At 42.7% G+C, this 72,089-nt stretch overlaps 2 protein-coding genes across 5 annotated transcripts; one reads left to right on the top strand and one right to left on the bottom strand.

Moving 5' to 3' along the window:
* Nucleotides 1-13,289: 13,289 nt before the first annotated feature.
* mapk6 (mitogen-activated protein kinase 6) lies at nt 13,290-34,998 on the top strand. 2 transcript variants are annotated; one of them, XM_080730801.1, is made up of 8 exons: nt 13,290-13,408; nt 21,237-22,098; nt 24,141-24,458; nt 30,369-30,513; nt 31,622-31,786; nt 32,369-32,564; nt 32,859-32,985; nt 33,109-34,998. In XM_080730801.1, exons 2-8 carry the CDS (start codon nt 21,862-21,864, stop codon nt 34,237-34,239), a joined length of 2,319 nt encoding a protein of 772 aa, XP_080586927.1. In that variant the 5' UTR covers nt 13,290-13,408; nt 21,237-21,861; the 3' UTR covers nt 34,240-34,998. The 2 variants fall into 2 exon arrangements, with proteins under 2 accessions (XP_080586927.1, XP_080586926.1); XM_080730800.1 differs by lacking the exon at nt 13,290-13,408 and adding an exon at nt 19,854-19,963.
* A 12,132-nt stretch (nt 34,999-47,130) lies between these two features.
* usp8 (ubiquitin specific peptidase 8) lies at nt 47,131-67,769 on the bottom strand. Of its 3 annotated transcripts, none has more exons than XM_080730547.1 (20): nt 67,673-67,769; nt 66,487-66,666; nt 66,028-66,172; nt 65,715-65,800; nt 65,479-65,614; nt 63,089-63,131; nt 62,815-62,980; nt 61,356-61,518; nt 61,043-61,184; nt 60,447-60,727; nt 59,826-60,329; nt 59,497-59,589; nt 58,966-59,040; nt 58,051-58,340; nt 57,445-57,666; nt 56,169-56,379; nt 50,068-50,304; nt 49,197-49,339; nt 48,930-49,062; nt 47,131-48,745 (listed from the first exon to the last, which is right to left on the bottom strand). In XM_080730547.1, exons 2-20 carry the CDS (start codon nt 66,588-66,590, stop codon nt 48,587-48,589), a joined length of 3,333 nt encoding a protein of 1,110 aa, XP_080586673.1. In that variant the 5' UTR covers nt 66,591-66,666; nt 67,673-67,769; the 3' UTR covers nt 47,131-48,586. The 3 variants fall into 3 exon arrangements, with proteins under 3 accessions (XP_080586673.1, XP_080586674.1, XP_080586675.1); XM_080730548.1 differs by lacking the exon at nt 67,673-67,769 and adding an exon at nt 67,477-67,555; XM_080730549.1 differs by lacking the exon at nt 59,497-59,589.
* Between the last annotated feature and the right edge of the window lie 4,320 nt (nt 67,770-72,089).

The following is a 72,089-nucleotide window of genomic DNA, read 5'->3' as shown; positions in this document are numbered from 1 at the left end:
GCCAAGTCTTTGGTAGTTTTGACCTCTGAAAGCAGGAAGAGAAGAAAGAGCAAAGCCAGGCAGATGTTTTCTCACTCTGGTGGATCAGGAACTCCGGGTGGATGTTGTCATGCCCTGGGGACTTGCCTTGCCTAAGGTTGCCGATGGCTGCCCTAAGTTCAGCGATGGTAAAGTCTCTGGACATGTCAGCATCGACGCTGGGTGCTCTAGAGAGGGAAGACACCTTGCGCAGTGTAAGGCGGGCAAAGTTCTTATCTGCCCCTTGGAATTGGCTGTTCTTTAGGAGCTGGGCTGCAATGGCATCTGCTGTCACAGGGCACTTGGTGGGTGATGTTTTCCTGCCAGTAAGCTGGTTAAGAATCTGCCATGCCTTACGGCTGGAATGGGTGAAATCGATTGATTCAACGGTTTCAGTCCATCTGGTTTCAGTACATATTATATATCTGATAGCGATGTTGCGATGTTGCACTTTGGGGCGGCCATGAGTGCTTAGCAGTGTTGGGTCAATTACTTTGAAAGCGTAATTTGTAGAATTACATGTAATTTGCCATGGCAGTAATTTGAACCAATTACATTATTACCCCTGGAGAAATGTAATTTGCAAAATTACAGTAAAAATTGAAAAAGTAATCGGATTACTTTCAATTACTTTCTTTTCCTGTTTTTTTAGATTGTACATGTGCATGAAAACAAGATATAATGACCCACAAAAAAGTAATATGCAAGCAGAAATATGCCTTTTAACTGACAAAAGTGGGCCTAGTTACTAGTTCTATCTATGCCACGTTGGGCAGACCATGTGCTTTATGTATGTAATATAATTGGGCTACTAACAAAAACAAAAAACGGTATGATATTTGATCGTCAATCTCAGTGTAGTCTACTATTTACACTATGTGAGTATTCTGTTGTTATGCCCTCAATTGTCTCAAAGCAATCAGAATAACAATTTAGACAGTGTATTTATTTGAGTAATTAAACTCCTAAAAAAAAATCAATTGAATTACTTGACGCTGTACACAAATATGAATGTAATTCAAATCACAGCTAAATTGAATTAAATTACATAATTCAATTACATGTAATTACAATTGTCCCCAACACTATAATTCCAGGCCAGGCCAGCAATGTGTGGAAGTGTCCATGAGCAAGACACCTAACCTAACCCCTAACTGCTCCCCCCTCCCCCCTCCATGCTCCTCTGTGGGCAGCAGTCAGCTGGGTGAAGCTGAAAACTGAAGTTTTGATTGATTGATTGATTGAAGACTTTATTAGAAGTTTGCATAGGAAAAGGTACAGTTTCATGACGGTACTGTTCACTGGTACAAGGTCTACTAAAAGGAGATCCTAGAAAAGACTAAGCTTATTTCCACAGGAAACCATTTAAGTATCTCATATAACATTGAATGACAGACACATAGAACACAGTACTGTGCAGTAGATATGTAAATAAAATAAAATGAAAGAACAAAAAAAAAAGAAAACAGTAAGTCTAAACAAACAGTAAGTATATACAAAGAAGGGGCAGGGGAGGGTAGAGCTGGGCTAGGTTTGTTTTTTTACCAGTTGCGAACGGCTGCTGCCTGTAAGTGGTTTTTCAGGGCAATTTTAAAGGATGCTAGGGATCCACACTCCTTTATGGCCTTCGGTAAGGCTTTCCACATTTTGGTGGTATAGCAGAAGAACGAGTTTGACCCTTTGTTGGTTTTGATTCTGGGTTGAAAGTGATCTGTGGCGCTGCCTCTGATGTTGTAATTATGGACATCCTTAACGTTTATAAAGTATTTTGACAGGTACTTGGGTATCATAGTGGTGTAGTGTATCTTGTACACCAGGCCCATTGCAAGTTGCTGTACTCTGTCATCTACTCTGAGCCACCCCACTCTTAACTGAGTAGCGGTGAGGTGAGTCTGATAGGGAAGGTTAAGCAGGACCCTAATTAGTTCCCCCTTGGGGAACTTCAGTTTTTTACTAGGTTTTACTAGGTATGTAAAAAAAAGACATATATCGTCGTTGTCGGGTAGAAACCTTGCCATGTCCAAAACCGTTTGTTTTGTATTTATCATTTTTAAGATGATTTAAACTAGTGAAAACAGACAATCTACAAGCACACCATGCCTCGCACAACGCCTCGCAGATCAGATCAGCTGTTTTCACTACTTTTGTGCAATGGCCTTGTATGATGAAGCAGTGCTTACTGCTCAGGCGAAGAGACTTAGAAACCAGACAACCGCCCTAGTTAGATCCGCCAAAAAAAACTACATCGACGACAAAATCGACGAATACAAAAACAAACCGTGTGAACTTTGGAAGTTGCTTAAAGGACAACTTTAGTTTTTTACAACAAGGGTTCATATTTTAGATTGTAATTAAAGAATATAAAAGATGAGTGTTAAAATGTTTTCATTTACTTCTTTCTATTGTTTTAGAGATTCTTATTTCAGTGGTTGGGGGCATGCGTACAAGTGGCTAAATATGTCATTTTACACAGAATAAGCCCATTCCCAAGATACAACGCAACCTTTCATGGTTGGATGTGACTTATGGGGTCTAGAAGTGTTACTGTAAATGGCAATAAAGAAACTGCTGGCTTATTGTGTCTAAAAATACATAATTAGCCACTTGTACGCATGCCCCCATGCGTACGCATGCCCCACATTTTAGCATGGTAAACGTGATAAAACAATAGAACGAAGCAAATGAAAACATTTTAACACTCACTTTTTCTTTTCTCTAATTACAATCTAAAATATGAACCCTTGTTGTAAAAAAACAAAGTTGTCCTTTAACAACCAATTAGGCTTAAAACCTAAAACCATATGCCACAACATAAACATCAAAACGGACGCCGCTCTGGGGAGCTCAAAAATGTATTTTAAACCATTTTTAATGGAATATATCGTCGGACAGAGTAGGACGGCTAGCTGGCTAGCGGCTAGCGAGCCAGGACCACCCACGACTCTACAAGCAGCTCGGGGTAAGTGAATTAATAAAAAAAAGATTGTATTGGATTAAAATAAAGCCAAACTAGTTCGGGATCGGCACCAGATGAGTTAACAAAACCTTTACCACCACAGCCCCATTCACTGGTCCAAAGACTGGTCGCCCCATCTGGGCAGTATGGTGTAAAATTTGTTGAAAAAATTCTACAAAAACTGGGGGTTAGCTAAGACAGTTTTAAACTTGCCACGGTGACTACTGATGAAGTGTTTAAAAAATTGAGCGCCCTACCTCAACACAAGGCCACTGGCCTTGATAGAATTCCTGCTAGATTTCTCTGAGATTCAGCCGCCTCCATTGCTCCAATCATTACCCACATAATTAACCTATCCATCGAACAGGGTCATGTCCCCCAGGACTTCAAACTAGCAAAAGTAACGCCCCTGCATAAAAAAGGAAGCAACTAGACCCTGGAAACTACCGCCCCGTTTCCATTCTTAGCTCCATATCCAAAGTCATGGAGAAAATAGTCTACGAACAGATTGCAAGATATCTTGATGAGAATAATCTGAGTTCCAATCTGGATTCAGAAAATCTCATTCCACTGACACATGCCTTCTCTATTTGACTGACCAAGTCAAACGCGAAGCGGATGGCGGCAAATATAGCAGCATGGTCATGATGGACCTCCAGAAGGCATTTGACACTGTAAATCACCCTATTCTGATTGAGAAACTAAAAGCTATCGGTCTTGAGTGAGTGAGGTCAGCAGTGAGTTGGATGCAGTCGTACCTGGTGGGGAGGGAACAGGTGGTGGAGGTGAACGGTACTGTCCCCCCCCCCCCTCCCCTCCCAGTAAGCTGTGGTGTTCCTCAAGGTAGCATACTGGGGCCTCTGTTGTTCCTAATATATGTAAACAACATGGAATCTGCTTGCGACTGCAACCTGTTCCTGTTCGCGGATGACTCGGCTCTCCTAGTCTCGGGCAAGGACCACTTGCAGGTTGAAAAGACACTTAACTCTGAACTAAGTAAGATCTGCACATGGCTGAACGACAACAAATTATCAATTCACCTGGGAAAAACCGAATCCATCCTCTTTGGATCAAATCATAACCTCAAACAAGTCGATAACTTCACAATCAAAGTGGGTAACACGAAAAAACGAAATCTCCTACTTAGGATGTATCCTTGAAGCTAATCTTTCCAGCGAAAAGATGACTTCTAAAGTAATAAATAAAATCAACCCAAAAACTTGTTTCCTACAGAGGATCGCCCCGATGGTCAATTTCAACACACTGAAGACCATAGCTGGTGCAATAATCTAGCCCCTCTTTGACTACGGAGTCCATGTATGGTATCGTGGTGCCCCACAAGCCCTAAAAACTAAACTCCAAACAGCCAAAAACAAACTAATTATCCTGCTTAACCTATCAGACTCACCTCACCGCTACTCACCAGTTAAGAGTGGGGTGGCTTAGAGTAGATGACAGAGTACAGCAACTTGCAATGGGCCTGGTGTACAAGATACACTATACCACTATGATATCCATGTACCTGTCAAAATACTTTATAAACGTTAAAGGCCTGCTGACACACCCCGAAATTATAATAGTATGATACAGTAGGTCATGTGGTCTCTCTACCGTGTGGATCCTGAAACTGTCTCAGTGTAATCTGCCCAACAACAGCTGACCAGTACAGTAAGTAGTCATACAGTCAGGCTATACAGACAATTCATTTGATTGGACTTATAATTGCGCATCCCCACAATGACTTCATAAAAATATTAACTTGTTTTTTAAGATGATTCAGTAGGCTAACCCTTTAGGTGACAGGCCCCCTTTAAGGGGGGCAGCGCCAGAGGCAGCGCCACAGATCATGTTCAACCCAGAGTCAAATCCAACAAAGGGTCAAACTCGTTCTTCTGCTATACCACCAAAATGTGGAACGCCTTACCGAAGGCCATAAAGGAGTGTGGATCCCTAGCATCCTTTAAAATCGCCCTGAAAAACCACTTACAGGCGGCAGCCGTTCGCAACTGGTAAAAACAAACCTAGCCCAGTCCTACCCTTCCCTGACCCTTCTTTGTATATACTGTTTGTATAGACTTACTGTTTTTTGTTGTCTCCACCAGCCGAAGGCTGAGGGAGAGTATGTTTTCCCCTCCGTCCGTCCGTGTGTCCGTCCGTCCGTCCGTCCGTCCGTGCGTCCGTCCGTGCGTGCGTGCGTCCTCGCAGTTTGTGAGCACCTAATCTCAGTCGCCGTTGGCCCGGACGCTGCCAAAGTGAGCACACACACTCCCTGGATGGCAATCTAGAACCTCTGCCCCACATTTTTCAAATCAGCCTCATGGTGGCGCTATAACAGGCCGATTTGTGTGGCCTGGTTGTTACCAGCTAATCTCCGGCGCCGTTGGCCCGATCGCTGCCAAACTGAGCACACACACTCCCTGGATACCAAATCAGAACCTCTGCCCCACATTTTTCAAATCAGCCTCATGGTGGCGCTATAACAGGCCGATTTGTGTGGCCTGGTGGAGACCTGTGCTCGGAAGAGCACTGCTTCTAGTTTATTCTTTTTCCTGACTATATCTACTGCATAGTACTGTGTTCTATTCGTCTGTCATTCAATGTTATATGAGATTTCCTGTGGAAATAAGCGTAGTCTTTTCTAGGATCTCCTTTTAGTAGACCTTGTACCAGTGAACTGTACCGTCATGAAACTGTACCTTTTCCTATGCAAACTTCTAATAACGTCTTCAATCAATCAAATCATCAACATTGTGCAGAATAAGCAGGGTGACCAAAAAGAGTAGGCCTATACATGAACTATTTTCACACAACAAATCAGAGGCCTCATGATCCCATTACGTAAAGATGTCCTCGATCTTGCAGTATTTGAAACCCAAATATTATGATGGGTTTGCTAGTAATTAGACCTTGTAGAGACTAGATAGTCAAAAGAAAGTCAGAGGTCAATGATGGTTGTACAAGAGATCTAACTATTAGATATTGTAAATTATTGTGCAGCTCTCTCTCATTTCAATTCAATGGGGATTCATTAGCATACAAAATGGACATTTACATTGCCAAAGTAAGTGTGAAAATAAACAAAATAAACGAAAAAATAAATATAGGCCTACAGTTGATGATATAGCCCTACTAGAATAAGGAAATATGTAAACAGAGCTGTGTATCATTGCAGTCAAGTATAGTAGACTGAAAGCATTTAAACTTCAAAATACAAATACAAGTGGGAGATTTGCTGTTGCTGTTGGAAAACATATACTGTACAAAATGTAAGACAAATAACAGACCGTGGTTTCCGTGGTTGTATTCCATTGGATGTACATTTCCTGTCGTAAGAGCTCACAAATCTTGCTGCTAGGTACCTGAGCACTCACAGTGCTCAGGTATTCTCCAACTGTGCATTCTCAGTTTAAGGCCAAGTAGCATTTGGCTCTTTGGAGTCTTTCCAACGTGTTGGATAGTTTTCCTTTTGTATTCTCATAAGTTGGCTTATGACTAATTTGGTCGTGTTGGCTGTGCTTGTGTTTGGGAATAGAGTCCCAGAATCAGCTGCCTGAGGGGTCATCTCATCTCTATAGAGTCTCTTGGTTGTGGAATGTGTCTGAGTCGCTTTCTTTATAAAATATACTGTAGATTCTGATAAGTATTTGATTTGAAACTGTATGCCTTAACCTGTGCTTTACAATAAAAATATTTGAAACATAAAATGTAGATTCGATGCATGCATTATTTGGTGTTATCTCCTCTCTCTCTCTCTCTCTCTCTCTCTCACACACACACACACACACACACACACACACACACACACACACACACACACACACACACACACACACACACACACACACACACACACACACACACACACACACACACAGAGAGAGAGAGAGAGAGAGAGAGAGAGTTCAATGTAAAGGGCCTTTATTGGCACGGGAAACATTATGTTTACATTGCCATCACCTCTCCTTCTCATCCCTTGGGGGCCATGGACAGTGTGTTCTTGCTCTGGTTACCAGAGCTTTATGGCCTGTTTATGTCTCTGACCCCATCACTATTCTGGGAGGAATCACAGCCTCTAACTTTGACCCTGTTTTATCTTTATGGTCCTGGTTGCAGCGGTGTTGCTGCCACTGAAGGTCCAGTGCGGGAACGTCATCCAGGTGTTGTAATAGCACCGCCAGTGACTCGGGTGTGTTTTGTTTTGAGTTGCGATACATTCAAGGATACACCATCAGGACGTCTTTTATTGATCCCCATCTATGTGGGGCAAATTCCACTCACCAACAAATGGCCCATTGTAAATATACCATTTTTGTGCCTTGTTTATCAAGTACCTAAATATGTGTAATCAGTCACTAATAAGGGGCACCTGCAGGCCATAAGATCTCTCAGAACAATTATATAATGAAAAGAATTGTTTTGAAAAACAGTGACATAAGTTGTTGTCCAACCCCAATCTTCTAAATTGTAGTACATGCTGGCCTATTTGAGCCAAATCTGGCCAAAGGTATTACATATTAGAACAGATTAGTTAAACCACCCAACATAGCAGGGACATGCAGAGAATGTTAGAGAGGCAGGGGCTGACATTTCTAAAAGGGCCTTTTGGTGGACATATCCAAAATAGCAGACCTCCAAGCTCACAACGCGTTCCACTGTGACGCGTTGTGAGCTTGGAGGTCGGCTATTTTCGGTGCTTGATACCACACTGAACTAAGCATAATCAAGTGAACACTGGAGATGTGGCGTAACTGCATGGATTTCTACACAGAGAGGGCAATTCTAGATGCTGCATTCAAGTTCAGGAGAGTTTGGACAAGGCAATTCTCTTGAATGCCTTCAGGTATGGCATGGAAAGAGGGCATTTGCATTTCTTTCACCAGAGTAAAAATCGAACCTCTGTTCGAAGTGGAGCTGTGTGTGTGTGTGTGTGTGTGTGTGTGTGTGTGTGTGTGTGTGTGTGTGTGTGTGTGTGTGTGTGTGTGTGTGTGTGTGTGTGTGTGTGTGTGATGCTCAGGGCAGGCTAGATCATGTGTACCGATGTTTGTGACATTTGAAGAAAATATGTAGGAAAAGGAGCAAAAAGTGTGTTTTGGAGAAAATTCAAGATGGCGGAAAATCTATCCTGGCGCAAATGGGCGTGGCCTGTATGGGGAGATGCGTCTTGACCCAAGGAATCCAGGGAAAAAAGAATTCTAATTTTCCGATCTACGGTTCAAGAGTTACGGGGCAAAACGTAAAGTGGGCCGTTATAGCGCCACCATGAGGCCGAGTGATGTAATTATTTTTCGATTCATTCTTAAAATCATTATGAATCTCCTCTCCGAGGTTTGAAACTGTAGCTCCTATGGTTTACGAGAGAAAAATACTTGAAAGTGATTTCTTGCATTGTCCCATTATAAGACAAAGGGGACAATTAAGCGTCGTTTTTTGCCGATTACGTCGCCATGGTAAGGCGGATCAGAACGAAAGGTAATAGAACAACATTCCCGGCCGAGCCGCACATTTTGATGTATATATTGCGCGAGTGGCGTAAATGGTGCGGCACTAGTTGCGCGCCGAAGTTTAGGCTACATACACGGACGGAGACAGACAGACAGACAGACCCACACACACGGCCACGTATAGGGAGCTTGTGTTCCACACAGCTCCAAAAACTGCATTCATGGTCTGGAGAGGGCACTTTTTACAGACAGATAAAAGGAACGGGGCTCGAGCCCCCTGCACTATGTTGCCTGCAACATAGTGTGAATACGTCCTTTTTTAATGTTTCTCTCTAAACAGTCATCGAGATCCTTGCCCTGACATTTAAAAGTTTGCCCAGGTTTACACTGCACAATGGTTTTAGCACTAAAACGAATGTGGTAGTTCATTATCAGGACCTACAAGAGGTGAATAGGATTAGACATACAAATGCTGTACACAAACAGCTAACGGGTGAAAGGTTTCTGTATTCGCCCTGTTTGGAAACGTGTGTTCCTGAGGGTGCTCGTTACATCATCACTACAACCCAACCCTATCGCTGACCTAAAACAAACACATTCAATCAAAGCACACACACACACACACACGGACACACACACACACACACACACACACGCACGCACACACGCACGCACGCACGCACACACACACACACACACACACACACACACACACACACACACACACACACTTATTTGATGGTCATTAGCATAGTCAGTGTACAAAGAGTTGATTCTGCCCTCAAGTTATTCCCAGAACAATGAGCATGGAACACAGGTTACATCACAAGGGGTAGATACCCCAAGACAAGCACACATGCATGCGCGCAGCACGCACGCGCACGTACACTCGCACGCGCGACAGAGACACGCTAACAGATGTTTTTTCCTCTCCTCTCCTCTCCTCTCCTCTCCTGGTAAATACTGTGCCAGCCGAACATTAGCATTTGTGTTGTGCGTATAAATATGAAAATACAAATGCAATCACCTTTGTGTTGCTCATAATCGTAATCTTTGATAAACCAGGCCCGCTAAATGAAGGACAGTAGTATGCATGCAGGCACATAATTTTATATACAATGCTAACATGAAAATTGCTACAAGACGTGAGTCAACAGTAAAATATAATTGGTAAGGAAATGAAACAGCAAAATGTGAACGTGCTCTCACGTTCCAAGGAATCCCAGGAATACAAATTTAGATTATGTGGATTTCACTTGGTGATTTATGTGTGCAGCCCTGAAGAAGAGTCCCAGCTTGAATTGGAGAAGGTTGCGTTTGCTCTCACATCTGCTCAGTGCATTAGCATGGAGGAATGATGAGCCTGTCCACCCCCCCTGCTGGCTTCCTGCAGGCCCTTCAAATATACTGTCCCTTGCCACAGATCAGACACTATAGCACTTGCTGTATCACCCAGTGCCAAGATAAAAAGCCAAGGTCACTAGTGGCGTTGATGAATGTTAATGCTGTCCCACACAGTACCTAACCCTGAGTCTGTCAGTATAACATCTTGGAGGGGATCCCATCTGTACTAGATACAGGGGAAATTCTTATCTGTGTGTGTATGTGCATGCGTATGCCTATACATGTGCGTGCCTGCATGCGCACGTGTGTGCATTCAGTAGATCTGTAGAGCACTGGAGCATGGCAGGGTGCTGACGTAGAGGTTGTTCCTTACATTGAACGTAAACCAGTGAAACGAAACAGCAAACTCACATACGTGGCTCACATAACAGCTACTCAAAAAGACCAGGATTCCTGTGGAGAACTGGGAGACCCTGGCAGCGGACCGCTCATCCTGGCGTGGCACAATTGCAAATGGTGTTAAGAAACTTGAGACTGATCGGGCACAAGCAGCCGAAGCGAAGCGCCAACAAAGACACCATCGTCTTGTGTTACCCTGTGTCCACCTCCAACACTTGTCCAGACTGCTCCCGACTCTTCTACTCACACCTTGGACTCCACAGTCACCAGCAGGCACACAGGCAGAGAGATCAGCTCAGCTAGCTCAAGAAGAGAGCAAATTAATGGATGAGGAGAATAGATCCTTGTTTTCGGGGCTGCCATGATGATGAATCCTCACCCACTGGGATGCCACCCCACGGGAGATGTAACTCCGGGGTGGCAGTTGCTCAGGAGATACTAGTGTTGTAGTACTCGAGTCAATGACTCGCCTCGTGTCAGGACTCAAGTCCAAATTTTCATTGACTCAGTCTCGGTCTCGGTCTCGCCCATGATTTTACTCTGTCTCGACTCTGTCTCGGACTAAGGGACTCGGGACTCTACCCCCACCGAGTCCACTCGAGTCAAGAGACACTACAATGCAATGAAATAATTGCATACCCGTATTATGAGGAGACTATTCACATTAACATTATGAGAGAGCTGTCTGCTGCTTTTCATTGATGAATTACTAGATGATGTGTGTATGGTTTAGTAAGAAAACCCATAGTTTTTTATTTATTTATATATTTTTTATCTGGTCTCGGTGACTTTGTCTCGACCCCTGTTGGTCTCAGTCTCGACTCGAACTCGACCCCCTCCCACACTCGGTCTTGACTCGCTTTAAGTGGACTCGACTACAACACTAGCGGATACTTGGGAATCCCTGGCTCCGACTGTGTTATTGTCGAAGTGTCCTTGAGCAAGACACTGAATCCTGGTGCCTTGCATGTTTTCCTCTGCTGTCGGTGTGTGAATGTGTGTGTGAATCGGTAAATGCATGTTTCAAAGTGCTTCGGATAAAGGTGCCACATAAATGCACCATACAGCATTTACAAGGAGGTTAAATATTTAGCACTTTCTATTATTACAGAAGACAATGTGCCACTGAGCACTTTCTTTCTACCCACAGGACTGTGAAATACCAGAGTAGTGTGCCATCTCCAAGAGAACAGGGTGGTGTTTAGAAGCCATGGCTCGGGTGAAGTTCAAAATGGCTCCTGAAACCAACACTGGTGCGATAACCCATGCTCTAGTCTTGATTTATTCTGCACAGCCAGACAGCCTCCTCATGTCCAGTGGGGCAGAATGTTGCATAATGCCTCCATGTCATCTTCATGGATCTGCCTATGTTAACTTATGTTAGGTATTTGATTATTTTGATGTCATACAGCTAACCCCATTAAGGCTAGTGCATCATTCACTCATAGAAAGGGCAATGATTTATAACTTAGAGCTGGGCGATATGGACAAAATCAATATTCTTTGACCAAATACCTCAATATTGATATTGTGACTGTAATTGTAGGGATGACTATTGGTACTTTCAAAATATTTACACTAGATTCTTAATAAATAATCATCAGTAACGCCTATGAAATCGCTAAGTGGGAAAAGGCAAATATGATAATTGTCAAATTAGTTCAGAAAATAATATTGTAATACCTTTATGGTAACGCAGTATGGCTGCAAGTATGGTAGCAAAAGACAACACTTGTGCCATATCATGATTATATCCAAAATACTAGACTATCTAATAGTCTCCCATATCGATATATTGCCCAGCCCTACACTTAAGGTTGGACAAAAGTCAAACAATGACAAACAACATGAAAGTCAGCTCTCTCTCTCTCTCCCTTCCTTTCCTAGCACAAATGGCGTGAGAACATTCACTGCCCAGCTGCACGTGATGCCTGCATGGTCACCGGTGGACAACAAACAGTTGAGAATTTTGCAAACAATCGGTTCAAAAGGCCAACACCACTATGGAATACCTTGACCACACCATGTCATTTCCATCTGGGTGTTTAATAGAAGTGGAAATTCCTTCATCCCCAGCACCATTAATTTGCTGAACACGCACAGGCAAAGATATTTATTTTGATTGTTATCTGATGATGTTCTGATTACTTTATCTTGTGTTTGTTATGGCTGTCATGGTAAGTGTTTTCTGTGCAAAGTGTGCATGTTTACATTTCATGAACATAAACATATCTACAAAGCACTTTTCCCTTCTGGGACGATAAAGGTAGTGAATAGACTTAAAATATCAAAATCACACATTCTAACACAGTCTAAAATGTCTAAAACAATCTAAATTTGATTATATTCATGTTTTTGTTTTCTCCTCAACTTTAAAATGTGTGTTTCCTTGCATTGGACAAACATTTTGTGGAAAAGTGCTCTTGACCACTTGAAAAATGTTCTCTTATGTAAGTACAGTAAGTAAGTAAGTAAGTAAGTAAGTACGTACGACGTACGTAAGACCTCCGACCTACTTTACATAAGAGAAGAATAAAAATAAGCTATCACTGGTTCCTGTCCAATAACACAAGATATACACAAGGCCGAGAATTCTTCGCGACACTGCTGAAAACAAATCACAGGAGATCACTTTGTCAAGTGAACAACCATGTAAGTTGAACTTGAGTATCAAAGCCTTATTTCTACAGACACAAAAGCATACACAATGGACCCATGAACTACTTACTGTACATACACACTCATAAACTATCTCTGAGCAAACCAATGTGACACGGATGCAGAATAAAAACATTTTAGAGAGCGAGAGAGAGAGAATGAGAGGGGGTTAAGAAACAGACATAGAGAGGGAGAGGTGTTGACAGTGGACTGCAATGGTTTGACACACTGACTGGCAGGCCAGTCCATACACAGAGCTGTCTCCTCCCCCCTCTGACATGGGCCTATATTAACTCTCCATGGAGCTCCACCTCACAACCAGAGGCACATGGAATAGGATAACACATCACCAAGGCTCTTAGAATAAACACACACACACCAGTCTCACATACTGTATACATACTGTACATATACAGGAGGATACAATTCTGTACAAGATACGGCTACCTCTCATGCTGGACTGGGCTGGTGATCCGCAACAAACCTCTGCTCCCCCCAGGTTGTGGGGTCGGTGTTGGATGTATATACACTTTATGGACTAACAGCTGCTCTACAATGTTTTTCTGTAAGCCTCTGGAGGATTTCAACCATGGTAAGAAATGCCAAGACGCTAACTTTGCTTGACTTAACATCTTTTCTGCGGAGTGAATAAGGGTGCTGACTGTATGAAAATATCAACAGGCAAAGATCTATGGAGTTGAATGGGAAACCACTGTATCTCAGGATCAGAATCAGCTATATATTGTCACATCAAACAATTACAGGTGTAAAAGAGTTGATGGAATTGTTTTTGTTGCTATAATGAGATAGCAATGTAGAATGTTATGATTGACTTCTTTAGCTCTGTGACAAGACATGCTGTGTGCGTGCGTCCATGCGTGCGTGTGTGTGTGTGTTTGTGTGCCTGTGCGTGAGTGTCTCTGTGTCTGTATGTGACCATGGCTGATTGCGTGTGTCGTATGATTCATCACCATACAGACAGGTAAACATAGTGTACAGTACTCACCACACTTCAGGCTTAAGGAACACAGATGTCTCACCACACAACGCCAATGCAGGAGTCAACTTAGATTTTCCAGTAAAAGCACATTTTATTTCAGTTTAGTGATAGAGTCAAGATCACTTTTGCCGTTTCAGAAAGTTCTTGCCTATTTATCATTTAAGCAAGGACTATCTAAGAGAAAGCAAAAGACAGCAAAGGTTGTTAAATCATATCATGATTTAACATGACATAATTGTAATGTTTAAACCATTAAATGTAAAACTAGTGAGTGTAATATTGATAAAGACTTATTCCACATAAATAGAATAATTTTGAGATGATGGCCTATATGCGCCCTAGAGGAGCAAAGGGCTTATAAGTAATAAGTAAGTAAGTAAGTAAGTAAGTAAGTAAGTAAGTAGTAAATAAGTGAGTGAGTATTTTGAGACCAAATACTAATATTATAGTGGAATGGATATATGACCTTTCATCTTTCTTTTCCAATTGGTCAAAATGTCACACTCAGAAGATAAGATAAACCAAGTACCTGTAGTAACCTACTGTAAAAGAATAGACAACTATTTTAGGATACATATTTCTAAAGCAGATATGATACGAAGTATTGGCAAATTGTATAAAGTAGACCTACCTCTATTCTGTGTTTATTTTTGTGACATACAACAAAGCCACAGTAGTAGCCTATACAGTTCTGGCCAACATATCATTCTCTGAAGCCATAACTACAACATAGTGAGTCAGTGACGCTCTGCACCTCGCCTGACACTTAGGTAAGCATGACAGCCACACTATTTTGTCAGCAGTGGGCCATTCTCACATAGAGAGTATTATCTTTTCTCTGATAAGTAAAGATATAAGGTTGCCTCATTTGACCCATATTCATTCATGCACATAATTGAGGAGTCAAGACAAAGAATAGTCATGAGGTTAGGATGTCATCCAAACACATTCACATGCACACGTTACCTTTTTAATAAGCCTTTATCGTTATCTGACACTTTGTAGATTGTGTCCCAGGAGAGGAGTCACTCTGTTGGATCTCACCCAGCCAAATATCAAAATCAGGCACGTGCACACATAGCCCTCCTGTAAAAAGCGCCCTCTCCAGACCATGAATGCAGTTTTCACTATGGTGAAAGAAATTCAAATGCCCTCCTTTCCATGCCATACCTGAAGGCAGCATTCAAGAGAATTGCCTTTAACTCTCCTGAACTTGAATGCAGCATCTTATGTTGAAAGAATTGTGCCCTCTGTGTAGAAATCCATGCCGTTATGCCACATCTCCAGTATTCACTTGATTATGATTAGTTCAGTGTGGTATCAAGCACTGAAAATAGCCGACCTCCAAGCTCACAACGCGCCGCAGCGTGACGCGTTGTGAGCTTGGAGGTCTGCTATTTTCGATATTTTCACCAAAAGGCCCTTTTAGAAATTTCAGCCCCTGCCTCTCTAACATTCTCTGCACGTCCCTGATCAAAGTCATAACATAACAGATCGAAATTGGCCGCTTTAACAGGAAATGTAAAGTGTTTCTATCAACTGGGGTTGATTTTACAAAGAAAAGATGAATATTCACGTGCATGGTTTTAATGAATCTCATTCACTGACAACAGAACCAACCATCATCAATCATCTCTTTCTAGCTTAAAAGATTGGATCACTGAACAAAGCAGCAATGTCAATGTCACTCTCTACTCAGGGCAGGCCTATAGACCAGGGGTCTTCAACAGGGGTTCTAGGGGGTCTGCAGGGATACTGTGGGGGGTCCCTGAAAGTGTTGGGGAAAAAAAGAAGAAAAAAAAAAAAAAAAAAGTTGTTAGTGATTGATAGTATTAACATTGGTTCTCAGAAGGTATGTTTATAGCTAAATGGCAGTGGTACGGCCACTTGTACATGCAAGTTTAAAAGAAAAAGCATGAATATATCTATTAGCATAGTATTGAATACACAATAATAACATGGAATGTTTATACACTTGAAACACATTTTACAATATCTATATGTTGTTAACCTCGCCTACCAGGCTTTCTCCCGGGAGAGAGCCTGGTGTTCGTTCACAACAGACCGTTTGGTTTCCGCCTAAAGCACGGAAACCACTAGAAGAAGCGGCGTCGCTTTGATTTGGTTCCCACCGTTTGTTTCCCCAATCCCTATTAAAATGCTCGAGTAGCCTAGTGTGGTTTTGCCGGTCGCTAAAAGTTGGACTAAAACATGAATATACCAAACTAATTTTTCAAAAGCAAAACTACTCCGCATCGAGGAGTTTATTAGGTAGGCCATAAAAGTATGTCCTTGAGCGCAGGGGAATTATTTTGGGTTAAAACTGTTTCCGGTGGATAGTTCCGGCCAAATTGTAGTCCTTGAGTACTACAACATGACGTTTTGTGGTTTCCGCTCCAGACCGGTTACAAACGCGTCTGGCGTATGCGCGTGATATCTAAAGGTAACGGCATTACCGAAGGGAGCGCTCGTTTTATGGTTAGATGTCACAGTCATTGTCCACGACATTAAGTTATTGTCCACGACATTACAAGCGGCGCGAAGGCCAGCGGACCTTGGTCCTGCTCTTCGCCCCCGAGCGCCGCAGGCGCGAGTGGCCGCGAAGAGCGGGCCAGGGCCGCGCGGCCGGCGGAGCGCCGCACGAGTTACGAAGCCGTGGTGAATGCAATCGTTATATTTATGCCCAGGCCGTAAGGCCTGGGCAAGCGCACGATAAACGCAACGTTTGGTGCACCTCGCGCGGTCCAAGTGACTACAACCGAGCGCTCCCTACGTCCGGTTCAGCCAATCACAGCGCGTCTTTTCCGGGACTTGCGGCAATGCCGTTACGTTTCAATATCACGCGGCGTATGCCCAAGGCTGTCCCTGTTCCGGTCTGGTTCCGGTCTCCCCCAAGCCCCCTGTGATTGGCTGAACTGGACGTAGGGAGCGCTCGGTTGTAGTCACTTGGACCGCGCGAGGTGCACCAAAACCCAATTATCATTGCGTTTATCGTGCGCTTGCCCAGGCCTTACGGCCTGGGCATAAATATAACGATTGCATTCACCACGGCTTCGTAACTCGCGCGGCGCTCCGCCGGCCGCGCGGCCCTGGCCCGCTCTTCGCGGCCACTCGCGCCTGCGGCGCTCGGGGGCGAAGAGCAGGACCAAGGTCCGCTGGCCTTCGCGCCGCTTGCAATGTCGTGGACAATAACTTAATGTCGTGGACAATAACTGTGACATCTAACCATAAAACGAGCGCTCCCTTCATAGACACGCTTGGTAATCTGCTGGACGCGTTACAAACCCGAAAAGTGAAGTGATCCCAGACTAATATGTTGTAGCCCCACCCTGCTCCATCTCCCCACGTTATTGAAGACCCCTGTTATAGGCTAGTCAACAGCGTGCAGTCCAGTCCTCCTCCTATCAGAGAGGGGATCCATGTACCAATCACATGCACTACTGCATTCTCGGGCACATGGGCGCTCACATGGCCTGCGGATGATGCTGATGTAGACTGCGGCGGCTGCTTCTGTGCAAACACCATTCATTCACATCATCATCATCCACTGGGAGGACCATAAAACAGGGCAAGGCAGATTGGCAGAATTATTTGATCGAGCCAGATGATTATTTAAGTGCACATTTCCGCTGTTTTGAAGGATTTCGATATTTCAATTGAGGGGAAAACGTCCAGTCGTTTAATGATAAACAGATTGAAGAGGACTTATTGTGCAGATCGATGACAGACAGGTGGTCTTTCCAAAATCTGCCAACGCACGAAGGAGAAGGACCTGCCACCTATCGAGGGATTTTCCTCCTATGCAGAGAGAAGGCTACTGCGTGACAATCTGGTCGTGCGTTTTGAGCATCAACAAAAACTGCTAAATTGGGAGATGCAAGAGATTACGATTTGCCATCTGATGTTCTAAAATAAATAGACTGGTCGACACTTTGCGTGCGTGCCGTGAATGGGGCTAATCAGCCAGTACAGATAACAGCTACTGATAGTTTTATTGAAACACTGCGACACATTTAACATTTTAGAATGTTAAGGTTGTCTGTGAAACGGTACATGCCACAGATTTGTACTTTGGTTGAAGACAATTTAAAATAAACACCAGAACATAGGAAAGAAGATTAAAACCCCATATCCTTCAGGTAAGACCAACTTGCAATGGCAACACCTGCAGGAAATGTCATGTTTGCTCGTGTTTTGCTTTGCATGCTTTCCAAATTCCTAGAAATATAGCTAGAATGGCTCCTGACTTGCTATTATTGTGGCATTATTTCATTGGTGTTGTGATTGCATGCTACAGCTATTATTATTATTCCTATATTCTGCCTAATTTTGGATCTACTTTCTTTCTGCGTGTGTGTGTGTGTGTGTGTGTGTGTGTGTGTGTGTGTGTGTGTGTGTGTGTTTGTGTGTGTGCGTCTTTTACATTAGCCTATATCAAAACAAAAATATATCACATATGATATGACTTTTGTTTTGATACGTTTGATACCTTGTATGATTGAAATAATAAGTTTAAAATAAATACAAAAATACAATAAGATTGCTAATTTTTATATCAGGTTGTTGGTTAGTTGCCATGCAGGGAACAGCATGGGTCCACATGTAGACCTATTCCTGGTTAAACTTGGAGCAGTAAGTTAGAACGTTGTTGTAAAGTGTGTTGTTAATGAATTACGTTAATGTGTGAGTGAGTGTTGTTGTTGTTGTTGTTGTTGTTGTACACACGTATTTATATATTTCGTAGGAGGGCGTGACTATTTTTGAATTTGCCGCCTCCCGCCTTTTACGATCGATTCGAGGAAATATCAGATTAACAGATCGACAAGCTCATTACGCATCACGGACGCGACGCGTTGTGAGCTTGTAGATCTGCGGCGGAGGCATCTTTCTTTGGCTTTGACGCAAACACCGCAAGTTAGTGTCCCCTCCCCCATATCGCTCCGTGTCGCGAGAGTTTGCGTCTTGCTTTTGCTCTCTTTCTCAGAGATAGAGATGGGATTTATGTCTCTTTGAAGTGAGCTAGATCTCTGGGATCCGTTCCTTTCAAAGAGCCGGCCGTTCAAAAGACTGGCCTATTTTAGTTACCAGTTACTTTGTAGATTTTGATTATAATTACAAATCACTTCAACCCTATATAGATTATATAGCCATTTGAAAATAGTCGATCTACAAGCTCAAAATGTGTCGCAACGCTTGTACCAGGGGTTGACACTAAGGTCTTAAAGGCACTTGCCCGTCGGGCAAGTACGGGTCATATTCTACTTGCCCAAAAGTCATGCCCACTTGCCCGAAAAGTAAATTGTCCTTTATAAAACGATGGGCAAGATTTTATTTACCGCTCAATTAAAACGTATTTCTTTACTTTGATAAAAAAAATATCATAGGCCTACCTCCAAATCCAAATACCTAGGCTACATAGCTACAATTGTCTGTAGTTTCAAACGTTATTTTATATTTTGAGTGTAGCAACATTAAAAACAACACATTATAGGTAAAGAGTGCTCTTATTTTACATTCCACAGACCAGGAGACAGCCCTCTGGCTACGTTCAGGTGTTTAGACAGATGTTGTGTTGCGTAGGCCTGCTTGTACACGATGCACTGTGAGCTTGTAGATCTGCTATTTTCAACATTCTACATTTTATTAATTGGAAAACTTGTGAAATGGGACATTGTGCATGAGTAGGCCTACTTTCTACTATTGGTACTTTTTCATACAAATACTTTTGTACTTTTACTCAAGTAAATTTTATTTCCGAACTTACTACTTGTAGCAGTTAGGAATTAAAATTAGTAATACTTTTACTTTGTAAAGAATTAGGGAGCCGTTCCTCAAAAATAATAATAATACAATAATATATATATATATATATATATATATATATATATATATATATATATATATAATAAGAATTTAAAAAAAAGGAACGGCTCCCATCGCTCATTTCAAAGAGCCGTTCATCGACTCGAGTCGATTCGTTCGCGAACGTCCCACCTCTCTCTCTCTCAGACAGAGAGAGCTCCGCCCCAAATGGCGACCGCACTCACACATCTCCTCTGGGCAGACGGAGCGGAGGAGCGCGTCCTCAAACCAACCGCGTCCTTTTGGTCTGGTGGAACCGTTTTGATGCTTATTAGGACGAGAACCGTGAGTGATCCCGTTGTCGTTTTTCGATCCGACCATGCTGTGTGTTGGTTATTATACCGTGGCTGTGTTTTAATGGTGGTTTGGACAGTGGAGCTGGGTAAGCGGGGGCTTTGTGAACGACCACGTAGTCACCGTGCTGCTGACTGGCTGGCTAACACAACGGCTCCTTTGTTCACTGATCTCACGGGGTTTCCTTCTATTATGCGCGTTATGGGTGTTCTGAGCATCTATATACTAAATAAGCAAACGTTTTATAGTGATTTACATAATGATACATGTTGATGTATATGTGTTTTATATGGCTGGATGTAGAAGCTAGGGTTGGTAGACGGGGTTGTGTTGTGTGTGTGCCTCCATTTTCAAGGCATGAAGCAGCGAGTCCCCTCTTTTACACCGAGGCAGGATTGAGAGATAATCCCCCTTCGTTTCTTTTGTGTTTGTAAACATTGTTACAAGATACAGCACGAGAAATTGATAGACTCGTAGATTTAACAACAATACTACTGACTGATATAGAGGGAGTCAAGGTAATCTAGACTATAAGCACTGTAATACTGGCTAGTTAGTTACCAAATGGCGTTGAGAATTGAGATAAGTCGTATGTTATTGGTAGCATAATGTTACAGAGCGCCAGTAACCAATAACATAAGGGGGGAAATAATGATATAAATGCTTTCACCTCATTTCTTTATGTGCCAATCGTTTAAGTCAATTCAATTCAAATGAGCTTTGTTGGCATGAGAAACATACGTTTACATTGCCAAAGCAAGTGTCATAATATAGTAAAAACAGTTGAAAAAGGGGGACACAATATATACAGTTGGAGGGGGTACAGCATTTTACACATTTCTTTGTTATATACATGTTATTGTGTATATACAAGGTATAAAGCTAAAGTCAAATGGAACCTAAGCAACGCGGGGGAGGCGACACTTCCATTGACGAGAAGTGACACAAATGGAAAATGACAACTTCCTTTACGTGTTTAATAGCCAACTTTAGTTGTAATAATAAACCTGCCTTTGAAGTTGTTTGAAGATGAATAGTGGAAAAAGAACGTGAGTCGATATGCTGCATTGCTCATCATGTGTGTGATGACTAAAAAGAGAGAGTAATGTCTTGTCTGAGAGAGACAATGACGTGGTTTTTGGTCACACTTAACTAAAGCCTTGCTCGGAATGAATCCGTTTGTAATTCGTTGTTTAAAAAAAAAAAGCATATGAAACCATGCCAAGAGACTTAATTTGCATCTCTTTGTCTTTGTGTCTTTCAGGTTATGCTCATTTAAAATGGATGATAGTTTTGATTGTGACTGTGGCGAGCTTGAGCCACCCGATCATTGAGGGGGAGGAAACTCATTGATGACTTTAAGGCCAGACCAATTTCAGATCTTCAGATAAGGTGGACCGAAAAATAGATATATAAAATAAAATAAAGGAGGAAGTGCTAATTGGAACAGGAATATGAAGCTGCTCAGGACCAGTCATACACTGAACGTATCTGCACTGTGAGGATGCAACCAGATGCTTTTATAGTAAAACAAATTCATTGAATTTTAATTGGCCGCAAAGTCCATTCCATTGAAGTTCATTTAAACACTAATCACACAAGGACATTAAATTATTAAATAGGTCCACATCAAGGACTTGAAAAGTAATTTAACTTCAAAAATTGTGTTCCCCTAATAAAATGGCAAGACACATTGACTCCACATTACTTTGACAGGGGGAAGTCAGTAGTCTTCAGTGCAGGGGTTGGATAAGTTAGCCTCTAAAAAAAGAAATAACGTTGGGGAATCACGTCAGTGCTAAATATTAGATTTGACCACAGGACAGAACCAACATAAGAGAAAGTAGCCAGGAAACATTTGGACAACAGCTCAGTATAAAAGACTCAACATGGCAGAAAAGTTTGAGTCACTGATGAACATCCATGGCTTTGACCTGGGCCCGCGCTACATGGACATGAAACCTCTGGGCTACGGAGGGAATGGAATGGTGTTCTCAGCAGTTGACACGGACTGTGACAAGCGTGTTGCCGTGAAGAAGATCGTCCTAACAGACCCCCAGAGTGTCAAACATGCCCTCAGAGAGATCAAGATCATCAGGCGTCTCGACCATGACAACGTTGTCAGGGTAAGATACAGATCTCACACCCCGTTCTCTTGTTCGGTTACACACCCATGATTCTTTTCTGTTGTCTGGGTCAGACATGGTTTCCAAGACCATTTTTGCATGGTTTTTGATGTTTTCCCTAGTCTACTGGCAAGATGACAGAGTCCCATCGAATGATTGCACATTTTCTGTTACATTACTGGGCGACCCTAACCCTAACCCATGTGCACCGTTCAATTCTACCTCTTTCTTGTTTATATGCTTTACTCAGAGGTGTGTGTATATGCAATGCAAAGTAATATAACTTTAGTATCTGAAGAGCTATGCCAGAGCACTCTCCTTTTTGTAAAGAAAAAAAGTGTATAAATGTAGGGCTGTCACAATTATTACATAATCGTCTAATCGCAATTATTTGAGATAATCGAAATTATTTTGCATAATCGTTTCCATGTTGAGAAATGTTAATGTAGTTTCAAACACTTTAAAAAACGAGTGGAAATAGCCGATCTACTAGCTCACAACGCATCATGATGCGACGCGTTGTGAGCTTGTAGATCGGCTATTTCCACTATCAATGTTCTTTTTTTAAGTATAAAGTTGTCAAATATGTCAGTAATTTCTTTGTATATTTAGGTTATGTGTCATATCTGCCATGTGCAACTTAAAACCTAAAAGCCAAACAGAAATGTAATTGTCAAAGACAAAAACACAATTAAATCGTTCGTCGCAGTTATTTGAGTGACAATTAATTGTCATGTAAAATGTCATAATCGTGACAGCCCTATATGTGTATGTAATAGGGCATTCACCAAATATTCGAATATCAAAGTAACTATTCAATGTTGTTCACCAAAGTCGAATATTCGTTTTTTTGTTTAGTTTTTTGTCAATGCCCCTGGTGGATGAATTTGTTAATGCTCTATACCAGGGGTTTGCAGACCTTTTTAGGCTGTGACCCCCAAAATAAACATATTTGAACTGGGGACCCCCACCCTGACAAGCACTTGGAATTGTAGGTATTACATTTAATGTGACTCGGTTCCACAGATAAATAATGTGAAAATAGCAGATCTACATGCTCACAGCGTTGCGAGGCGTTGTGAGCATGTAGATCGTCTATTTTCACAATGTTGGCCTCTTGCTTACTTAATATTTGACAGTTTGGCCAGTCCTGTCGAATACTCGACTATTCGAATACTTTGAGGTTGAATAATTAGAATACTAAAAATCACTATTCGTGAATGCCCTAGTATGTAATATGTTTTTGGAGCTGTGTGAAGCACAGGCTCCCTATACGTGGCTGTGTGGGTCTGTGTGTCTGTCTGTCTGTCTGTGTGTCTGTGTGTGTGTCTGTGTGTATGTAGCCTGAACTTCCTAAACTTCGGCACGCCACTAGTCCCACAGTTTTGCCACCACACACTCGCGCCATATGTCAAATCGACCGGCTTACTCGGGAATCGTGGGCTATTACTTTTCTAAGAGAAAGGTTCTATAGTTTAATTGATATTAATTTATTAGTGAATTAATTTTCCCCATTGACTTATAATGGGAATTGCAAAAACTCACATTCAATTATTTGTCTCTCGCAAACCATAGGGGCTAGAGTTTCAAGACTTGGAGAGGAGGTTCATAATGATTTCAAGGATTAAATAAAAAATAATTGTGTCATTTGGCCGCATGGTGGCGCCATAACACCCCACTTTACGTTTTGGCCTGTAACTCTTGAACCGTAGGTCGGAAAATTAAAAATATTTTTTCCCTGGATTCCTTGGGTCATGACGCAACTCCCCATATAGGCCACGCCCATTTGCGCCATGATAGATTTTCCGCCATCTTGAATTTTCTCCAAAACACACTTTTTGCTCCTTCTCCTACATATTTTCTTCAAATGTCACAAAAATCGGTACACATGATCCACACACACACACACACACACACACACACACACACACACACACACACACACACACACACACACACACAGCTCCACTTCACACGGGTGTGATTTTTACATAGTAAACTGCAACAGGTCTTTGAATGCTGTGTGTCCTCTTGTCCTCCAGGTGTTTGAGACACTGGGCCCCAGTGGCCGCCACCTAACAGAGGATGTGGTGTCTCTGACAGAGGTCAACTCGGTCTACATTGTGCAGGAGTACATGGAGACGGATCTCTGCCGGCTGCTAGAGCGAGGCCTCCTGTCCGAGGGCCACGCCAGGCTCTTCATGTATCAGTTCCTCAGGGGCCTCAAATACATCCACTCTGCCAACGTGCTGCACCGTGACCTCAAGCCGGCCAACCTCTTTGTCAACACAGAGGACCTGGTGCTAAAGATCGGGGACTTTGGCCTGGCTCGCATTATGGACCCACACTACTCTCACAAGGTAAGAGCAATGTTCAGTCAACTACTCCAGTGTCACGTGGTCATAATGTTTTTGCGCAACGTTAGAAAAAATATACAGCTTCTGTTTACTTTTCAGGGGTCTTCAACGTTTTCAGGCCAAGGACCCCTTAGTTGAGATATAGATGAAGCAGGGACCCCCACAACCTGTTCATAGATTCCATATACCGGTAGTTTCATTGTTTGCCGAAAATAGACGATCTACAAGCTCTAAGCTTGTAGATCGACTGCTATTTTTGGCTAAAGTTCTCTGAATATGGACGCTAGGGTTCAAGTGGTTAATATAAAAAAAAGACCCTGCTTTATAGAATGTTATTTGTTTTTGGTGTGAAAATGCACTGTATTTGTTGTTGGTGTTAACATGCACTGTATATCTCTCAAAGACACAATTATTTTGGCCTTGTTTGAACGAGTGTCTTCTTGCCTTAGTGTGTGATGTTTCCGTTATTGCCCAGTAACACGGTCCTCCCCTGAGTGATGCCATTTCATGGCAGGAAGTAAACAAGGGGGAAGTGGTTGGGTTCCTCGAAGTCATGCCTCCGTTTCCCTTCCCAGGAGAAACATAACTGTTGATCAATCAACCGTGGGAGCTTTTGTTTCCATTTACAGGAGGCTACCTTCATCCTGTTAACACAGCGAGTCTACAAGCTCACAACGTGTTGATGTTGGGCCCTGCAAGATGGTGCCCTTAATGTTTAACGTTTTAGAGAACGGTGTCTTTATTTGGGAAGCTTTGGCTGCTTCTCTATCGAGTAGGCTTGGCCTGCTTAAACCCAGATGTCTGAGATCATGAGTCATTACATAGGCCTAAATTTGAAACAAATATAGACTTCAATCTAGGTCATATTACCTCATAGTATCAAGATAGATATTAATATAATGGTAATGAAGTTTGTTGTTTCCATCCATGGTGCTACCACGGAATTTGTGTAATTGTGGCCCGGACTGCTGGCCTTGCCCAACGGCCTTTGCGGCGTGTCTCTCCCGATTTCATGTTGATCTGCTGTGTGCCGTCAATGGTGGCAGGAAAAAGCCCCCCTCCCTAAAAAGAGAGGGGTGGAAAAAGAATCTAAAAGAAAAATAATTAGTGTAATTGTACCCAGTTGTGTTTATGGCCCTATATCTGTATGGCATCTTGCAAAGGGATCTGGAGATTCCAATCAAAGGCCATATGGTGGTGTGATGTCTATGTGAATCGTCATTGGGAAGGTTTTTTTTCCCCCTTCAGCTGCTTGCTCCGTATAGTACTGAAGCAGTCAGATGCCTACACGTGTCTCAGATTAGTCATCCCCAGATCTGCTGTGAGCTCACGTGAGGCAGTCATTCAGACTGGCACAGCCTCATGCATTGCCTTGTACAGCTAGAGTGTGTCACAAGTTCACCACACACTTGAGTTTACTGGAATTATCATTTTATAGCAGCTCAACCCACCACCACCACTATTTTCAAGTCTGGTCACATTTCAAGTACTGACTTGATTTCCAGTGACTCATAGCTTAGGCCAAAAAAAACATATCGGCTTCTATAGGAAGAGCAACAGTTCAGCTTTGTTGAGAAATACATGGATGTAGCCTGTACAGTAAATACCATAGTGTTTAACTCTAAAGTTTTAAAGGTCAGTTTTTACACTTTTAACACTGTTTGGGAGTTTTCTCACATGTTGTTCACTCACTGAAACCTCCCCACCCACTTGTTGCTGTACCCAGTACTCATCCCTATTGCGAGTCTTGCCATGTGGGTATCTTTTCTGCTATATAAGCAGTTTTTGTAATGAAAGCTCAGCTTTTTTGTGTGTTGTGTCTGTTATGGGGTTTTGAGTGCATGTCATATTTTAGTGTATCTAGCCATTCTAGTTGTGTGCTCAGCTGTATGTATAACGCCCATGGGGGCCCGTGTGGAATCATGGGTGGAACTGGGAAGTGATCTTGAACACCACTATGACAGGCTGTGGTTCACCCCTCGACAGCATGACTGTTTTTATCATCTGTCCCTCTACTTCTGCGATAGCAGAAGTGTGTTTGGGGGAGGGGGGGGGGGGGGTACATTTCCCTGGATGTGCTGGTGGAATGTGGAGCCAAACAGGGCTGCTGCTGAGTGTCCTGTGTGTGCACATAAACTTAAAAAACACGCACATTCATTCAGAGTAAAAACTAAAGTCCACTTGATTCTTGCGCTGGCTCGGTACAAGACAGAGTAACTGGGGACAAGATAGCTTTCACAAACGGTTTCCAGTTCTTGCAGAGTGACTGTGAGAGCAGCTGGGTGCATGGTATTTGAAAAGCATAGTGTCTAAATAAAGAAGAACCCGTTGCCAACTAGCCTTGGCATTGGTTCAGTAACGTGCGCTGCGTCTATATGGATTATGAAGCTTTTTTTTACCCCCATTTTCAATTTGTTGTCTGGGTCAGTGTAAATATAGTTGCAGACAAGTCACCGTTTAGTCTCATTCATGTAACCCGGAGTGTACACTCTGAGTTAGGGGTGGGCGATATGGTGATCGTTGAGACGATACAATGTCTCCACGATATGCCTTTTCAGAGATATCGTATATATCGTGATACAATGAGGGAGCCTTATAAAAAATCCTGTTGAATTGTTAATGCAGAGATTCATTGGAGAATTCATTTAAACCTGCATTTTGGTCTAAATCAGTTGTTCTCAAACTTTACACTGTCAGAGTTACATACTTGTAAGGGTCAATTTTCCCAAAAGAAACCCAGAGAGTCCCTGGACCCCACTTTGAGGACCACTGGTCTAAATGGTCTGTTACTCCTTTTTCTTTTAGTTTTTGTTACCTTGTAAGTTGTACTGTAGGTGGTTGTACTGTTGAGTAACTTGAACAATAACCATAAAAACCAACATGAAAAAAGAATCGCGATAAGAACATGTATTGTGATACTGCTTGGAAAAATATTGTGATATTGTATTTTTCCATATCGCCCACCCCTCTGTGTTACAAATGCACAAATTAGCACGGCTGAGGCCTGAGTTATACGTTTGTACTCTGTCCTGCTTGGCTTCATCCTGTGCTTATGAAGGTTGATGTGATACTTAGAGTGCACACTATCTTCCCACCGTGCTGATTCTGAGCTGTTGTTTTCTGTGGGTTTCTCTCAGCAGATTGTTTTTCCCTTTGTGGCACAGGGTCAAGAACGACAGGAATTCACGTGCCGTGGTCCAGGTTCTTTTATTCAGTCTTTTCCCAGCCAGCTTTTTCTCCTGCCGTGGGAGCCTTGCTCAGTGCTGGTTGGGGACTGATGGGAAGCCTTGAATCACTTACTCTAGGATTAGCTGCACTTGGAAACATATACAGGGTGAAAGTTCTAGCTTTAGCTTTATCTATTAGGCTAGATGTTAGCTTTGCATGAGCGGTTCTTCTGGTTTTAATAAGGCCTGACCAAATCTATACACCAAGTAAAGCTAATGACCCTTAAGCCGAGTACTCATTGGGGCAACGCAGGCATCTATTTTGTAATGAAAAATGTATTCTAGTTTGTCTCTTGGCCATGGATTCATTTCCGTTTTGGAAGGAGTTTAACTAATGTACTGGATTATAGTGTTCTTTGAAGTAACAGGTTAGATGTACACAGTGGAATGCATTTGAGCGCCATTTCGAGAAGCGCCTGATTTGGACGTTTCTGTGAATTGAAGCAGATGTACTAAAGGTAAACATGGCTGCAAAGATGTCTGGATATGGGATATTGCTCCTGCTTTTTGCTAAGTACAATAAGCAGCGGCTTGGGACTCCATAGAAATGGCAGTCTGTAGAAATGTTCTGGAATGTTATAAGGACGTGGGGGTAGGGTTGATGGACCCAGTCACCTCGCCACACGTGCATTGCATTCTGCACACACAATACCACCCTCCAAATGACATACGCGACCATGACACAATTATCCATACCACAGGCCTGGCTGACATTCAAGTTCAAAAGACTTAAAAAAAGAAAGAAGGAATTCAAGCTTCATCAATGTCAGACAGAAGCTTGTATTCCTTACTACTTTACATTTCCTGGCATCAGGGTCAGCATTTTCTGGAACTGGCATTTGTTTTATTTTTATCCCCCCTATATGGTGTCATGCATGGTGCTTGCTTGTATGAGGATTAAAGCTGGTTATAAATAAGTCCACTGGGTTTCTGTTGGGGAAATCCAACATCGTAATCCTCATGGGCACCACAGACTGCAGCAGCTTCTACAGACACAAAGGCATCTCATTCGTCTTTAAAACAATAGAGAATAGGAGGAGATGGATGGACTCTTAACCTCAGCTGGTCTGCAATACATGTCAGCCATGTTGGAACAAATCTGTAAAACAATTACTAAAATATCAGGCTGAGCTAGACCCAACTTGGCAGTTGGACCCCTCTTAGAGTATTTGACCAGTTTCCTCTGTGCTTTAGACTGGATGGTTAAAGTGACTGTTGCTGTGCTGACGTTATCTTTGTGTGTGTCTCTTGTGTCTTGTGTCTCTGCATGGAGAGAACAGGATCCACTTGTAAGTGAGAGCCTTGCAGGAGTTTTCACTTGATGGAAATTAATCTCTCAGTAGTTAGGTGGTCCTAATCTGATTATTAAAGTCCCTCAGCTAAAAGAGTCCAAAGTTTGCAGACTTGGAATTCCGGGAAGTTGTGTAAAATAACCCAATTTGCGACATTTCTGTTGCAATGCTGCACTTTGCTGGCTCCATTTCTTTCTCCATAGGTCATATACTGCATTGACTTCTGTCTTGCTATTCGCTGACTGTTCCTCAGAAGAGTTGTTGCGCAGAGCCTGTCTAAGCAGCTTCAGTCAGCATGTTGAAAGTGCTTACGTACAGTTGCTTAGAATACATTTTATGTTCTATTGCTCTGGGTCCTTTTTCTCAGCTTCTTGGTGCGGCCTGCCAAACTGTTGCGTCCCCTAGTCTAGGGGCAAGGGACGCAAAACATAGTGTAAAAGGACAACTGAATTTAAAATGCATACAACATACAATATATTTATTACAGACAAAATACACATTTTTATTACAGACATTTTTGAATGTCGAAAGAAACGAGTTGACAATGGATCAACCACGGCGATCTGCTCAATTGTTTGAGAACCGGAATAGAGACTTGTCATCAAAGTATTGGTGACTAAATTAGGGCGGAAACTGGAGCTGTCTCTGCGACCAAAATGGTTGCCTTGCCGCTCTTAAAAACTCCACCGTGGATGAGCACCAGCAGGAGAGTGAGGCCAGCAAGGGTGTTATTTGACCCCCCCCCCCTCCACACACACACACACACAGGTCATTGGCCTTTGTGTTGCGTGTTGCTGCGGTCCCTGAAAGTAGTCAGACAGGCTACGTATTGTTGCTGACAGTGGAGTGGCCTAGAAGTGCAGATTGGTGTCACTGATTTGTGTGTGTGAGTGTGAGCGAGGGGGGATTATCCTGCCCTCTCAGTCTGCTGACGGGGCCAGCCGCCCGCACGTGTCTGATCTCCCTCTTTCATCTCATTCAACCCGTTCCATCTCTCTCTGGGCTTTTTGGACTCTCTGGATGGTCTGTGAACGTGACCAACACGGACCAATGCTGTCAAGAAAGAGATGGCACATGGGCTTATGAAGTTGAACACTTGGCAGGGGGCCTGGGAGCTGTGTGTGGCAAAACAGTGCCAATTGTCTAATGTAATCCTGGGCGCTACACTCCCTCTGCTAATCTGGGTTTGGCTAGTTTCACTATTTCAAATCGTTTTAAAAATAACAACTGAAAAAGGGAAGGTTTTGGACATACACGGTTTCTACCCAACAACGATATTATGTACGTCTTTAGTATGTCTTATTGAAATGTTTTAATTGATTGCCATTTGGATTGGAAGTAAACATCTTGGGTCACATTGTGAACTTGTGGTGTCTTTGTTGTGATGTTCACAGGGCCACCTCTCAGAGGGAGCCGTCACCAAATGGTACAGATCTCCTCGCTTGCTGCTGTCTCCCAACAACTACACCAAAGCCATCGACATGTGGGCGGCTGGCTGCATCTTTGCAGAGATGCTCACGGGGAAGACCCTTTTTGCAGGTTGGTAGTGTCTTTTTTGTACTCGACTCCGCACTCACTCACACACTCACTCACTCACGCACACACACACACACGCACGCACGCACGCACGCACGCACGCACGCACGCACGCACGCACACACTCTCTCTCGCTATTACACAGACAGGCACGTCAAGAGAAAAACAAATGCATTAGGTCACTGGTTCCCAAGCACTGGGTCAGGACCCATTTGTGGGAATTTTTTATGGGTCCCTTAATTTTAGTTTTCCTACATTTTGGTTTTAATTGTATTATTTCAAAACATTCTCAAAAAACACAAATATATATATATATATTTTTTCTTCAATAATTTCATGAAGAAATCAATGAAATTAAGAATTTCCATAAATTAGAAAACAAATGTTTAAGAAGTAGTGAAAATAGCCGATCTACAAGCTCAAGCGATGCGTTGTGAGCTTGTAGATCTGCTGTTTCCACTAGTTTGGGTCCCAGACAAATGTCTAATTTTGGGTCTCGAGCTAAAAGGTTTGGAACCGCTGCATAACAACACAGGTGGCTAAATGTAGGTAGGACTGGATGAGGGCGATGCATCACCCTTTCCTTCCTAAGAACAACTTGTCAGCAAAGGCATGGGCGTTAGCAAAAGCAGCCCAGCTGGTCTTGTTTTGAAACTGCCTAGAGGTGAACACGTGTTTACTCAAATGAAAGTATCGCTAAGAAAATAGGTTTTGTTTGCCCACATTAGTGGGACAGCATGACTGCACGTGTTCTCTTCTCAACTAGCAGCCTGTATAATCTTCAGACAAAAAGACTTCTAATAATTAATATCTAATAATATGCATCCCACCTGACTGCAAAATAGTGCCATCTACTGCTTAATGCTTATATCATTAATCATCTCTTAGTAATGGCCTAATATTAGTGGATGGAAACTTTTAGTTTGCCGCGAGGCGCTGTGTGCTTGTAGATCGGCTGTTTTCACTATACTAGTTTAAATCATTTCAAAATGATAAATGCAAAACAAACGGTTTTGGACATACAGGGGTTTCACCCGACAACGACAATATTTTACATTTGAATGGAAACCCAGTTAGTATTGTCTAACAGCTGAAATGACGTTGCTTTCAGGGGCACATGAGTTGGAGCAGATGCAGATGATACTGGAGTCCATCCCCGTGTTGCGAGAAGAGGACAAACAGGAGTTGCACAGCGTTATCCCAGTGTTCCTCCGCAACGACATGAGCCAGCCGCACGCACCTCTGGCCAAGCTGCTACCTGACATCAGTCCCCAGGGTAGGACTGGCTACATCAACACACTCACGTCTGAGTTATACCTATTTGCACAACTATGTATAAATCAGGCATAAAACGTTATATGGGGAATTGCGGCCTCATGAAAACGGCAAATACCAGTGGTAAACGCTGAATTAGGGGTCTTCAATGTTTTCAGGCCAAGGACCCCTTGGTTGAGAGAGAGATGAAGCAGGGACCCCCCACACTCTGTTCATAGATTCCATATAGTTTAATTGTTTGACAGCACAATCATCAGTGTATTTATCACACAAAGATCTGGAGAACCCCCTGTAGTAACTCTGAGGACCCCCTGTTGAAGACCCCTGCGCTGAAGTATTCCCACATGATGCTGCGTTTCCATGTCCTCTCCTCTCGCCCAAAGATATAATTTGTTGCGCAGCAATGTCACATGTCAAAAACCTGTTTTCAAGCCATGTGCCGCTTTGTTAACCTTTTGCAGTTATTTTCCCCCGTGCGACCCAATTATAAGTTAGGCTTCAGGCAAAGCCACGGTCATTGACATTCTTCATAATCCAAATACTCTCTGAACTTATCGCCCCCTCTCTGCTTTCTCTTTTCCAGCCCTGGATTTCTTGGAGAAGATCCTGACGTTTAACCCCATGGACCGTCTGACTGCAGAAGAGGCCCTTGCCCACCCCTACATGGCTGACTACTCATTCCCCCTGGATGAACCCATCTCTCTGCACCCTTTCCACATCGAGGACGAGCTGGATGACATGGTGGTCATGGACAACGGTCACAGCCCCACCTGTGACAGGTAGGCGTGTGCACACTCGCATAGAACCAGTTCCTGAGTTTCGTTTAGTTTTATGGTTTGTTAGCATAGTTAAAGATCACGTACTGATCACGTATTTTCTCAAACTTGAAAATGTCAAGGTCTCCCCCATAACTCTGACAGTGTACACATTTGTACACTGTCAGAGTTACAGACGTGTATGGGTCAATTTAGACTCTCCAAAAGGAACCAACAGAGTCCCTGGAATCCACTTTGAGAACCACTGTACTGGAGAAAAGGTTTGTGGAGTAAAAATAAATGCCCTTCTGTTTTCAGGTACCATGACCATGACATCCAGCTGTCAGAGACTGACTGGAACCTGCACAGCTTTCACGATCCAGAGGAGGGCCAGGTCGACCCACGGGCTCTCTCTGACATTACAGAGGGAGAAGAGGAGGTTCAGGTATGTGTTTTAACCATGCAGAAGCCACATTTGGCATATTGGCTTGGACAGAGAGGATTCTCATGTCCTGTTTACCATATCTCATTACATTTAAATGCTAAAGGTTGTTGCATCTCCCTACAGGTGGATCCCCGCAAGTACGCTGACGGCGAGCGGGAAAAGTTCTTGGACGAGCCGTCCTTTGAGTATTCCCATCGCTTCCCGCTGGAGCAGTCCTGGCAGGAGGACCACCACGAGAACAAGTATTGTGACCTGGAGTGCAGCCTTACGTGCAACTACAAGGCAGTGTCCCCCGCCCACCTGGACAACCTCATCTGGGGAGACAGCGAGGTCAACCACTACTACGAACCCAAGCTCATCATCGACCTCTCCAACTGGAAAGAGCAACAGAGCAAAGAGAAGGCTGACCGCAAGGCCAAGAGCAAGTGTGAGAAGAACGGGCTGGTGAAGGCTCAGATCGCCTTGCAGGAAGCCGAGAAGACCCAGGGGCCAATGGAGAAGGACAAGGAGCAGGAGAAACACCTGACGCAGCCCCAGAGCCAGCAGACGCACACTTTTGACTTTGATTCTTTCATCGCCGGCACCATCAAACTCAGCCTGCAGCCCGAGCCCTGTCCAGAGGTGGGCCTCCTGGGTGAGGTGGGCCTCCTGGGTGAGGTGGGCCTCCTGAGTGAGGTGGGCCTCCTCAATGAGCTCAACTCCTCCGTGTCCCATCTGGAGGCCCCTCGCCCAAGCTCAAAGTCCATAAGTCAGGAGAAGGAGACGAAATGCCTGGTGAACCTGGCCCAGCTGGGCGGAGGGGTGGTGGGAGTAGGAGGTGGTGACAGCGTCCAGCCCACTCACCCATGGGAGAGCTTCGGCGGCGGGGAGAGAGTCGGCGAGAGCGACTGCCTGATCGACGAAGTGCGCTGGGACATTGGCAAAGAGGACCAGCTCCTGAAGGAGAGCAACTACACCAGCTACCTGGACCGCCTGTTCAGCCGGAAGGAGGAGGTGGTGTCGGAGACACCGGCCACTCCGGAGGCGGAGCCCTCGGAAGGGTGGAGAGAGAGCGAGGTGGACGAGGGCTTCCTCAGCACGGACGGAGAGGACATGTTCAACATGCAGCTGGACTCTCTGGCCCTGCCCGGCTTTGACAGCCCAGATGATTTACCTTTGAAGTCCTTCCAGGCGTCCCTCACCCCGTCTGCTGTCAAGTGTTCCCCGCAGGTCGCCCACAAAACGTACAGCAGCATTTTCAAGCATCTGAATTAAAACAAACAAAAAAACAACTCGCAGTGCAAGATAATAGGCTGTTCAGTTTTTACTTTTTTTGTTGTTGTTTTTATAATGGTATATTGTTTTACTTGAATCATTTCATACCTTTTTATTTACGTTACTTTTTAATTATTTTTTATTGTTTTTGTATACCAACTTAAAAGGGGTGATGACAGTGTTGGTCATCACTTTGAGCCTTGTTCACCGGGCCATTATGAGTTTTGTCTGCATCCCCATCGCTAAACTGACATGTCATCTTTCACACGATTATGTACTGTATACAAACTGAGAAGGAGGCAATAGAAAGGTAGCTAGAAGATGGATGGTTTGTTTGATGGACGGACGGACGGACGGACGGACGGATAGGAGGTGGTGTTAAGGCTTGGTTTTACTGGATAGGGTGAAGACGCTGAGCTGTGTTCGAGGAGTGATTCTAGGAGACATCGTCACTGATATCATTGCTGTAGGCTGTGTAACTGCTTTGAAACCGGCAGCCTTTCCTGGGATGGGGAGACACAGGCAAACGGTTTAATGTTTATTTTTGTGTCTGTAACTTATTTATGTTAGTTTCATTCAAAGAAAGCTTCCTAAATTACCCGTTTCATACTGTAAATTTTATTTGACACATGATGCCAGCAACCATTTATTGTAGACCTTTGTAAATGTGTTATCTACCTCAAGGTAACAGCCGCGAGAGACACTCGAAGCCGCACTAGTGCTTTACACACACACACACACACACACAAAAACACACACGCACGCATGCACACACAAATGCACAACATGAATTGCATACACACAAGCATCCTCATATCATGAAGTGACGTGGTCACATCTAATCTGTCTGACTTTGGAATTTAACATAGTGAGGTGTTTCAATAATCATTATTTATTTCTAGAACATGAAATATTTATTTTAACAAGATGTGTTATTTCAATGTGATTATTGGAAATATGAGAGGTTGGACAGATTTCCATTTTCATCTTGGCACTATGTTGGGAGTGTATAAGTGTTCATTTGTTTATGGTAGGGTGCAAAATCCATTGTTTTAACGGTCTAGAAGAAGTTGAAGCTTTCCATTTTCCATCAATTTTGTCCTAATGGTCATCATTCTTTTTTTTTTATTTTGTTTTTAATTTATAGGTGCATTTTTCTTAGTGGAAAAACTGCTTTATGGTTATAAGAAGCACCTGAAAGTCTTAATTATTTTTTATCTAAATGTAAAAATCACATGCATGGAGGCAAGAGAAGGTACATTTAAAACAAAGTTAATGGTGAAGTATATTGTATGTCATTAATTTTATTTTAATTGTACGTTTTTATTTAATTCATATACTTTTTTTTTCCTTTTTCCAAGCAAGCATGATAAATTAGGTTAAGATGTAGCATGTAGAACATTTATGGACATTTGTTTTCGCCTTGAAAGGCTGGATATCCAATTTCTTTTGTAATCATTTGGTTCCCCTGTTCTACAGAATATCTCAAATAAAATGACCGGCAAAGGGTTATGTATGCTCGGCTCCTTTCTTGGATCTTTGTGCATAGAGATGGGATTTATGGCTCTTTGAAGTGGTTCTGGTTACACATCTCCATTCACAAACATTGCCATTCAGAAGATTGACTTCCATTATTCTAAATGGAGGTGTCACCTAAACCCTAACCTCAGTGGGGGTATTTCTGAATGGGGATGTTTCTAAGTGGGGGTGTTTCTGAATGGAGGTCTGCCCCCGTGCTGGATCTCTGGGATCCGTTCCTTTCAAAGAGCCGTTCAAAAGACTGGCTCATTTTAGTTACTAGTAGTTACTTTGTAGATTTTGATTAATTACAAATCAATTCAACCATAATAATTATACATTTACGCCATTTGAAAATAGCCGATCTACAAGCTCACAATGCTTTTAAACGATTTTTCTAAATGGTATTCATTGGAAAACCTGTGAAATGGGACATTTAGCATAATAAGTACTTTCTACTATTGGTAGCCTACTTTAGGTACATTTTGATACCAATACACTTGTACTTTTATTTAAGTACATTCTAATTCCGAACTTCTACTTGTTGCAGAGTATTTCTACATTGCAGTGTTGATACTTTTACGTTTTTTAAGTAAAAACACTGCAATGTAGAAATACTCTGCAAGTAAAAAATGTACTCCCCCTCCTCAAAAAAAGGAACGGCTCCCTATACTGCGAACTGGATCCCATCGTTCATTTCAAAGAGCCGTTCAAAATGCTCCCATTTGTTCACGAATGTCCCACCGCTAATTGTGCACTTTATGACCCAGAAGCATCAAACAGCCTTTGTATGAACCTGACTGTTGCCTGACCCCAGGAGGTGTTCTCTTTGTTGAGTTTAAACTTCAGTGTGTGTGTATGTATGGGTCGGGAGGTCATTTTAATTACACAGTGACAGGCATAAGATCCCTCCCCTCAAGTGGAATGCGATGACTGCAGTCCTGCAACCTCCAGACCAAGTTTTAATGTCCAACTGGACAGGCTAAATTACATGTGCGTGCGGCGGAACAGGGACACAATCCATTGAATCACCAGCTAAATGTAGCTCTCTTCACCCAGGGGCGTCACAAGGGGTAGGAAAGTGGGACTGAGTTACTGGGGCCCAAGGTGGAGGGGCCCTATTAACTTTATCTATTGAAAAATAGCAGATATACAAGCTCACAGCGCGGTGCCGCGCTGCAAGCTTGTAGATCTGCTATTTTTGAAATGTGTGAAAATCTTTGAATAGTATATATTTTTTAAGCGAACATTTCTAACTCAAATTTTGCTTCTGGGGGTCCCTGGAACTAAATATTTTGAGATCGGGGTCCGTGGCCAAATACATACCATCTTGGGGGTCCTTGACATAGGTTTCTTGCACACATTTTCACAATTTTTCAAAAATAGCAGATCTACAAGCTCACAGCGCGGCACTCGGTGCCGCGCTGTGAGCTTGTATATCTGCTATTTTTCAATAGTTAACATTCATGGGGGGCCCGCAGTGAATCCTTGTACCCAGGGGCCCAGAATTTGGAGTGACGCCCCTGCTTCACCTGGCTGCAGTATATCAGGCCTGTCGCACAAGTGCTGTGTGTTTACAAACAATGCTATGCTGCAATAATGCAGTCACTGCTACATTGACCACCTAACTTAATGGAGAAGATGTTGTAAAGGTGATTCCCACTTTGTTTTGACATCATCTTCCTTCTCCAGAATGCCTCCACCATTTCTCGATGTCCTCTAAATCTGTGAAGCAGATTTTGATGTTTTTGAGGAAATCCTAAAAGAATGTGCTACTCGCTTTATATAAATTACACATTTTCATCTCAAGATTAGGACCTTGTCGACAAATGTATTTGCAAAGTACTTACGGACCGTTCTTCAAGTGGTAAACCAGGTCATCTCACATTGTTTTGTGTGAGAGGACATTTCTTTCACAGTATGCATTTGGAGGGGCATTAATGGTCTGATAAATAAATGCATGCGGCCATGGGCAAAGATGTTTGAAAACAAATAGATTGCCAGTCTGGAACATTACAGCCAGTTGGTGAATCCAATGTCTTATCTATCCAATGCAGCTCATCCTCACAGCTTGGGGGAAGTGTCAAGTTGTGGAACAGAGGTCAGACTTGATTGGCTATGTCACATAACAAATGATAGTTTTTGGTTTCAACTATACTTTATACTGAGAGAAATAAGGTCAGCTATTGTGTGCTGTTGTCTGTTGATACGTTCCTGACCCTGCTGGCACGTTCAGCTGGAAGCAACAAAAGCTGTGCACTGTAAACATTTACAAGTGCCGTGATAGGCTGAGAGGACTCGCTCGACTAAATATAGGCCAAACTGTCACTTTATCAGGCTCTGAATATCATGCACACCTTTCACTGGGTCATGTCTACACTATGAGTGGTTTGTCGCCTTACCACTATCTAATCCCATTACCTCTTCATCTGCTCCTCCAGGCCTACCTCACGTGCCTCCCTCTGTTCTCTCTGTGGCTTCTCAGCTAAGCAGCCTAGCACTGTCATTTAAGTTTTAACATGTTAAATCCACATACAGTATACAGCAGGGGTCTTCACCCAACCCCTTAGTTGAGAGAGAGATGAAGCAGGGACCCCCACAACCTTTTCATTAATTCCATATTGTTTCATTGTTTGACAGCACAATCATCAGTGTATTTTGGATTCATGTACAGTATATTGGTGTTTTCAGATATTTAACCACTTGAACCGACCTTTCTCTATGTACTTAGTCTGCTCTTTTTCCCCCTCTACACCAAAGCTCTGTAGTAACTCTGAGGACCCCCTAGGGGTCCCGGACCCCTGTTGAAGACCCTTGGTATACAGTTCTCTCTGTCCCAGTTCTGCTTCCACTTTCCCATTGCTCAAAAATCACATTGGCAAACTCATTCTCATTCAATATGAACCACAAGCAACCCCTCCCGTACCACCTGTGTCTTCCATTCTCTGCAACTGGAGCCCCTTTCTCTCGTTTTCTCACACACACACACACAGCCCTCTCTCTCGCCTGTCAACTCCTCCGGCCCCTGGGCTGTCCCGTGTTTCAGGTTATAAATAACATCCGTCAACAAAAGGATAAGCGGATCAACTCTCCACCTATCAGCTGACAGTAGCTTAACAAGGTTGTAAATTGCACTCTTTTTTTCCTGAAAAGCCAATTGAACCCCAGTGTTGGAGAGGCAAAAACCACTGTATAGTTCAGTATCTGCGTATCTGCCCCGTGACCATGGAGAGCAGAGGTTCACTTCTAAATGGAATTGTCATCTATGAAGGTTAAATTACGAATTTAGCCCCCATGTCTGTAAGGGCCCCCAATCCATACTGTAAGCTACAATGGTTTGGTTTGGCCTACAATAATGTACCGTACGTACATAGTTTCTATGATTTTGTGGGGTTGAAGAATTCATTATTGATATTGTTTTGATGATACCTATTTTAGATGCATGGCTGATGATTCTCATCTCTGATAGATTTAGACATTATTTGAAAGCCACCATAGTGCCTTGGTATTAGGCTGTATCTGGAATCTGGAAGTCTCAGTTGGAACTGTTACCCCCGCGACCCGATTCCGGATAAGCGGTTGAAGATGGATGGATGGATGGAGGATGACCAGAGGAGTGAGACAATAATAATCATAATGAACTTGTGTTCATTATGATTATTATTGTCTCACTCCTCTGGTCATCACTGCTACTCTCATCTCAACAGTCAGGAAGAGTGAGATGTTGGGACCAGGGTGACCGTGTGACACACTAGTCAGCACTTCCTATTCATGAGTTTGACCAACAATGACCAGGGTGAGTGATGCTCTAGCAGCAGGTTGTAATAAGCGCTGTAAAAACGTGATGTACTGTAAATGTTAATGTTCCAGTATACAGTTCCCTGTGTACTTGTCAACAAAACAACATCAATTATGATTCTTTTATGTGGAAATAAAGCACCAACTCTCCATTCATAGATGGATGTGGTACCCTGAGGATACACATTACAGACACTTAGTGCCAGAGTGCGTCATATACTGTATCTGCTCTTGCCAGTGCTTTGGAGAAGGTCCAAAGAAGAATAACTGTTGAGGAGGCTATGGCACAAGAAGTCCCCTTCAAAATAGACTTTGTGGGACCTGAACTTTGACAGCAACGACTGCCAAAAAATACAGCATGTCCTGCGTGATAGCATTAGACCAGCGTGGCATTAATTTGATTAATGAACAATGTCCATTGTTCTTTTCTCTCTTTTTTTTTTACTGTGTTGGTGATCTAAGCTAGTCTTGTCAGAGGGTGCATGTAAGGTGAATGCACACACATCTTATCTCATATCATAACAAATATGTTAATTCCTGTTTACTGCCTTTTATGGAAGTAAACAATGCCAAGAATGTAATGTTTTCGTCTACATCTGTCTGTCTGTTATCACACATTTGAACAAAATGCAGTGGAAAGGTAAAAGGTTGGTCATGGGGCCAAGGAGAAACTGCTTAACTTTACAAGTGGATTGGACAAAGGGGGCATGTGATGTGAGTGGACTCTCACAAAAATACACATAACCTCTGAACAGATTAGCGCAACACCGCAATACAAAAGGTATATCATCAGCCAACGAAGAACTGATTAACTGGTGTTGGTCACATGCAGCATTACATTATATTGACAAAGTCCCAAGAAGAACTGATTAACTGGTCACATGCAACATAAAGTTATATTGGCAAAAAGGGGATGTAGTGGCAGAGGCACCACAACAACAACACCATAGATAAACTGCCAGCCTCATGTGGCCTACTTGACTTAACAGAAGTATAAACACAGCTGATAACTTTTAAGTGAGTGTCCTTCTCAATAATATGTAGCTAAAATGGTTTGTATACCTTAGTGTTCCTGTTTGGCAATACATTCTAAATGCATAGCATACTGTTGCAACACTGACACTCAGGCACGTGCAGAGAATGTCATTCCTGGCAGGTCCAGGCCGGCCATTAGGAAAAAAATTAAAATAAAATGTCGGCCTTCGTTCCATTTTGGGGGCTGGTCGGCCAACAAAGTAAATCGTCACTGTCGGGCAGAAACCTTGTATCTCCGAGTTTCAAATCCCTATACATTTTTACGCAAAGCAAAGCCCTGCTTCATCATACAAGGCTGTTGCACAAAAGTAGTGAAAACAGCAGATCTACAAGCACACAACGCCTCGCACTTGTAAGATCGGCTGTTTTCACTAGTTTAAATAATTTTTAAAATGATAAATACAAAACAAACGGTTTTGGATGTACAAGGTTTCCACCCGACAACGACGAAATATAACTCATGTAATTGGCCCACTGGCTTGTCACTTTGAGTAGCAGCAGCGCTATGGAGAGAGATCTCTCTCTATAGCGCGCAATGAGGGCCTCTCCAACTCTTTTTCCCAGGCTGAATCAGGGGCCCAGCACGTCCCTGGTGCCGTTAAAGTAGTTAGTATCAGTGACTGACCTAACGGCATTCCCATCCCATTAGAAAGCCAGTCTAGTATCAATCTAAGAAAAATAAAAGGTTTTGGTATGTTGAAGACTGCTGTGATGTATTTTCTTTTGGTAGAGAACATAATTTAACTCATGGACCTCGTTTTGATTGATTGAATACTTTGTTAATTAATACAGTCATACACATGGTCTAAAAAGGAGGATAACCCCAAAAAAGTCCTGAGGATTTTCTCACATTCCCCTCTTCTAGCGCCACCATGAGGCTGATTTTTGCAAAACACATTATTGGACATTGCTCCTACAGATTTTGCCCTAAAATCACGCAAAGCGGTACACAGTATCTCTAAAGTCATGTCATCAACATGGATCTGTCCCATTTCCCATATTCCCTCCCGATTGGCTACCATTGCCTTCTAAAGTTTGTGTATGCGAACTGACGGTCGCTTATCTCCCGATTAGGGAGTCTTACTGTTTTCCATTGAGGTGGAGCATGTAGGCCCTGGCCTACAGCCTACGTGTAGTTTATACAACAGCATCTGGTCATTACAGATGGATGATAATCCATTAACATTGTTTGTGTAGTCTAATGTATGCATGCAGGCTCTTGGCTGTGCCACCCTCGAGGGGAGGAAAGTGAAAAGATTAGTCTTATCAGTAGTGGCCTAGTTATTTTTCCACATTTTGGTTTGGGTTTCCGAGCACCACACGAGCATCACATTAAGCCTGCATACCGTTCCAGTGAAATGACAATTACTATGTGTTTTGCAAACTCATTTTCAGGCTATGGACATTTCCATTGTGCAGGTGAGTAGGCTACACACGACAACACCTGCATGTCTAAAAGCTGGCTGAGTGGAAAGGATTTTATATCAGTGACAGACATTATGCTTCCTGCTCTAAAAGGGGGAAAAATGCCCCAACAACAAAAATGGTTATTGTGAAAAATATTCCAATTATGAAATTAAATTAAATTAAAAAATAAGTTTGTTAAAGAGTATGAATTGAAATACTTTTCCTATTGAATATCATATTCTGTGTTTTCAGCAAGACCATGCAGTTTTTGCAGGAACTCTAGTTGTATTATGGCATAAGTGTTTTTTTCCCCACTGAATTCACAAGAGACTGTTTACCTTATTTAAGATATTATTTTCCCCACAAGACATGGTAACCTTTAAAGTAACCATTATTTCACTAGAACAGACCTCTATTTTTGTATTATGAGACTATCCTACTACTAGTAGACGCTTCAGGGCGACATGTGACCTCGTCCTAAAGGGCAAGGTCATGCCAATTCTTGGCCATCTGGCCAGTGATATCTATCGGAACAGTTACCATATACTGTATGGAGACCCCTGCATGATAGTCAACAATGTGATGTCAGAACATGCCCATATATGGGCATTGCCAAATATGGGCATTCGCAGATATGCTCTTAATATTGATGACATCGGGACAGGGATCTCCATATGGGAATCCTGTTGAATTGTATACAGAGATTCATTGCAGAATCCATTTAAACCTGCATTTTGGTCTAAATCTGTAGTTCTCAAACTAAAATGTCAAGGTTTCCACTTAACTCTGACAGTATACAAATTACAGGTCCATTTGGTTTCATTTGTGTACTGTCAGAGTTACATACCTGTAAGGGTCAATTTAGTCCCTGGACCCCAATTTGAGGACCACTGGTCTAAATGGTCTGTTGCTACTTTTTCTTTTAGTTTTTGTTACCTTGTAGGTGGTTGTACTGTTAAGTAACTTCGAAAAAAAAAACATAAAAACCAACATGAAAAAGAATTGTGATAAGATTGTGTATCGTGATTCAGCTTGGAAAAATATTGTGAATTGTATTTTTCCATATCGCCCACCCCTCAGTGTAAATGTATATACAGTATGTAAATGTGTGTGGTGTATTGATGCTTTCAACTGCACAAGCCCTCTGAAGTTCAAAGGGATCAATTAAGAGCCCCCCTCAAAGTTATGTGGCCGGGCTTGACAGTCCTCAGTAAGCCACCCAGCCTGTGCTCTGAGAAGTGCCCTTTTCTAGTTAATTAGTTAGTAAACATCCTCAATGCAACTGCAGTAGCTAGTGTTTGAGAAATTAATAACTACCGGAGTTGTGTCAGCCTAGCTACGGCTAGACATCATCCCCACACATGTTAAAACAAGGAGGGGATATACTGCAGTTAGTTAGCTGCATTAATATATAGGCTGGCCCCAGGCAGTCTGACGTCTCATTACTCCGACTTAAGTTTCTACACGTGCAGTTAGGGTTAGGGTTATAACGTGTTACTGCTACCACGCCTACCAGACAGTCTCTGTGGTGTATGTTTTCCACCCAAGTCATTCACATGACCTTTCACAGGTTATTACCAGCTGAAAATGAGGGACCATCATCGTTGTGTGGATGAGTCAATAATCCAGTAACTGCTGTGGGATGGGCTTGGCAGTTTGACACAAATATGGGTTTACCTTAACCTGCACATTGAGCGACCTTACAAAGCAGAATCCTCAGTGGTTTTTAGCTCTGAGAGTGTAGAATGGACACTGTCAGAGTTAAATGTTGTTTGGTTGTGGAAGAGATTTCACACACTTCTTTATATCCCAATGAAGGCTGGATGGCAAAAATCATTCTGTGATTCAAAACAAGTAAACAGCGGCCTTTTCAGAATGCGACCCGCTTTCTTTCTTTAATGCAGGGGTCTTCAACGTTTTCAGGCCAAGGACCCCTTAGTTGAGAGAGAGAGATGAAGCATGGACCCCGACAACCTGTTCATAGATTCCATATAATTTAGTTTGACAGCACAATCATCAGTGTATTTTGGATTCATATAAATTTGTGTTTTCTGATATTTAACCACTTGAACCGTCAATACTTAATAAACTTGACCTTTCACTCTGTATCTAGTTTGCTCTTTTTTGCCTCTACGCCAAACCTCTGTGACGAAAATAGCAGAGCTTGTAGATCCGATATTTTTGGCTAAAGTTCTTAGAATATGGACACTAGGGTTCAAGTGGTAAATATAAAAAAAGAAGAAAAAAGTTTCTATCACACAAAGATTTGGAGGCCCCCCTGTAGTAACTCTGAGGACCCCCTAGGGGTCCTGGACCCACTGTTGAAGACCTCTGCTTTAATGTAAAGAATATAGGACAACGCACCAGACGGTCAGAGCGCAGTGGAATACAACAAAATAGAGCTCACGCTCAGCTAAAATATACAACATTTTAAAATTGTTGCTTTCTCTTACACAACAGATTCTTTGTGTATAATATATCTATCTATCTTATGATCAAATACTAGTAGGCTACTGCAAAACCATGAGCACAAAGTGTCTTTACTATGGGTAGATAAGACCAAACCAAAGCCCCTAATAAGTCACACAATGCAGATAAATACATGACATCACAGAGCGGCTCTGTGGTTGATAAGGTTGCCATTGTCTACACAGGTTGCTAAGAAACGGTTGTCTTTCTCCTTTCTTTCAGTCCCAGTGAGCAGCTGCCACAGTAGCAGATACCCATGTGGGTGTCAGGGAATGCATATCATAAACCTTGCACTTCTGTAGTTGCAGAACCGCATAGAGCACATAGCTCTTCACTGTGCTCTGCTCTCTCCACTTATTCAAATAAAATAAATTCAGGACAACAGTTGGGAACCTAAATATAATCTGCCAGTCTGAATCTATCAAGGTATATAGCCCTGTTACCAATCAGTTTCAGTGGGCTAAAAGTCAGCAGCACTGATATTTCTGCCCTCCCTAAAACCTCAATAGGTCAGGAGTGGCTTATTGTCGGTATCAGTCGGTAACACGCAGGAGTCTGTCCCTGTTACAATGCGCTAGACCCCTGGGAGATGGACTGCTGAGGTGGAGCGCCACACCTACAGTACCATCAGCTCCCAGTACTTGCCGCACATCTTGCCAAGCCATGCTACTCATACGCTGAGTTGGCGGTGCCCGGAATCGAACCCATGACCTTGTAATCCAAAGGCGAGAGCTCTACCGACTGAGCTACCCGGGCACCTAAAACCTCAGCATAACTGTTCTAACCAATTGTTAGCTATGTTATCACTTTGCTGTATTGATTGATTTAAGAATGACTGTCTGTCAAATATCTGTTGCCAACTTTGACGAGGTCTCACAACAGCAGATACTTCTTGTGGTTGTGGGGAGAGACAAATCTGACTTGACGTAGTGTTTGCTGAAGTGAGGGGCTGAAAACGAACGCCCAGGTTTTGTCATTTAAGGAGTGTGCCTGGACTTCAGAGGTGTGCCATTTAGTGGATGATGATGAGACAAACACTGGACACGGACAGGTCCAACTTTCAAGGAGCACTACACGTCCCGGGCACTTTTTACTGGAGCTGCTGAACAGTGGAGCTGTCCAGGAGCCAACAAAAAATCACACTCGTGTGAACTGAGCGGTGGTGTGTGTATGTGTGTGTGTGTGTGTGTGTGTGTGTGTGTGTGTGTGTGTGTGTGTGTGTGCAACAGCGCCCCTCCCTTAACATGTGTGGTCAGAAAAGGTTACTGCAGGCTACGGACACGGAGACAGACATACAGACAGACAGACAGACAGACAGACAGACCCACACACACGGCCACGTATAGGAGCGTTGTGACCACCGCTCAAAAAGAGCTGGTGCTACGAGAGCAGGAGCTAACTGTTCATCCAATGAATGGCAGAGAGCAGAACCAGAGAGGCAGTACACTGAGGCCTTAACATGGTTTTCCATTGTTCTACAATGTGGTCTGTCTTCAGGGGAGTGACCTGGCCCTGCAGCTGGCAGGGAGTCCTAAAGAGAAGCAGCTTCTGTCTTTGTCCAGACTGCAGGACGATGACAAGATGGAGGCTCTGTCTGCTTTCTACAGCCAGATGGACTACTGTGTATCTTTGCCCCGTAATGCCATATCAAGAGACTTATGTAACGGATATTTCAGATCAAAGGTTCATACCGGGCGTTTATTACGTACCCGTTTTAGATCAAAGGTTTGTTGCTTTGATCAAGTGTCACAAGAAGTACAATCGCTATTTCCTCTGCATCTGATTTAATATTAGCAACATGATTATATAACCTTGTTTTTAAAGGGTTGCATAATAAATAAATATAAAATATGATATGATAAAAGTGTTATCAACACTATCTAATTGTCAGCAGGATAAGCAGTAGCTGTGGCCAGGTAAAGGCCACTGGCTGCAGCTCTGGCCCAAGGCTGAAGCGGAGCAGAGGATTGTGGGTGTGCGGCCCGGTCAACTCTGGCAATAATAAATTGGAACGGGTATTGGAACGGGTATTTCTTCCATTTAACGGCTACAGAGATACTGTGTACCGATCTGCATGATTTTGGACAACATCTGTAACAGGGCCAGAACCCGCCTGCCCGCCTGCACACACACACTCCGCCTTGTAGGTAGTTGTACTGTTAAGTAACTTGAACAATAACCATAAAAACCAACATGAAAAAGAATCGGGATAAGATTGTGTATCGTGATACAGCTTGGAAAAATATTGTGATATTGTGATGAGCACTAATCCCTCATTAAGAGTTGAGGGATTACATTTTGTATAACACGGTTCTATTGTGTAAATAGCCGATCTACATGCTCACAACGCCGAGCATGTAGATCGGCTATTTTCACAATTTCCTTCTCTAATATTTGACAATTTGGCCGATGTTTAATTTGTCATTTTAGAGGTATTACAAAGTCCTTAAATTGTCATGTTAGAAATATGCAGATACCCTCTATAGTCTATATACTTAAACTTTATGTTGGTGTGTTTACTGTTGAGTGAGAAAACAATGTTGCACATTAAGTTAATGATCTGGGGAGTTTGTAAATTACATGAGCCTCATCATGTTTTTCAGAGAACGTCTCAATGTTTGCGCAAACAATGTGCAAAATAGACACACATTTAATTTGAAGCAGTTTTAATAAATAGGTGTAGTCAGAGTCGTTTCAGATTAATATAGTTGTTATATATGAAACAAAATCTTTAGAGCTTTAATGAATAAAATCAACATTATGCAAGAAAATAAATGCATTATGATCCATGCTAGATAAAGAAATATTGTACTCAAGACAGTCATATCATCCCTCAAGATTCAAGAGGGTTTATGGCCTCATGTTCACCAGGGTTACGTTTTGTGCTTGCTCTCATCTCTCATCAGGAACAACCAGTCAGTCCAGTCTCAGAGTACAGTATAGTTGATGCTGAAACAAGTCACGTTAGTGAATAAAGTCTATTTCTGGTGTCATCCCTCTCTCTCAGGTCAATACTGATGGTTAAATGTCATTTTAAAAGCAGATCACAAATCATTATGTGTATACTGTAGAAATTTATTTTCCAATGAAGTCAAACTGGTGGCATGGAAAATCCTGCAGCAACATTAACATTAGGATGAATCTCCTTTCAATCTGAATGTGGCTAATTGTTAGATTTTCTGCGACATCATCATTGGATATACTGTATAATAATGCACTTACTCAAAATGTATTTAGCACAGAGCAAACTGAACTACCATTAGTTAAGGAGCATGGTGGTAGTGTTGTCAAAACTCAGCACAAGCAAGTACAATTGCGGCATAGATTAAGCAGAATTCTCGCTAATATTATCAATCTTAACGCCAAGTCGCCAACCATTCGTAGGATGTGTGTGTAAGTGCATGTGGCAGATAAACAAAGAACGCATTAAGTGTGAACAAGAAGTAGAGCTAAACTTCCACCCTCCACTAGTGAGAACGTAGAAACCTGCTCAAACCCCAAGTAGCCTCTTCCATCTTTAAGAGCACGTTATAGCAATGTGAGAAGGCGGCTAAAAAAAATGAAAATGAATTTGGTCACTTTACAAATAAAACACCTTGCCCTCCAATATGTACATTTTGAATGTGCAATATCAGCAGTCGGTATGTATGTACGTACACATGCCACGTAATCTTTAACCCTGGTGTAGTCACTGTTCAGGGCAGATTCTGCAGAAGAAGGCCGTCCACACGGAGTGAAACAAACACAGTCGAGAGCATCTGATCAAATGTTCAGGCCTACAACACAACCATCAAGGTATCTAAGAGAAATGGGAGCATCTGTTAGTCTCAGTAGTAGTTGGGTTCTACAACGGGCAGTAATAGGAATAGATGGCGTATTTTAACAGCTATGGAGTCCTCTAGTAGCTGAAGCATTGCACAGTGCCTGCACCATTCTCCCTTTTGATACGCAGCGGATCTCAAAGCCACTCGCACAAACGCCTGTGCCCCCTGCACACACACTTGTCTGTCCCTGTCTTTTAATCATTTGTTAACAGGTATAGCCAGAATACTCTGCTAAGAACGGCCTATATAGCCTTCAGCGCTGCTGCACTGGTGTAGCCAGGAGTGTCCTCCACCCATCAGAGAGCACTGTAGAACAAAATGTAGGCCGCCGAGGACTTGACGGTGGAGGTGGAAATGTCGGACACCTCGTGGTCGTCAAACTTGCACCAGCGTTGTTTGGTAACGTTCTTACAGTATGCGGTGTAATGGCCGCCGTCCAACCCCCCGTAGTGGTTCTGGTAGTGGAGAGAGGAGGGTACGTGCTTACTGCAGGTGTCAGCCTCATGCTCACATGACACACGCCAAGTAGAATACATAGTATTTAATACAAAACTAAAATATTGTACGATGTAGAGATGTTTTCTTTTTTTCTCTCTCTTGGCTAATATAAAAGGACATGGCAACAAACGCGTTACTTACAGACACTCCATAAAGGCTGTATCGCTTGAGGATCTGCCTGGGTCCAATGACGTACTGGGACAGGTCCAGACTGTCCAGGGGGAAGTCAACTGTGGTCTGCAGCTTCTGCTTCCATCGGCCCTCGTAGGAGAAGCTGCACAAGCAAAACAAATTCTCCGCGTTCATTTCATAAGGGTCCGTGTTTTGAATCTCACGTATACAACTTTAAGACACAAGTTTGAGTTGCATTGCTGCCTTTTTAAGCAAATAAGACTATCTACTACAGACCGTTTCAGGTGCACCAGGAGAATAGGAGGGACCTTCCAGATCTCCAGTTTCTTGGTGGAGTCTCGGTGGGCCTTGCAGTGTCTGCAGAACACTTTGTTGTTGTCCGTCAGCCTCTCTTCCTTGGAGAACAGTTTCAGACAGTCCTGCAAAAAAACAACAGCAGCAACAGCATGCATTACACTTGAGCTTCACAGATCACTTAAACCTACACCAGATTCTACCATAGTAAAGTATATGTATTATTTCTGTCATCATGGATGTTTTAACTTGTATTTTTAGCCACTTTGTCAAGACATCATGTGGTGAAGATGGGATTTATGGCTCTTTGAAGTGAGCCGGATCTCTGGGATTTGTTCCTTTCAAAGAGCCGTTCAAAAACTCGTTTTAGTTACGTCGATTATGATTATAATTACAAATTACTTCAACCCTATATACATTTCGGCCATTTGAAAATAGATATACAAGCTCACAATGTGACACATTGTGAGCTTATAGATCGGCAATTTTCAAATATTTTTCTATATTCTATTCATTGGAAACCTTGTGAAATGGGACATTTCGCATAATGAGTACTTTCTAGTTTCTACTATTGGTACTTTAAGCACATTTTGATACCAATACTTTTGTACTTTTACTCAAGTACATTTAATTCCAAACTTCTACTTGTGGCAGAGTATTTCTACATTGCAGTATTGATACTTTTACATAAGTAAAGAATGTTTGCACTTTTCCCACAACTGTTCATTTAGAAAGGAACAGCTCCCTACACTGCGAACCGGATCCCATCGTTCATTTCAAAGCGCCGTTCAAAAGACTTGATTCGTTCTCAAACGTCCCATCTCTAACATGTGGCTGCCATACTCAAACTGACCTGCAGGGAGCACTTGCTGGTGGAGGCCAGGGGCAGCGACAGGTACATGAAGGTCTCAAAGGTGCGCGACTTGCGGTGGCAGGTCAGACACTGCACAGTGGACTTGAACTGACCCTGGAACAGCGCTACAATGATGGACTCATTGAGCAGCTTGTGTTTGCTCCAGGCCAGGTCTGCAGCCTTTTGGTCATCTAGATGGTCATTCTCCTCCTCCTTGTACCGTTTCCTGTTGTCAGCCTGACACCAGAGGGGGACAACATGAGTTTAGCCTGCGAGTCTGCTTATTGTAAGTCGCTTTGGATTAAAAGCGTCTGCTAAATGCCTAAACTGTAAACTGTAAACTGAGCAAAACCTGCCCCGGTTGTGGCTCTAGGGATGGGACGATATCGTTTATCGTGATAAAAAAACACTCACGATAATCGTATGGTGGAGATTTAATTTATCGAGATATCGTCCTCCGTCATGCACTGAGATCAATTCACCTTTTATTTACCGAGCTGCATATCCGGTACCACTTAAACCTTCTATTGGTAAAACCTACTTATGATATACATACTTGATACATACATACTTGATACAGTCTCTCTATCAAATGTCTTTGCCCAAAAATAGCCGATCTATCTATCTCTACAAGCTTCACAAACCTCAAGGCCTGCCTCGTTTTCCATTATTACAGTATTATATTTATGTTTCAATTCACAAATCCATCTCAATGGAATGTTAATATGCAACACTGAATTCATAAAAGCACTCAGTCAATATCAATAGAAAAGGTTAATAATGTTTAAATAAAATGAAACTGCAAGGGCTGTAGTTCGAGTCAGCATATAGGTTTGAGGAGGAATAAAATAAATCTGAAGAACTGTCATGAGCAGTAAACATGTTTGTTCAGTGATTAATATAACAGCTTTTCTTTTTAGCTTTGTTCACATGCAACTCATTCACATCCACTTCACTTTCAGTATGATTGGATGGAAGGTTGGATGGATGCACTAGCTCAGGATGTCACCAGGTGGAGCCATTCGTCACTCTATTCAACTACAGAGATGCAAACACAGGTAGGCTGAAAAAACTAAGAGATCAAGCTTTTCAGTCATGTCAGGTCCTGAAAGCAGAGTAGAATGTTTTGCTCGATCAATGCAGTAGACCCATGAACGTGACAGAAATAAACAACATAGATCGGTAATAATTCAAGCGTCTTAATGAGGGAGGCAAAATAAAAGGTCTTGGGCTGGGAATGAAGTGGGACCAGTACATCTCAGAGGAATAGAATAGCTGGTAATTAACAAAACAACCACCAAAAAAAAAAAAAAAACAGAAAGGTAACTATCGATAAGTTTGACACATCCACATCTGGTTCCATTTTTAATCCACAAGCCCTCCCCCCACTTCCAAATAAGCATGGAAGATTTAACACTAAACAAGGCTCTAACTCGTTCTCCTGCTATACCATCAACATGTGGAACGCCCTTCCACAAGCCTTAAAGGAGAGCAAATCCCTAGCCTCCTTCAAAATTGGTATGAAAAGTCACCTTCAGACAGCTCCCGTGACTTGTAAATAGACTAAGCCCCCATGCCCCCCCCCCCCCTTTTTCTTTTTTCTGCCTTTGTATTTGATGTTATGCTTTTGAAACTGATATTATCCTAGATAAAGTACTATGTTCTATCCGTCTGTCTTTCAATGTTATATGAGATACTTAAAGTGTGGTTCCTGTGGAAATAAGCCTCGGCTTTCTAGGATCTCCTTTTAGTTGACCTTGTACCAGTGATTTGTACTGTCATGAAACTGTACTTTTTTCTATTGCAAACTTCTAACAAATTCTTCAATCAATCAATCAATCAAAAGGAGCCAGTAGAGAAGAGAAATCAGTAAAGGAAAAGGGTCAACATCCACAAGGGTTTAGAGACAGAGCAGGCTGGACAGATGCACAGTAAAAACACACCACATACTCTACACACTACTGGAAGAGGCACACAACTATTTACTTACATTCTAATGTCCCATCAAAATGTAACCCAGTGCCAAAGAGAGGAAAATAATAGGCTTCGTGTTGATAAAATGCAAATGTATAATCAATATACAAGCCATTTGAGATCCATAATAATAGGTACCACTTGTGGCCTATACACATTACCTAACAGAAAGCTATTTTCGAAGAATGTTTGAAAAAACATCACCTATCACGTGCTGAAAATGGGGACATCAGGGTTAAAGTGCTGACTTCAAAGACTAATCACTTTATGCATCATCCAGAGCAAGTAGTTAGACATTAATGCAGCAGCGCCTTTGTGTACCTGCCAGCAGACAAGGAGCAAAATCCTGACAAATGTTTCAATAAATGATGAGGTTTGCTGTGTGCCAAACTGCTTCCTGCTGATTTAAGGACAACCTGACCCCTAAGGACCACCTGACCCCTTGAGATCCCTCCCTTGTCCACAACGTTCAGGACTGACACACAAAATAAGATTTGTATCCAGATTAGAATCAGCTTGTTTTTTTTATCAAGGAGAGTTTCTGGGTAAAATAGACCCCCATACCTTTTTAAATGTCTTCTCGCAAGCTTGGGAGAAGACATTTAAAAAGGTATGGGGGTCTATTTTACCCAGAAACTCAAGGAGTAATGTTAGACTCATTACACAACCAATTCACAATGTGTCTGTTTTTAACATCTTTGAAGTGTCAGAATTCACTAACGTAGAAGTGGTTAGTGTCTAGAACATAGACACTAACCACTCAGCCATCACTGCTCTAATCTTGAGCCAGTTTAAAATCTCCAAGGACAGACATATTTGACTGCGATCCTAAATTTGTAACACATAAGTATCTTATGTACTCCCATCATTCACTTTGTACATTTTTCAGTAAGCTCATTTTATTTTCAACAGTAATAACCCCTATTTATAAGGTTAATGATCCAACCAACATAACTTCATTCAAGCATACAGACCTATCAGTATCCTCTGAGTTCTTTTGAGCCTAACTCAAAGAATAATCTGTGACCTTTTTTTTGGAAATATATGCATTTTCAGAACAGAAAAAAAAAGCGGAATCCCCATAGATATCAGTGTGCACAAGCTTCAATATTTTAAAGACTTGAATCATGGCTCAAGACAAGCCAATCGTAAATCAACTATATTGTTTTTAGCTTTATGCTTTTTTAACAGCTAAAGGAACCAAATGGTTCCATGTGTCCACTCTCAGAGTTACAGATTTCTAAGGGTCCATTTGGAACCACCCAATAGGAATGGATAACACAGTCGGTGCCATATGTAAAGTGGGACCTCTTACATTGCCGTTTCGCCACCAAAATGGTACAAAGGGTTAAAACATAGTAGTGCACGCTGGTGCACGAATTCGTGCACAGATCATGCACTATGCATGTGCACTAGGGATGTGAATCTTGACCACTGAGGCGATACGATACGCATCACGATACACTCCCAGCGATACGATATAATTGCGATACATTGAAATCTTGCCGATACGATACATCACGATACACCCCTGACCCCGATACGATGCGATATGATTCACAATATTTTGCGATACACCCCTGGTCCTTACGATGCGATACGATTCACGATTCGGTGCGATTCAACACAATGCAAAGGATTTATATTAAAGCCCATGTAAATTTCCCCCCAAAAAAATTACTAAAAATGCATTATATTTAATTTCCAAACAATTTATTGTTTCACTGTAGTACTAGGCTCTGTCTAACAATCCAACTTATTGAAATCTGGGAGAACACTCCTTGCTGGCTGGTAAAATTGTTTGATTAATACTATATCATTATTATATATCATTACATCCTCAACAGGTGGTCAGGGACCCCTAGGGTCCTCAGAGTTATGTGAGGCAGCCAAATATTAATAGTTAGTTTTTACAGTAACCAATTGAACCCTAGCAAGTAGCAACCCTATGGGGGAACATTAGCCAATACATTAACACTTATTGAGGGTTTAAGAGATAATAATTCATGGATTATAATGAATAACATAAATCCATCATATTAATAGAAAAGATAATGTGTGAACAAATAAACACAACATAGTAATGTATTAATGTCACTGATGAAATAGTGCTGTCAAACAAGTCTCTGACAAGTTTTAATCTGCAACAGTTTTATATAATAGCCTACAGTAGTCTAAAATAACCTACAGTGGGGGTCCCTGCTTGATCTCTCTCTTCTCAGTTAAGGATCCTTGACCTGTATTATTATTATATTGTATGAATATAATCTAGGATTTGCCCTTTCTAGCCAAAATGTTTCAAAACGTAGATATTTGAGTCACAACGCGTTGCGTTGTGAGCTTGTAGGTCTGCTATTTAGGTGCGTGCGCGACACCGTCGAGCTGCCAAGTATAAATCAGGCTCCAGCCTCTCTTTGCAGAGGGAACAGCAGCAGCAGAAGAGTGTTCTGCCTGCTACAGTAACAAGTTGTGAAACAGTGTCAAATACTTTGTTTTAATCGCTAGCTGCACGCCCAGTATCGTTGTTGTAGTTCATACGTGTGTGTAGTTAAAGCGTGGAAGCTTCTGCTTTGTTTAAATCAATTCCGTCGCAGACTCGACAAGAAGAACAAACGGGTGTGGAATGTGGATCATAATATCACGCAGCGTGCTCCAGTCCAGTGACACAACAACGGATCACATCAGCGAACATTGGACAGGGATGTTATAAAGCTAAACGTGGTACTAATCTTGCATGTTTAACCAGTGGGCTCACGAGTGCTGTCTGTCTGTCTCTGGACTCTCTGCATTCCGTCGGGTCGGGTGTTCACTGCGCTCCGCTGAGTAGAGCGGAGCAGCCAGTGCTGCTGTAAAAGACGCATGTCTTTAGAGTCGCTACAAGTGCTTTTTGAGGGGAGGGCTGATGGGGCATTCAATGCGCCTCGGAAACACAGTATAGAATGCAATACTATTATGCAAAAACCGATCCAACCGTGGAATGTACCGATCCAGGTCACTCACAATACGATACATCACGATTCCAGCCGTCAATTGTACCGATCCACCCTGAATGAACCGATTCACTCGTATCGCGCACGTTTGTATCGCGATTACGATCCGTACCGGTATATCTTCGCATCCCTAATGTGCACGCTTTTCACAGCTTTCAAACCAAAAAGTCCGCTTGGAAATCCGTTCAGGCATTCAGGAGATAGCAGGCCTTATGTTTTCTTCAAATGTAAACAAACATGGCTGCCATGTTTGAAAGATGGGGTTGGTATGGGGGCTAAACATGCAATTTCTTTTAAGATGATAAAAGACGATTGGTAGGGAAGGCCATAGTTAAAAAGACGATTTTATTATAGAAATCGTCTTTTTGGTATGGTTAACCGACAGCAATTCCCTATGGAGACACAAAGAGTCTCCTTTTTGTCTCCGGTTACACCCCGCCACTCCGACATGTCTCCTTTCCGACATGTCTCCATTCCGACGCTAACCCTATCTCTAACCCTTACCCTAAACTTAACCTCTATGGAAGTGTCGCCACTCCGACAATAAGAAGTCAATTTCGGAGTGGCGACATGTCGGAATGGAGTCTCCATAGCATAGGGAACTGCTGTCGGTAATCAAATTATTAGGAATGTGACAAAACTAAAAAATATCCATGAACTCAAGTCTCCATGGGGTGAACTGTCCCTATAACCCATTAAGACCTGAAATTATTTTATACTTTAGCTATTGAAAAATAGCTAAAGTGCCTAGTGCCGCACTGCGAGCTTGTACAGTAGATCTGCTATTTCAGGAAAATATAAAAGTTAAAAAGGCAAATCTTTGAATACATGTATTTTTAAAGTGAACATTTGTAACTCAAAAGTTTGCTTCTGGGGGTCCCTGGAACTTAATATTTTGAGATGGGGGTCCGTGGGCCAAATACATATCATTTTGGGGGGTCCTTCACATGAAAAAGTTTGAGCACCACTGACATAGAAACATAGTTTTTTTTTTTTCAGAAACCTGTTAGGATTTAGGAGACGTTTATAGAATCGGATAGTCACGGTTTTTCGAAAATAGCAGCACAGAGTGCCGCGCTGCGAGTTTGTATATCTGCTATTTTTCAATAGTTAAAGCATAAAATATGTTTGAAGTACCTTGTTGAGGTCTTCGTGGAGGCCGTCCATCAGGAAGAGCAGCAGCTCCTGGGAGTCCTGCTGCTCGTAGCCAGAGAACTGCTCGTTGATCTTTCCTATGGTTATCTTGAAGTCCCGCGGGCTGATGCACTTGTACAGGCCCGACCACAGCGCCTTCATCAGCACGCCAAACTCCTCCGCCACCTCCCCCTTATGGCCCAGGATGTTGGCCCTGGCAAAACGGACAGAAAGAGATGACCAGTAAGGAGAAGTCCAGCATTACGTAGAAGGGTTAAATGGTAAATTGTGCATTTATATAGCGCCTTTATCCAAGGCGCTTTTCAGAGATTGTACAATAGTAAGACGTCTCAGGGCAACAAGCGACCAAGGGCGAGGTCATCACAGGGATCCCTAAATCTCCATATATGGGCATAAAAGGGATTTGTTCCCCCTGGCATCACAGGGATCTCTCTAACAGGGCATCATTAATATTGATGACATCAGGGAACTCTATATATGGGCATAAAAGGGGTTCTGTTAGTGTGACATCACAGTGAAGCCAGAGCGTGATGTCAGAGCGGCAAACCCATAGACCGTAAAAATATGTACACGTCTACACGGACGGACGGACGCGGACAAGCTGTGACGTTTCTTATAGTAAACTGCGACCTTCGGTAGCGATTACATTCACACACACATTCATACACCGATGGTAGAGGAAACCATGCAAGGCACCAACCTGCTCACCGGGAAAACTAGGGGTTCAGGGTCTTGCTCAAGGACACTTGGACACTAACTCTGGGGGAGCCCGGGATCGAACTGGGAACCCTTCGGGAACCCTCTGTGTTCTAAGACGGCCACTCTGCCCCTGAGCCACTGCCGCCCAAGGTCGGTGCTGAACAGGGACAACGTGCATCAGAGAGAATAATACCTGGGCACTTCAGGAGAGAGACTACCGTACCCAAATATAAATACTGGAGCACTCCACTGGTCTGCACGTTCTTTATTTTGCGGGGATGACAGAAAGAGATGTTGACTGGTTATTCAGTGTCCTAAACAACCATTGGCCCTGAACTTGTTTCAAAATGTTTAAGAGATAGTGGAAATATAATTTTTACAGGCTTACTGGTGGATATATAATTGTTCCAGGCCCACTGGTGGAAAATTAATTGTTATAGGCCTACAGGTGATCAGTCTGAGGAAGAGCTTTGAGCTTGAAACGTCACAGCTAATTTTGTGGTGCAAATGTGGCATTGGAGCCCTCATGGTGCGAGCATTTATTCATCTGTCCACTGACCTGTTGATATCCTCCTGGTAGTAATTCTGGTTGAAGTAGTCGGCCATGGCACCAGTGCTGCACAGACACTGCAGGATTGAGTTCATGTAGCATGTGTTGCCCAGATTGCGTAGCCCCGTCATCGATGCACCCATACCTCCAAATATGGGATTTAGGTTGCGGATTTTGGCTGCCGTTGGCCGGGCAATGTCCAATTTAGGGTTTACTTTAACGATGGCAGGTCTGTTAATGAGAGAATATGTGGAGAAATATATTTAAAAAATAATGTTTTGTTGTCTGTAGAAATACAAGATACTGTAATTGAAGACAACGACAATCAACATAATTGCATGTAATAGGGCTGGGCGGTAGGACTTAAAAATCTATATTAAGTTTGTTTCAAAAGTTTGTGCCATGGAAGCATTTTAGCTTGTTTTGAAGGCCTAGCAAAAAAGTAATCAGAGCAAATGTAATCCGAGTATGTCCTGTTTATTTTCACGATAGTATTTTCTTTCACTCAGGACAGGAAAAAAAATAATATGAGAAAGTGTTTATTGGTTTCGATACATTTTCGGTTAATTGCCCAGCCCTAACATCAAACAAGGTAGGCTATATTCACGGCCTTACTTGGTGTCTCTGTTGATGGTAGGTATGGTAGCTGTGGTGGGGATCACGGCCTTCCTCTGCGCCTCGTCTGCCAGATCTTGGCTGATATCGGGGGAGGAGTAGGAGCGTTTCAGTTTGGACTGCTCGTGGTCGCGGCTGGTGTCCAGCTCCGCCGGCCGTGGCTGCTTCTGCTTGGCTGTGGGTGGCGTGGAGGGGGGCGTCTGGGGAACACTGACCTCAGGAGGGTAGAGGTGCACGCGGTTGGTCGGGGAGTGGTAGTAGCGGTATGTCCCCGTCACCGTGTCCAAGAACTGCCGTCGGCCAGTTGGAGGAGGACAGCGGGTAGAAAGAAAGTGTTGGTTAGGAACGTCCTCGATTTAAACAAAAGGCATGTAGTATTTGTAATCTTGGGAAACCATATAATAAGACATAATGACATTGGTTCTCAAAAGACCCCCCCAGGGGTCCTTGGTTAGTAGTAGTTAACATAATATCACAATCAGATCAATAAACTTGAACTTCTGCTTTTAGAAAAATATCGAAAACTTTAACCCATTCAGGCCGGGTACACATTTTAGTGTATGGGAGGGGCTTACAGTACATGTACAGTATGTTGCAACATATTTGTTTTTGAAGGCTAAATTCTGATTTAGGCCTAACTATAGGTTAGGCCTAAATGGGTTAACTGAATAATTTTGAATTTCTTTTAACATGTCTTTTTGTTCAGGGGGTCCCTGGTACAATCCTTTTCTGTTGGGGAGTCCGTAGCCAAATACATATCAATTTGCAAATATGCAAATACGTATGCAAATATGGGGCGGCTTTATCGCCAGAGGCTCTTTTTTTTATCTGCCCCTTGAAAATGCAGGTTCCATACAGAGATTACAGAGTAACATCTAGGTGGTGATATTAGTGTGCCAGGCTATTATCTCATACCTTCATCCAACCATCAGGCAGACCTGGAACACTTCTTCCCATCTCCTCACTCCTGGCTCTGGTTAAGGGTTCTCTCTGTAGAATAAAACATCGACGCGCTTAAGTTACATTGTCAACTAAAAATGGCAAATATGGGGCAAGTTTTATAAAACTTGAATGTCTATACACGTCAAGCTCAATATTTACTCTCTATCACCACTTAACGTTTTGTGGTGATAGAGAACACTTCTGTGGTTCTTATAGTGCATGAAAGCTTACTGCAAAGTTACGAATGCATTTTAAGGTCATCTTAATATTTTCTTACATTTCTGAAAATGCTGCATGCACTTTAGGTCCATATGCAAGCATACTGTATCAGTCAGTCGGTCTGCAAAAAGCAATAGGCTTTGTTCTTTGCTAAACTTGGGTAATGTCAATTTGGGAACAATCATTTCCATTTAATCAGCATGCTTTATCGCAAGAACAGGACATTGGCTAAAGCATTGGGGGGGGCATGCCTTCATCAACACTATTGGTTGAGTGTTGATATACCTTGGGTCTCTCATAGTCATCTGGTGTTCTATCTTTTAAAATCCTTGCCTTTTGGGTTCCGCTCTTTACTTCACTATCAGGCTTCGTGGGAGCCTGAGGTCAGGGACAAAACACAGCTTAAAAACCATTTCGATTTTTTTAAAGATTTTTCAAATGAATCGTCACATATTGGTAAGGACATGGAATGGACGTGCAGTGTGACATGGTTTGGCTTGCAGTGTTTAACGTTAAAGATTTTCACAGGGAACTTTGTGAATACGGTCAAGAAAACCAAGGGTGAAGTGAAACCTGCATTGTAGCAGTGGCAAATGGCTAATACAAACACTGACCTTAATTTCACTGATAATGTGGTTAATGGGAGTAGGCGAGTCCAGTGATGAGCTTTTGATAGGTGTATCCGATTTCTGCTCTTTCACTCTTCTTTCCTTCTCTTCGAACCCGTTCTCCTTCTCATCTTCCTCCTCTGCCTTCTGCCGCTCTAGCCTCTTCCTCTCAAGGTGCTTCTGGTCCTCCTCCTCATTCTTTGCCTTCTCCAGACGCTCCTTTGCATCCCTCTCCTGGCTCTCCTTCTCTCTTCTCTCCTCTTCAGAACGGCGCTCCTGTGTACGTTTCTCCTGCTCCTGCCGGGCCTTCTCCATCACGCCAGCGGCCTCAGCATGGATCTGACTCTGCTGCTCCTCAGTTAGGGAGGAGGAGGAGTTGAACGGCGGTTTGACCGAGCGGTCAGGTACGACCGGGCCATTCTGGGCCGGGGGCTGGTCCTTGGCTGAGCCATTTTGGCTCGGTTTAGTGTCATCCAACACCCGCACAGAGGGCTTCTTTGTACGGTCAATCTGAGAAGAGAGGAGCGGATACCAATGAGATGACGTGGACAGGAAATGGCAATAGACTTACAAGAACTTCCTACTAAAAGAGTGTGCTAAGGTGTGCAGATCCTCAGGCATAGTTACCTGTGGGATGACCTTGGCTGTGATGACTGATGAGATGGGTGTGCCATTTGTCGAAACTTTGATAGATGGGTCGGCTCTGGAGTTTGCAGGGCTCGCGGTTGGAGAATCAACCGTGTCTGGCAGACTGTCTGTTCTCGTGACCGGTTCATGGAATAGCTGTTCTGTTGCAGCAACTCCATTCACCTGCGGTGGTGCTGGAGGGGCCTGGTGCTCAGGTTCAGGCTCTGGCTGTAGTGCGATCTGAGGCTTTGGTTCCTCAAGGGATGGGTAACTGAAGTTTACTGCTCCATACAAAAGAGGAAATACTTTGTTTTTTCACAAGCAGTCAAAAAACAAGCAGTCAAAAGTCTAGTCATTTGCATTGCAGGAGGAAAATGTCTTCTTTTTTAATTCTTATCAGTTTAACAACAAATTAAGCCATTCACTTTCTTATTTCAAGCATATTAGAAAGAGCAGTGACGCTGTGTCACTTTCTGAACACCAGAAACCTTTTCTAACATCAAAACCTCTACCATTTGCACTAAATATATAGTCTGCCGTTAAGGCAGGAGTCAGAAAGACCTGTAAATACAGGATCCTGTGGCAGTGATACTCACACTGAGGGAGTGTGCTGATGACGTTCTGTCGAGGAGGGCGGACTTTAGCGTTGGTGGAGTACATGGGGTAGAACAGCAGCCAGTTCTCATATCCTCCCTCGAGTACCATGGGCTCACTGCGAATGATGGTGATGCTGTCCCACTGAGGAGCAGGCAAACAAGTTACCTCAGAGGAAAAACACGCCACAGATCTATCAAGAGACTCAAGGTTCAAGATGGGGTTTTAAGCATATTCACATGCAGGCACAGCCAGGCAGCCACAGTGGCACACACACTTGTCTAAAGATTATTGTGCTTCTCCCTGGCAAGTTACCTTATAGAGAGCATCTTTGAGACTCTGTAAAGTGGTTCCAAGTCTCAGGTCAGTGACAGAGCTGAACCAGTCCAGCAGGACTATGTAGTCCACAAAGCCTCGTCTCCTCCATGTCTCTTTGGATACTTCTGGAAGCTTGGCTTCAATCTGGTTCACAGTAATTCTGACAAACGATTACCGACAATGTAAACATGCACTTAAACCAGAGGAGTTCATGTCTATAGTGGTAAATGGTTAAGTAATCAAAATATGTTCCAACATATTTTCATTGTTATTGCCTGAGTTTAGAGTTGGTTTAAAAATAATAGCAAAACTGAAGTGGTGTCATCTACAGGGCCAGCACTTCATGCTACAAACATCTAATTAAAGTACTGTGCTATGAAAAGTAGTCCATTCTCATGGATTAAAGCAAAATTAAATCTCACAACTGAAAATGTTTCTATGGCCAAGTCCTACAAACTTGTGATTTGTGAAGCAGTATGAAAAGGAGCCCCCTACACTAGCACTGATTCCTAAACAATTAATACTAGACCTTACCCGTTTGAAGATATGTGCTCCAATATATGTGCAGAGTGTGGGTTATGGAGAAAGTAACTGTAACTGGTGCGTGCGTGAGAATATGTGGGGGCATCATAATGTAAGGAGCAGCCCATGGAGGAGTGTATATTTTTTGATGGATACAAATAATTTAACAGCTAAATTAGGTGAATAGAAGTATGAGGATGTATGCGCTTGCTCTACATAATTTTGCCATACCCGTCGGAAGATAAGACACACATCAAATGCACCCGGTGCATGAGTGACCCGTGCATGCAGGCAAACCACATGAGAGAGAGAGAGAGAGAGAGAGAGAGAGAGAGAGAGAGAGAGAGAGAGAGAGAGAGAGAGAGACACTGCAACATTCCTAACTGTGAGATTGGTGGGTGTGGGGTTACAGATCCCATGGCCTGGAGGAACGGACCGTTGCCCTGACAACAGGCTGAAGTTGAGTTGAACAGAAGTGGTATAAAAACGCGAATAAATAGCTTGAATTTGGTGAAAATGGAAATCGGGCTCCGTCAGCCTCTGTATAATGCTAATGGCCAATGAAAAATGTGAAAATTGGGATCAGTTGCTGAAGAGATAAAGGTGGAAATGCATTTGTGACTGACTGACTGACCTCTCTCTAAAATTATATAATGGATGTAACATTATGTTTTTGTAATATTGTTCCATAATGCCAACCAGATGAAGAAATCACAGACTGAGGCTTTATCCTTTATAGCCTTTATACTAAAGTATGAAATATCCGAGACTATTATGATTTTCTGAACATAATGCTAGTTTGACCACTACAAACACTTAGAATAATAATAGTCTGTTTTCGCTGTGCAACATGCTTCCACAGAAGACAAGCTGGCTTCTATGCAATCCAAATCCAGCGACTGAGAACTTGAATCCATGTACTCTGCAGTCTTACCCTGGGCTGATGGCCTCTTCGGGGACGCTGATGCAGGTCTGGGCTGGGATCTGAATGTGGGATTCCTCAAAGTCATTAATGCTACGGGCATCCATGACGATAACCGTAATAGTCTGGTCCTTCATCATGTGGAAGAGGTTCTCAGCTGTAATCCCGCCTGCAGGCACTGGTAATCAAGGTTGGAATATCACATCAATACATATAACTATTAACGTGTTGAATGTGGATGCTTAAGAACAATTGGCTTTGTATTTTTCACTATGGCAATCGTTACCTTTTGAAGGTGCTTTCTTCATCTCCTTCAGCTCTACCTTTACCTATATACAAACATTTGACATAAAATGCATATATCATAAGCCTTTTCATGACCTTTCACTTTTCTACAATACTGCAAATGATGAGAGATTGTGCGTCAAAGAAAAGCGGACAAGCATTTCGGACGGTTACCAGTTATACATCTCAAACAGCATGCTCTATTTAGAGAAACTGCATTTATGTAGGAAGGCTAAGGGCCGATTCATACTCCACTTTTAGAGCCGAATTTATTTTGGTTCGGCTCTGTCCAAACTACAGAGGGGCGGTGGATATCACACACACAACTGTTCGGTGCCACCAAGATTTTCTGACTCCCCGAACCAAACCAAATTCGTCTCTAAAAGTGGAGTATGAATCGGCCCTAAGCAGTCAGTCCATATTGTACCAGTATTTCGCATAGGCTAGTCTTAAGGTACAATACAATCAACCATCAACAGCTGTCAAACGATATCAAATAGCATAGTGTAACACTAGCCGCTGACGCAGTTGTGCACCTCCGATTCTGCAATGCCAGCATGGTATGTAAAAGCAGAGGCAGCTTTGTTTGGTTCTGTGTAACAAAACCAAGCCATCATAAATGATGGTTCTTCCTCACAGCATTATTGCAGGATCTAAAACCTAAACCATGAGCTTTGCTTCATCATACAAAATGGAGTGTTTTAAGATCTCTAACTTTAGTTCAAAGTTTCCTCCACCACCATTGCACAACAATTTTACATATCAATTTTTATTGATAACTCACGCCATGGAGACTTGAGTTCAATAATATTTTTTTGTATTTGTCACATTACAAAGACAAAGATGTGATTATTTGTAAATTTACCCCCATTGATTCTGGATGGGGACCCAAATGCATGGCCCTAGATGTGGACCCAAATGCAAGGCCCTGGATGGGGACACAAGCTCAGACTCAGAGTCAGAATCAATGGGGGTAAAATTTACTTGACCCGTTACCCCCATTGATTCTGACCCAAATGCATTTGGGTCCCCATTCAGGGCCATGCATTTGGGTCCCCATCCAGAATTAATGGGGGTAAATTTACTAGAATACATTTTTTGTCTTAGGAATGCGACAAAAAACTAAAGATATTATTGAACTCGAGTCTCCATGGCATGACTAATCAATAGAAAAAAAGTCATTTTGGGGGTGAACTACTCCTTTAAAGGCCCGCTGACACGCCCCGAAATTATAATAGTATGATACAGTAGGTCACGTGGTCTCTCTGAAAACGGTCTGAAATAGTCTGAAACTCATGTCACAGTGTAATCTGTCCCTCGCTCGCCAACAACAGCTGACCAGTACAGTAAGTAGGTAGTATAAGTACAGTCAATTAATTTGATTGGCTTATAATTGCGCATTCCCACAATGACATCATAAAAATATTAACTCATATTTTAAGATGACTTTTTAAAGTGACTACCCCTTTAGGTGACAGTACCCCTTTAAGAATTTTTCAAAGGTTACAGGTATGGTATGTGTGATATCAAATGTGAGATTAACATAATCACAGTAATCCTTAATCATATTCAAGGGCTTTTGGAGAGAAATGAAACTCCATAGAGCACTGCAAAGGGGGTGTGTATGAGTCCGTGTCCAGCTGAGGCTTGTTGACGCTTGTTTCTTAATTAATCGGTTAATCGATCGATAAGGTTATCAACTATCAATGAATTAATCAAGAATTTGTATCCCTAGTGGAGAGAAGTTTTGTTCAATACGAATTAATGTTGTTCCACCATAGAAACACACACAGCATGACATCCAGTGCCTTTCATCAGGTCTTAATACAAGGGTTCCCATACATCTTTAGCAATTAATTTCCAAAACAAATCCAAAACTTTTCCAGAATATTTAACCCGATTCCCAGTACTATATAACAATAATTCAGCTCAATAACGAGTCGCTTACTCCTATGCGCAATGCCCAGAACTTTTTCAGGCCGTGACCCCCGAAATAATCATATTTGAACTGGGGACCCTGGACCCCTGACGACCACTAAGAGTGGAGGAATTTTGTATAACACGGTTTTATTGTGAAAATAGCCAATCTACATGCTCACAACGCCTTGCGTTGCGAGGCCTTGTGAGCATGTAGATCTGCTATTTTCACAATTTCTGCCTCTAATATTTGACAATTTGGCCAATGTTTAATTTGTCATTTCAGAGGTATTAACAAAATCTAACCAAAGACAACCCATAGCTATTTTTTTCCAGGACCTTCCAGGACCCTTGATCAATTCCAAAATGTTTCCAGTACTGGAAAAAATATTTTTCTAATTTCAAAATATTTCCAGGAATTTCATGAACCCTGTAATACTCATGATCCAGAGATTGATAACTGGGCCTCTGTACCTTGTTGTCCTTTTTGTTTGGGGAGGCTTTGGGAGATGCTCGGCCATGCTCTTTCACCGTCATCTCCTCCCTCTTCTTCCTTTCCTCTTGTCGCTCCCTCTCCTCTAGCTGTTTTCTAACCTCCACCTCCTCATACCTTTAACCCAGACAAACATATCAGTTGTCAACCCTAAAAATATCACACTATATGTGTATAACGTTCATAGTTGGACGTGTGTGAAACCAGAGCCTCTAACCTGAGTTTAAGGCTTTCTGAGAGTTTCTCAGCCTCCTCGATGGCTTTCTTAAAGCTAGTTGGACCCAGCATAGACATATAATACTCCTTTTCCATTGAAAGAGATGGGATAAATCAAAAAAAGTATTAATCACTTTTCACTAAAACATGGCATATTAAAACACACTGCAACAGCTCCAGGCTACGTCACGTTTAGATAAAACACAATACAAATATGTTGAATATACATAACTTCAATGTTTTATTTCAATCAATTCGATAATGTAGTTGTAAGTAAGAGATATTTTCATGTTTATGAAGAATGACCCCGATACCTGTTGTTGCTTGAAATCTGGTCTCTTCTTGATGAGATCATATACAGTTAGATATTTCATGTACAGAACATACGCCCTCTCCTCGTCTCTGTCCAGTCGACACTCCTCTGCCGCCTTAAAGATTTTGCAGGCACTCTGGACATAGCTGTGACACAGCAAACAACAAGAGGCCCTTACCACACAATGACCTTTAGACATATCTACATTATGAGGGCATATTTTCCGCTCCAAGTTAACTAGAGAGATGAAGATGAAGACGCAACAAAGCAGAACGCCCGCAACACTCCAGATTAAATATATAAGTATTTAAGGTGCACGGCTCGATAATGATATGAAAAATGTAGTAATAATGAAGAAGTAGCCACTTCTTGCTGGCTACTTCTTCATTTTTCAGTCCAAGTTAAGTTATAAGTCCCTTATTTTTGTATTTAAAGCTAACAGTCTGCACAATAAACATACCTTCTGGTGTTGATCTTGTCAGCCTTGACTTCAGCCTTCTTGTTGAGTTCTCCCAGAGAACTGGACAGGTACAGCTCTTTGACCCCAGTCGATACCGCAGGCATCTTCACGACGTGTTGTTCAGGCTCAAAGAAGCTCACAGGCAGCAGGTACTCTGATGTTCACATGCTCTTATCATCTCTGAAAAGCACAGTAACAAACACAAACTAACCCTCTGAGTCCATCTGGAAAACATGTAGTAGTATGTCAACTTTTACTCAGCAATAATGGGACATAAAACCCAACTTGGACACCGAGTGCTAACGTTTACATGTGTGTTTCATTTCGGACTATATTATCCTATTAGCCAACCTTTAACACTGAAATCACATCACAACTGGTTCTTTAAGTGGGGTCCGTGGACCCCCAGGGGTCCTTGAGGGAACTAAATGATAGTAAGGAACCAAATGGACCCTTGTGGGTCTGTAACTCAGAGTGTACAAATGAAACCAACAGCTCCATTTGGTTCCATTTGTACACTCTCAATAGTTAAATTAACATTGATTTTACAATATAAATTGGGGTCTCAGAGACAGAAATTTCATTATATGGGGGTCCGTAGGCCGTAGCCTAATGCATGTCAAACTGGGGGGTCCTTCCACATTAAAATGGTTGATAATCACTGCTAGAGTCACAAAAATATTCTCTTATCGAGATTTCCCCGACGTCCCTGACTCCCTGGCATATCTTTTCAAATGGGGTTCCACGGGCTAATACGTGTCAATGTGGGGGCCCTTAGCACGAGAAAGTTTGAGAACCGTCTGGTGGTGTAAATAACTGGATTTGTTGCCGTGTTAGCATGCTATGCTAACGCGTTTGCTAACACTGGCTAGTATTACGGGCTACCGATATTATCATCATGTCAACAATGTTGACATGGTCTCGGTACTAACTAACAGAGTGTGATATCGACTCAACATTCACAATAACAACCAATAAACACATTGCTACCGTCTGAGCAGTCAGTTTAACGTTAGCCTGCGTGGGGCCACCACATCATGAGCTGACAAACTGCTGCGTTCAGTTGGTTACGGTTCCATGCTTTTGCTATCCTGCTAAGCTAAATTAGCCTCTTCTTTCTTTGCTACAGTCTACGTAGCTTCGGCCACAATGTCAAAATAACAAATGCAAAGCAAATCGTTTATACCAATAAAGATGGACTCGCTGTTTCGCCAGTTGGCCTGCATTAAACTGATCACCTCCGTTCCGCTGCTTTCACTTGTTTACCTACTTTTTTTTTTTTTTTTGACAGCTGACTGCTGACTCCAAGACTTCCTGGAACGAATAAGACAAGGACAAGACAATGATGTCATCATCCTGCCTACTAGTACGTAACATGGAAGGTAGGTAGCAGTGGGCGTGGGTAACCTCGCCCACCAGGCTTTCTAGGCGTGGGTTACTGGTGGTGCTAAAAAAAATCTCCCATTCAATTTCCCCATTGACTTTTACAAAAATATTTATAACAATTATTTTTAATCCTAGAATCAAGCCATCCAGGATATCCTGGTGAATCATGACCATAAAACGGAACCTTTGATTCTGTGAAAAGAAAAGAAAAATGAAATAAAACAGCTAAATAAAGGGGCGACTCTAGCCTCTTCCAGCAAGGGGTGCACGACCTCTATTACCTCATGCACGCGCGCTGCGCGCGCGTGCATGAGGTAATAGAGGTCGTGCACGCACTAACGTCGTGCACGCACTAACGTCGTGCAGCGCGCGTGCACGACGTTCGCGCGCGCGCTTAAATTGCGGATATTAGCGGTTTTGTAATGTTGTTTTAGCGGATTTCTGCAGTTAATTTTGTACCCAAATGTAAAAATAAGTTACTTGCGGTTATCGGTTATTTGCGGGCAAATTATGCATTTTTTCAAGTTAAAATCGGTTCGGTTCTACACGGCGGCAGAACCATTTTGGGCTTAATATAATAGGGTTTATAAAAGCATGATCTGACTGTCTTAGTCTTACCTTGGGCTGGTCAGGAGGAAATGGTTCAGTCACGCACAGTGAGACAAGAGTCCTGGCTGATAGAGCCTGAGGTCTGTGTTTTGTAGAGGAAAGTCAGGTACAAAATGATCCTCTCCATGTGATGTTTCAGGGCAAGCAGCTATATTATAATATCTACCGGTAGTCACGTCCATAGTAGTGAAGAGCTCGAACTCCATGCTTTATTTTTAACAGATGTTGTTTTCAATTTCAATACTGGCGCGTGGATATGACATCACATCAGGAGGGGAGGGGGGGGCTGCCTGGAGCTGCCAGCCTCTATCACTACCACTAGGGGGTGTTGTTGTATTCGGTCTGAGTGGATGTAAAGTTACATTACAAAAAAAAAAAAAATCAAAATGGCCGCCTGGCGGCCAGGGGGTGCACGTGCACCCTAGGACACCCCTTAAAATCGCCTATGGGGTAGGCTATGTAGGTCTATATCATATAATTAAAATATTAAAATATTTCTTTCAGAGAATCAAAGGTTTATGGTCATGATTCACCAGAATACTGGATGGCATGGTTTATAATGCTTAAAATTGAATGAGAGATGTTTTAGCGGCACCAGCACTTAAACCACTGCTATGCCCTATAACAAACTCTATGGGGATTGGTTATTATCCTGGTCAACACAATTTCTCTTTTTTCTCCCCATAAATATTTCGTTTGGAACAATATATTAGGTTTAAAATCTAATCTTTATGTTATATTTTACTAGTCTGACAGTGGTCAGTTAACCCATGAAGAATTTATTTCAGTCTACTGTTACACCAAGACTAGAGAATACTCCATTGTATTTGATGCAATACCAGATGGTGCTAGCAGGCTATTGTCTGCTCACAAAGGTAGTATTATTCCAAGTTTGAGTCTTGGGTCTTATCAAGAAAATAAGGTACAAGAGTTTTATAAAATATAATATAATAATATGTCTTTGTCAAATAGGCCCTTCCCACGTTTGGAAGCCACTTATAAACAACCACAAACAGTGATGATCAAAAAATACACACACAGATCAACCATTCAAAGATTCTGAATGACTATGGGCTATTTGCACAGAAGACTTTTGAGTAATTAATAAAACAGGAACTGATGTACATTGCAGTGGCGTAAATATGGAGGTGCAGCTGGTACAGCCGCACCAGGGCCCACACACACAGGGGCCCATGAAGGAAGAGGAAAAAAAAAAGAAAAAAAAATCTGTCTGCGCGACCACAAAAGGTGCGCACCAAGCAACATATCCAGGTCCTCCCCTGAAGCCCCAAAGACACCCGAAAATGACTTAATAAAGGAAACCCGTTTTAGTTGACTTTATACCCAAAAATACCCATTTTGGCCGACCTTATAACCGGAAATACACAATTTTTCACGGCGCCGCTGTGCGGCGCCAAATGTCTCCTAGCTTTGTGCTCCCCCTAGTGGGGACAGAGTTAGGCACCAGTGCTTACTGCAATGATATTGTTTATGTCCTTTGTACATTCTTGTACTTCTGCTTATGTGGACATAAATAAACATTTCAAATGTCACTTGCGCTTGTGTATAGGCCTGGGGCGGTATGGACATTTTGTTACCGCGATTACCGTCTTCCCATTTACCGCCGGTACTGCGGTAATTACCGCACCCCCGTATCTATTAATTAAGGTTCGGCGATAAGCCAAAATATTGCAATCATCTTCCCAAAAGTCGCCTCTCCACAGTGGAGAGGCGACACAGCCTGACTGCCCGAGATATACTTCTCCGTACAGCACAGCGGGTCTGGCTTTCAAAGGAGCAGATCTACAAGCTCACACCACATCGCATCCGCGATGCGTTCTGAGCTTTTAGATCTGCACTGTCGGGTTACCATAGTAACGTAGGTTAGCTACTTGGGCTTTTCAGACACAAACAGCTATGTGAACAAACCAGAAGAGGAAGGGTAGTCAGATCGTGTACAGTGATTCTGTAAACTCACGTCACGTCTCAACTCTCAAATCACAGTGATTGAGTGCTGCTATATACAGGTTTTAGTTACAAGACTTGACAGAAAAGGTTATAAAATCGCCGACGCGCCGCTGGACGGAGCACAACGTGCGACGCGGTGGAGCTGGAGAAAGTAAAATAGTTTCATTTTCGGTTTTGTCCACGCGGCCCGCGCTCCGCCAGTAATCCGTATGAATAAAAAAAGATATGCCACAACACAAGGTATGTATTAACATCCTTGTGTCGAGTGGATTACAGAGAAAGTATATGCTGCATTGCTGCTCCGTCATAGAGTTGTGCTCCGTACTCTACTGCCCTGCGTGCACTGTGTGTGTGTGAGTGACGTATGTGGGCGGCTTCCAACGTGTGGTACACGGCCCAGAGCAGAGCGGCATGGAGCGCATGCGGTCCTCGCTTCTCCCCCGTTTTAAAACTCGCTCGTTCTCAATAAAAATAGCCTATTTTTTTGTCTTTTTTGACCGCGGTAAGGACCCTGACACCGCGGTAGGCCGCGGTATACCGCGATACGGCGGTACGGCGGTTACCGAACCCAGCCCTACTTGTGTATATAGGGGTGGGTGGGGTGGGTTGGGGGGCCCACAACAAATATCTGCACCAGGGCCTATCACAATGTTGTTACGCCACTGGTACATTGTACAGCATGCTAATACCGCCTTAATTGTTTTACCTTTCATTCAAACAGCTGGAGGCCAGGGCAGTAAAACTAATGCCAAGCCCTTGTTGATTTTTCACCTGCTAACAAATCAACACCATTCAACTTCTGTTTGACCATAAACTCTATAATCACTTGTGGTCTGGCTCTCGTCTCCATGTTTGTCTGGTTGGATCCTTGCCTTCTTCCAATTAACTAACCAACTGAACCCAGAGGCTGAGGCTGAATGAGTGCATGTCAGGTGAGATCTTCTCCACTCATTTATATTCTGTATACTTTACTGATCAGTGCTTTTATGTATTTGCATATTGAAACACAACAAACCGATATATCCTGAAGGTTGCAGATGACTCACTTAGTCTATAATTAGTCTCCTCCATGAATCATGTCATGGACCTTCATTTTGAAACTGGTGCTCAAGACAAGAATCAAAACTCAAGACATACATTGACATCGGACAACATCCTCATATACCAGCCAGAGCACCATTTAGAGTAAATGGAACTCGTTAGAAATGCCTTGATTCAGTCATCGATAGCAATCTCTCCACCACTGCAGAGTCTATACTAAGTGTTCTAATCCACTGCAGTGCACCCCGCTTTGCTGATCAATGTTCTTTTTGAGAATAAATAAAGGTTTTAAATCAATGCAAACACAATTAGATGTGTTTCGGGGGAGGGAGCCGGACAGGTAAGGGCGATCTTTATCACTGCCCTAACGACTCCTACGAGCTGGAGGCGGTGTCCATCTCTCCTTCCATCCGTCTGTCTGTACATACTGTACGTACGTAGATCCCAACCTTGTGAGTGCAATATTTTGACATTCAAACATGAGAAATGTCCACTTGGACTCAAGGATGAAGTGATTAGACATAGGTGGTCAAAGGTCACTGTGAGTGTGACCTGACCTCATGTCTGTCCCAACCTCATGAGTGCATTTCATGATGCGT

The sequence above is a fragment of the Nannobrachium achirus genome, assembly GCF_963921795.1.
Source record: "Nannobrachium achirus genome assembly, chromosome: 7".
NCBI lineage: Eukaryota > Metazoa > Chordata > Actinopteri > Myctophiformes > Myctophidae > Nannobrachium > Nannobrachium achirus.
This window is presented reverse-complemented; position numbering and strand designations above follow the sequence as displayed.

What these genes read in the sequence shown, in the direction of transcription:
- mapk6 (XM_080730801.1), top strand. Translation starts at nt 21,862, where the DNA reads ATGGCAGAAAAGTTTGAGTCACTGATGAACATCCATGGCTTTGACCTG. An exon ending in ACCATGACAACGTTGTCAGG is followed by an intron (nt 22,099 to 24,140) that starts GTAAGATACAGA and finishes CTTGTCCTCCAG; the next exon opens with GTGTTTGAGACACTGGGCCC. An exon ending in CACAGCCCCACCTGTGACAG is followed by an intron (nt 32,565 to 32,858) that starts GTAGGCGTGTGC and finishes TTCTGTTTTCAG; the next exon opens with GTACCATGACCATGACATCC.
- usp8 (XM_080730547.1), bottom strand. Translation starts at nt 66,590, where the DNA reads ATGCCTGCGGTATCGACTGGGGTCAAAGAGCTGTACCTGTCCAGTTCT. An exon ending in TCAGAAAGCCTTAAACTCAG is followed by an intron (nt 65,615 to 65,714) that starts GTTAGAGGCTCT and finishes TCTGGGTTAAAG; the next exon opens with GTATGAGGAGGTGGAGGTTA. An exon ending in ATGACTATGAGAGACCCAAG is followed by an intron (nt 59,041 to 59,496) that starts GTATATCAACAC and finishes TTTATTCTACAG; the next exon opens with AGAGAACCCTTAACCAGAGC.